The sequence below is a fragment of the Staurois parvus genome, unplaced genomic scaffold, assembly GCF_062004578.1.
Source record: "Staurois parvus isolate SC_StPar_1 unplaced genomic scaffold, SC_StPar_1.0 ptg000011l, whole genome shotgun sequence".
NCBI classification, from domain to species: Eukaryota; Metazoa; Chordata; class Amphibia; order Anura; family Ranidae; genus Staurois; species Staurois parvus.
Genome location: NW_028317807.1, coordinates 29,176,206 through 29,237,153, shown reverse-complemented (window position 1 = coordinate 29,237,153; position 60,948 = coordinate 29,176,206). Strand labels below are relative to the sequence as shown.

General features: G+C 43.7%; 1 pseudogene; it reads left to right on the top strand.

The window, feature by feature from the left end:
- The first annotated feature begins 13,691 nt into the window (after positions 1–13,691).
- LOC149474141 (U2 spliceosomal RNA) lies at positions 13,692–13,807 on the top strand (annotated as a pseudogene).
- The last annotated feature ends 47,141 nt before the right edge of the window (positions 13,808–60,948 follow it).

The following is a 60,948-nucleotide window of genomic DNA, read 5'->3' as shown; positions in this document are numbered from 1 at the left end:
GAGCGAAAAATATGGTAACTCAAACTAAAGCTGCCACCTAAAATAGCAACACATAGCTTTTATGCCCCTTTCATAAGAAAAGCTGCATGAGTTCTCCATCACAAATTGCTTTCAAGCCTAAGCCCAATTCTTCCCCATCACCAATCGAATGAGTTCTCCATGCTGGCTAATAAGGCCACTCCTAATGGATATTGGGCTGATGGGTGAATGTGATGTGAATTAGGCCAGAGGTTGCAGCCGCACAAGAGAGCTTCTAGCATAGTACTGTCTGTTCATAAGCGACAATTTTAGTTTTGGATATTCAGAGTAAATGACATTTAAACTAGCACATTTAGAACTAAAACAATGAACATAATTCATGTCATATCTAGACAGATTAACCATACTTGAATTTTTAAACGTGTATATTGAAAATGTTTACAGCAGTATTTGTGTTAACACAACAATGGCAGCTGTCATGCCTGATGCATCATTTCCCAATACGATACGAAACATATTAATTTTCTTGGTTATTGTAAAGTCAAATAAAAAGATATTGACCCAGTTAAAATGTATTTATAATGGCCTGTTTTAAATGTTTGCCTTTCTCATTCATTGAATGACACAGGAAATCTTTACCCTTTAGGTTTTATTGCCGCCTACAGGAGGATTGAACACCGGCAAACAAAAAACTGTAGGCCAGCCCCAGATAATCCCTCCCACTACACAGCATGCCTTAGTTTTTTTGTCATTGTGCTAGGAGGCTGCATGCCTTTTCTACATCTCTGCTGTGTTAAGACTATTTTTTTATCTTGCTAATTTTTTTTTCATTGTTTCCTTCACTTAACACTCTTCTGTTCATTGTACTCAGCCTGGCCTTTGAAGTACCAAGTCTATGCTACTCTGGATTAGACTTTGCAGAGATAGCTTGGAAGTGACCATTGGGGACTGGGTTCGGCATAGGGTGTTTTCCAGACTACATTCTGGTGAAAGTTAGCTGCCAAGCGCTTTCCAGGTCTGGAGCCATTGGCTTTGCTTCAGCTATAAAGATTTGCTTAGTTAGTAGGCTGGTCATGCTTTTATTCCCCACTTCTGCTGGTTTTGTCACAGAAGAGGGTAGCACTGCAGGACTGACCTCGTCTGCACACCACATTCTTTCTCCTTTCATACAGTTTCAAGGAAGCATCTCCTCACTGCTGCTCCTGCTTGAAAAGAACCATATGGAATTTTGTTCTTTGATCCATTCCTGCTGCCTGCTTCCAGTGACTTTGTTCATCTCCAGCAATTTTAACCTTACCTGCTACCAGCTGTCTAGGTGTCGAGAGTACCTGAGGCCTTGCCTCTTATCCTGAGCTTATACACTGCCTTACACCTCACATTCTACTTATGGTTCTGGGTCTTCCTGCAGCACATCGTCTGACAGTGCTGATGCCTACAGCATGGAATTGTGTTCTCTTCTGATCATAAAATCTGTCCTCCGTGGATGTGATTGGCCCTTTTATCCTCACAGCTGAGGTTTTTTACCATGGTCATGCACCATTTTTTGTTCCATAATACCCAGTTATTTGTTGTCCATAGAGGCTAGAAGGGCACTTTCTTGCAGATTCTATATCTCTTTTGCCCACAACCTTAGTGGTTTCAGAGCCATCTGCTGAAGAGAGTGTGATTCTGAGTTGCTCCAGCCCTTGACTGATGAGCTGGCCACTGAAGAGTCGCAGTCTTCTACTAAAAGGAGGCCATTTTGGCTTTTATTGATGCACTGTGCTTCACTCTGAATCTAGAAGAACAGCCTCATTGCCTCTGCCATTGCTGTTTCCAGCCTTAGGCTGTATAAATCTCCTAACCCAATAAAGACTTCCCTTTGCATCCACTTTTCCAACTATTTTATAACTAATGGAACTTGGAAACATCCTGACAAGCCGTTTGCTCTCTCTAAACACTTGTCTTGAATCCATTTAGTGAGGATTTTGTGCGGAAGTGGTGTATTCTCACTGTGGATTCAGCAGTGCCACACCTAAACAGGGCACTTACCAGTCTGGTAGAGAATGTGCATTTTTTTAAGGACCTAAAAGATAATCTGTTGGAAGCCCTTTCTGGAGCTCTGTTCTTGTAGGTGAGCCCTGCCTTTCATCTGATTTTGGCTGTGACCTTAGTTTGCAAAATAATATCTAGCTGTTAAAATCCGTTAAAGAATGAATGGAGCAAATGCCTGTAACAGTATATTTTAGCAGTGACAATTTGCTTGAAGCCTCCTGTCTAATTTCTCACATGTATCTCATTGTCATTTCTCATTGTCAAGTGTAGGGCACTTTGGCTAAGGTGCTGGACTGTGGAACCCTTGTGTAAAAAGCTTTTGATCAGCATAGCCTTTGAAAGACAGCTTCCAACCAGCTCTTGGTAACATTGTTTTTTCTCAACCTGTTTACCAAGTCCAAAGGGGCATTCATCCACTTCCAGGTCTTAAAGCTGTAAATGTCCTCATTCAAGTCTAAAAATTCTGCTTGGAATCTAACCAATCTGTCATCACCTCCCTTCACCAAGGAGACATCCGGATGTCTGTGCATATCAGAGATGCTTACTTACATGTAGCCTTCTTTCCAGAGTATCTGCAATTCCCATGCTTTGCTGTGGGGCTCATGCACAGTTTGTCTTTGGCTTTCTTTTGGCTCCTGATCTGCACCTCTGGGCTCACCTGCTGCTTTCTCATGACATCCCCATTTTGCAATACTTAGACGACCTCCTGTTGAGGGAAGTGATGGTGTGGGCTCTGTCAGACAATGTGATGTTGACCACCCAGATGTTACGATTCAGATGGATCCTGAATTTTCAGAAATCATCACTGAAGCCAATTCATTATTTGGAGTATCTGAGCCTAATCCTGGACACAGTTTAGGTCACAGTGTTTCTTCTACAGGAGAAATTTCTGACCCTCAGGGCTCAAATTTGAATTCTTCAGCCCAAGACCCTGCCGACTTTCCATTTTTGCATGAGGCTCCTAAATCTAAAGGTAGCCTCTTTTGAGGCAGTCCATTTTCCCAGTTTGAAACCTCTACGACACAATATTTTTTATTGTGGGGCAAGTCAGTCCAGCCTCTGGACAGACTGATTCTTCTATCACCAAGAACCAGGTTGCCTTTGGCCTTGGAGTCAGGAATGTGTTTTCTTTTAGTGTTTTTGTGAAACCTCATGATAGACACCAGCCTGTCAGACTGGACAATATCCTGGGCCTCCTGATCAGTATCCTTGAACTACAGGTAATTTGGCTGTCTATGTAATGTTGGACCATCCAACTGGAAGGTCATCTAATCCAGATTCAGTCAGGAAAGGCTATCGTTAATCATCAGGGAGAACTAGAAGTCTCACCACAGCATGAGAGGTAGTTTGGATCCTGTCTTATGAAAACATTCCAGATGTAGACTTCCTCAGCTGGCTGCTTCTGGACCTGGGGAATGGTCCCCACACCCTGGATGTAGACCTCCTGGCCTCCATAAATATGTTGCAAGCACCAACATTTGAGGTGCAACAGAATTCAAGACTGTTTACCATACTATTTTTTAATTCTATGGTGTGTGTCATCTGGCCAAATCTTTTGGCTGGTAAAGTATTACTCATATTTCCCTAATTAGTATATGTAGCTTTTAACTAAAGCTTAATTTTAATTTCCATTCTAGGATGGTCATCATTTACGAGTTGGTGTCCTAAGAGGTCTGATCGCTATATTGGACTGCACTTCATTCTTCAATACATATAATAATGATTGCCCATGCAATATTTTCTAGAAAAACAAACATACAGTTGGGTCCATATGTATTTGGACACAGGCACAATTTTCATACTTTTTTTGCTCTTTATGCCACAAGAATAAATTAAAATGAAACAATCCAAATGAATTTGAAGTGCAGACTTTCAGCTTTAATTCAAGGGGTTCAACATAAATATCAAGTACAAATTTTAGGAACTGCAACCAATTTTATACACAGTCCCTCCATTTTCAGGGACTCAAATGTAATTGGGCAAATGAATATAACCATAAATAAAATGTTAATTTCTAATATTTTGTTGAGAATCCTTTACTGGCAATGACTGCCTGAAGTATGGAACCCATGGACATGACCAAAGACTGGGGATCCTCCTTTCTGATGCTTTGCCAGGCTTTAACTGCAGGTGTATTCAGTTGTTCTTTGTTTGTGGGTTTTTCTGCCTTTAGTTTTGCCTTCAGCAAGTGAAATGCATGCTCAATTGGGTTGAAATCAGGTGACAGACTCGGCCATTGCAGAATATTCCACTTCTTTTCCTTCAAAAGGTCATGGGTTGCTTTTGCCGTGTGTTTTGGATCATTGACCATCTGTACTGTGAAGCGCCGTCAAATCAACGTTGCTGCATTTGGCTGAATCTGGGCTGGCAGTATACATCTAAACACTGCAGAATTAATCCCGCTGCTTCTGTCACATCATCAATAAACACCAATGACCCAGTGCCACTGGTAGCTATGCATGCCCTAGCCATCACACTGCCTCCACCATATTTTACAGATGACGTTGTGTGCTTTGGATCATGAGCTGTTCCAAGCCTTCACCACACTTTTCTTCCTGTCATTCTGGTACAGATTAATCTTAGTTTCTTCCGTGTAAAGAATGCTTTTCCAGAACTGGTCTGGCTTTTTTTTTAGATGTTTTTTTGGCAAAGTCTAATCTGGCTTTTCTATTCTTCAGGCTTATGAATGGTTTGAACCTTGTGGTGAACCCTCTGTATTTGATCTTGTGAAGTCTTCTCTTGATTGTAGACTTTGACAATGATACGCCCACCTCCTGCAGAGTGTCCTTCGCTTGTCCGGATGTTGTGAATGGGTTTTTCTTTACCATAGAGAGGATCCTGCGATCACTGTTGTCTTCCGTGGATGTCCATGCCTTTTTATGTTGCTGAGCTCACCAGTACATTTTTCTTTCCTCAGAATGTACCAAACTGTTGATTTGGCCACTCCTAATGTTGCTGCTGTCTCTCTGATGTATTTGTTTCATTTTTGAAGCCTTACAATGGCCTGTTTCACTTGCATGGAGAGCTCCTTTTGAACGCACTATGTACAGTAGGTTTACAGCAATAGATTCCAAATGCAAATACTACACTTAGAATCAACTCCAAACCTTTTTTTTTTTTTTTGTTTACAAACGATTTTATTGTACATGAGTAGACAGTAGAACAACAGCACACTTTAAAAGTGATATTGTCAGCAAAAACAAGGCACTTTTGAAAAGTACAATACATAAAGGTATATTAACATAACAAAGAAGATAAGAAAAAAAAGAGGAAGTTACAAGTGCATGAAGTACGTAAACGACAAAGTAGGTTGGGTGATACACCTGTCAATAGTACATGCCAGCCAACTTTTACTGGGGATGATATTAAGCATGTAATAAGTGTCTGCAATCTCTCCATGACTCCCATTTTTTATCGTATAAGTGCATCTTATCCAGTAGGGTATAATGAATGCGTTCCATAAGCATTACAGTGTCAATTCTGTGTAAAACGGAGTCCAAGGGTACAACATTGGACCTCCAATGTAGGGCAATAGACCATAAAGTGGCAATACATAATGTGTGTATCAATCTCAGATTGGCATCAGAGACCCCTGGGATATGGGCCCCCAATAAACAGGTCTGCATGGACAATCGTATCGGGGCACCCGACAATAAGGCAGCGACCTCAGAAATCCTACGCCAGATCAAAGATATGGTCGGGCAATCCCAAAATATATGAACCAAAGTACCCGTGCAGTCACAGCCCCGAAAACATAGAGGGGACGTTTGTGGAAACAGTACATGTAGTCTTGACGGGGTATAATACCATCTGGTTAGAACTTTAAGGGCCGTCTCACGAACCGAAAGAGATCTAGAGCTCTTGCATATATTATCCACCATGGAATCCCAATCCTCATCCGAAAAAGTGACGCCACAATCCTCCTCCCATTTTCGTCTGTACAAAGGGGGAGCATGAAAAAGACAGATCAAAAATTGGTGATAAAGATTTGAGATAAGACCCCTACCCCTGGGAGAGTCACGGCTGATACGTTCAAAAAAGGAAATCGGAGAGGATGGGGTAAGGCCAAAGTGCGCCTTAAAAAAGTGCCTAATCTGTCTATAACGAAGGTACTCACGAAGAGGAACATCAAACAACACGCGCAGCATATCAAAGGTAATATAAGATCCTCCTCTTTGGAAATCAGATAATCTGATAAAAGATCGATCATACCACCAACGAAACATATGAGGGGAAGAAAAGGCTACAACAAAAGTAGGATCCCCAAAAAATGACACACCTGGGGGAATAGAAGAGACTAAACCCAATTTAGATTTGTGTTTGGACCAAAGCGTCAGTGAGTGAGTCACTATGGAGTTATGAAAAACAGTCGATCGGGGGGAGATGTTAGACCATAAAATTCCCGGTAAATAAAAAGGACGTATCGACTGAGACTCAAATTTGATCCACGGGATTTGAGAGTTAATAGTAGCCCATTGTGACAATTGCGCAAAACGAGCCGAGAGATAATATAGCCAAAAGTTAGGAAGACCGAGACCTCCCGACCGTTGTGAGCGATACAAAATGGATGAGGCAAAACGTGGATGCTTATTTCCCCAAATAAAATTATTAATAGTCCGCTGAAAATGATCCAAAAAGGTTTTTGAGACCGGAACTGGAAGTGCTCTAAAAAGATAAAGCAATTTGGGCAAAATATTCATTTTAACCGCCGTGACTCTACCCAGAAAGGAGATATGATAACCGTGCCAGATCTTCAGTAGAGTAGAGAGACGCGATACACATGGTGGATAATTAGCCGCAAATATATCCGAGTATCTGGGAGTGAGGTTAATCCCCAGATAGGATATCCTGTCCTTGACCCAGCGAAATGGGAAAGAACTACGGAGAGATGCACTTAGGGAGTCAGGAACATTAACAGGCATGACCACAGATTTGGTAAAATTAACGGTGAGACCTGACACTTTGGCAAAATCGTTCAATACAGCACACAAGTTAGGTAAAGAAGTCAACGGGTTAGTAATAAAAAGCATAACATCATCAGCATACATGCTCAATTTAAAATGTGAAACTAATAATGAATAGCCAGAAATATCCGAATGTGATTTAATCGCCAATGCCAAAGGTTCCAACACCAGCGCAAATAAAAGGGGTGAAAGAGGACAGCCCTGGCGGGTACCTCTACCCAATGTAAAGAAGTCAGAGTTACAGCCAGGAAGCCTAATTCTCGTTTTAGGAGAGTCATACAGGGCATGTATGCCTGCCAAAAACCCCTCACTAAAGCCCATTTTCTGTAGCAAGGAGAACAAGTAGGGCCAAAGAACACTATCAAAGGCCTTGTTTATATCCAAACTCATCAACAGAACCTCTTTGGAATGTAAATTGGCGTCTTGAATAACATTTAGAGTGAGACGAATGTTATCAGTAATAAATCTGTCGGGAATAAAACCCGACTGGTCTGGAGAGACCAAAGAGGAGATGATAGGGGCCAACCGGTCCGCCAAAATACGGCTAAATATCTTTAGATCATTATTCATGACTGAGATTGGTCTATAGTTTTGTGGCAAACAGTGGTCCTTCTGTGGCTTGGGTATTAGAGACATGTTAGCCAATAACATCTCCTCAGGGAACTTACCCCCCTGCAAAACATCATTAAATAAAGTTATCAAGTATGGAGCCAATGTAGAGGCAAAATGTTTATAATAGCTAGCGGTAAATCCGTCAGGACCCGGCGCAGTAGAGCGCTTGAGCGCGCCTATCGCACATGTTATTTCCTCTAAAGTACAGGGGGCATTAAGAGTGACAATCTGAGAGGGTGTAAGGGCAGGGAGGGGTATAGAGTCCAGCCAAGAGTCCGAGAGAGGGACAGAATCCGACTGCGGAGGAGCTAGTAGTTTAGAATAAAAATGTTCGAAAATACCCAAGACTTCCTGAGGTAGAGATGAGATAGCACCTGAATTTGTGCGTAATTTATACACGTGTGGGGGGCGCAGAGAGTGGTTCAACTTCCTTGCGAACATGGTAGATGCCGAGTTACTATGTAATAGGAATGAGGCCTTCGACCAGCGAAGGGCCTTTTCAGTTTTTTGGGAAAGCAGGGCATTCAGTTCCAAGCGCTTTTGGGACAGTAGCTGTTTATTAAGTAGAGATGGATTAGCGACATGGCTTCTATAGTGTGCTTCTAATTCTCGGGTTAGAAGTAGTATTTGCTGCCAACGTTTTCTATTTCTGGATGAGGCCATGGAGATAAGTCGGCCTCGTAGGACCGCCTTGTGGGCTACCCAGAGTGTGGCTGGGGAAATATCAGGGGTTAAATTAGATTGAAAATATTCCTGAATAGATGTAACCACTTCCTGGCGAGAGTCAATATCGGTTAGCATAGAGTCATTAAGTCTCCAAGAGAAGGGAGTAGGTGCCAATCCCACAAATGTGATAGATAAGGCCACAATACTGTGATCCGACCAGGGGCTCAAATGAATGCAAGCTACCTTAGAATTAGCTAGTAAAATTGGGGTACAATATATATAGTCTAATCTAGCATAAGAGTCATGTGGGTGGGAATAAAATGTGTAATCCCTGGCTCCGGTGTTGTGCGCTCTCCAGGCATCCACCAACTGGAGGGTATCTAATTTCTTAGTAAGGGATTTTGGGAAAGCCTGGGAAGAATGCGAGGGGGAGCTACGGTCCAAAAGAGGATTTGCCACCAGATTAAAATCCCCACCCACCAAGAGATGAGGAGACAAAAACCTATCCAGAGTACCAAAAAATTTTGAAAAAAAGGTAGCTTGTGCTGAATTCGGTGCATATACATTAGCAATAGTAAGTTCTCGACCTGAAAGGGTGCCTTTAAGAATGATAAACCTACTGTCCGGATCACGATACACATGTTGAACCTCAAAGGGGAATGAGTTATGTAGAAAGATGGCTACGCCCCTACTCTTGGAGGAATGCAGGGTATAATACCCCTGCCTATAAGATCTATGAAAATATGTCGGGTGTTTTGCAGCTGCAAAATGTGTTTCCTGTAATAAGATAATCTTGGCTCCCAGTCGTTTATATTGAAGAAAGGCCGTTTTGCGCTTGTTTGGCGAATTGAAACCCTGGACATTATGCGAAATACATTGAATTACCATAGTAAACAGAGCTTATTACTATCATCATAAAAGTACACATTACAAGGATATCCCCTAAAATTAATTGGCTAGACATAGAAATCCGCAGGTCTATAGCAGACAGACGTACAGGTGGCAGAACCAGCCCAGGGGACCTCCCGGCCCCAAGATGGGGGCCATGATGTCCACAGACCGACACAACACCATCCTCATGCACTAAAGTGTTGAAAAAAAAGAAGACAAAAAACAATAGAGAGGAGATTTGAAGAGCTCCTACAAATAAGGTAACTAAAGAACATGGATCAGGCTGAAAATTTGTCATACCTGATAAAACAAAAAGTTCAAATATTAAGGGGCCAAATGGGCCCAAACCCTGTCTCCCTAAAACATGGAAAACGGAACTGCCACCCCTCAATCGGGCGGCGACACTTCCGGCCATGTCAGGAGGCAGGGTGGGGTAACGTGTCAAAGAGTTGTGGAACCATAAACCAATGGGCGCAATTAAGAGGGACCAAAGACCCTTGTTATACCTTAACTCGTCCAGCTATCAATGCAAGACACACACATTACTCAGGATTATAAAATTAACATAGCAGTAATCATAGAAATACACATCCTGACAGCGTAAGATGTAAGAAACAAAATCCCTGTGTCTCAATTCTCGGTAAAGTCATAAAAGACAATAGGCAAGACCAAGGACTGTCAAACAATAGGTAATAGGCAAGTGAGAATGGACCTATCAACCCGGATCCTGTCTGACTCTCCTTCTATCTCTCCGTGGAGATGGGGTATGCCAAATGGGAGAGACACGAGGGGTGGAGGGTGGACGTTGAGGTGATGGGGCATCCGCTAGGCCCAGTTTGGCCAAGATTGCTCTACCTTCAGAAGGAGATTTAGCTATATATGTGCTCCCATTATGTGGAACAATCAACTTAAAGGGAAAGCCCCATTTGTAGCGAATACGAGCTGAGAACAGGACCGTTGTGACTTCTTTCATTTTTCTACGCTTCTCCAACGTGGCCGGGGAAACATCCGGAAAGATTTGTAAGACCGAGCCTTCAAAGGAGATCGTAGGGGTATTGCGAGCAGCTCTGAGTATTTCCTCTTTGGTCAAAAAGTCCCTCATGCACGGGACAATATCCCTAGGTGGCTTGTCAGTAGGAGGTTTAGGGCGCAGGGCTCTATGGATGCGGTCACAGGCAAAAGACCCAGGGTCACGATCCGGGAGAAGTGATTGAAATAATTTGGTCACGATTAAGGAGAGGTCAGACATAGACTCCGGGATTCCCCTGATTCGCAGATTATTCCTGCGATTGCGATTATCAAGGTCCTCCACCTGCGCCTGTAGTTGAAAAAAGGCTGTTTGTAAATGATCATGCTCTCTGGAAAGTTCACCATAGGCCAGGCTAAGTTCATCGTGTTTGGTTTCTAAGCGGTCTGTCCTGGAGCCCAGCGTGGCTATTTCCTGAGAGAGAACATTAGTGCTTTTATGCAATTCTGATTGAAATTTGGCGGCTAGTTTGGCGTACATAGATTCCAAGCAGGACTCCAAGTCTCCTTTTGTAAGTTGCTGTGTATTTTCACTGACCAAGGCCGATAAGGGAGCGGTGGTATCCTGTGTGGGATCGGACAGGGATGCTCGCTCTGTATTGACTGGAGACATGTTACAAAGCTCGTGTGCCTTAAGTAGGTATGTCGTGAGGGACTTCTGGGCTTGTCCCTTTTTTTTCTTTGTGGACGGCATACAGGGAGTCTCCTGGGGGTGATCAACTGAAAATAGGATAACGAATGGAGATTATAACCCCAGGGGACCTATAACGCCCAAAATAGGTTTAGGGTTGTAGTTACATGAATGCGGTTAGATTCATCTGCGAGAACATTATATTGTAAAGATAATTAGCAAGTCATGGAAGGGTAGAGAGGACATAGATCACAGTAACACGCAGATATAGCACACCGGAGCAGGATGATGGCACCAGATCCCAACCTAGGACACAAGAGGGACAAGTGGGAAGCAGAGGACCTCCAACAACAAGCACAGGGCCCTCCAGGGAGACACTCCACGGGGCAATATTAAGGCCCTAGTAGGCCTCTGAGCCCAACAGGGGCTGTGGTTACAGGAGATGGCAGGCTCCGGGGTCAGCAATGTGAGGCCCACTCCCAGGTCACTGTGGGGGGAGCTAATAATAAGAGGGCACCCGCATCCCCCACTCACTGTGACCAGATGGAGGCTCCAAACCGGTGATGTAGGCCGCAGAGGCCGCCGCCACCGTGGGAAGCAGCAAGGCTCAGCGGCGTCTCTCCCCCAGTCCCAGCAATGCAGAGGGCGCCGCGGATGTCCCCAGGCGATCTCTCACAGCCCGGATGGCAGCAGGTGCGGATGGGAGAGCTGATGGGTGGCGCCGGAGCCCCGGCCCACGCGGCCGCACCAGGCCGTGGACGTCAGCCGCCATGAGGGGCGGAAATATCACCCGGGTTCCGACTCCCCGGGATCGGGGATACTACCCGGGTCCTCCGCCGTCACTCCGTGATCCGCTGCCGCACGGATGGCAGCGGATTGAAAAGCTCGGCACCGGAGCTCCGGATTATGCGGCCGCTCCGGTCGCCATCTTGGACACGCCCAACTCCAAACCTTTTATCTGCTTAATTGATGAAGAAATAACAAAGGAGTAGCCCACACCTGGTCATGAAACAGCTTTTAATTCAAGTGTCTAATTACTTTTTGGTCCCTTGAAAAAGGGGGGGGGCTACTCTTAAGAGCTGTAATTCCTAAAACCCTTCCTTCAGTTTGGATATACTTACCCTCAAATTATACCTGAGAGTGTGCACTTTCAGCCCATGTCCATTATATAACTATGGCGTGAATATGTTTTGGTAAATACCTGAAAAATCTAAAATTGTGCCTGTGTCCAAATATATATGGACCTAACTATATTATGTCTGAGAAACATACTTTGTAAAAGGCTTTCTGTACAGCTAACACGTTTACTAAATAAAAAAGTACACAGGAGAGGAAGCAGTAAATTTAATTAAAGAACATAGCCAGAAAGCACTGATCGCTAAATTGGGGTAGTAGAGTGCAATTAAGTGAATAACACCTGCCTCTGTGCGCCTGATTCCAAAACCAGTATAATCAAATAGCCACTGCTCAGTGCTATGCAAATGTTTCATTGTTGGTGAAATCACCATAGATATCTTTGGGGCTAACAACGAATTCTTAATCTGTGGGGGCACACCTATTCATGAACCAGGCACTTCACAGACGCAGATCTCTGTACTGGGTACTCACATCTACACTGTGTGCACAATTATTAGGCAAGTTGTATTTTTGAGGATTCATTTCTGCTCTCGCTCAGTCCAAAATTTTAATAAACCTCAAACTTGAATATTTAAGAAAGTAAAAGTTAGGTTTTGGCTTTCTTAGCAGAATATCAATGTGTGCACAATTATTGGGCAACTATTAGTGTGCAGAATTATGCCACTAAATGAAAAATTTCAAATCTCACTTTTTTATTTTCATCTGTTAAAGTGATAATAATAAACAACTCAAAATTTACAAATAAACATTTCTGACATTTCAGAAAAAATTCAGTCACCAATATAGCCACCTTTCCTTTCAACACAGTCATAAGCCAGCCTTCCATTCATGGAGTCTGTCAGTTTCTTGATCCGTTGACGATCAACTTTTTGTGCAGCAGCAACCACAGCCTACCAGACACTGTTCAGAAACATGTACGGTTTTCCTTCAGGTAAATCTCCAGTTTAAGAAGGGCTCACAAGTTCTCAATAGGGTTTAGGTCAGGTGCGGAAGGGAGCCATGCCATTATTCTTTGATCTTTAAGGCCTTTACTGGCTAGCCACGCAGTGGAGTACTTCGATGCATGTGATGGAGCATTGTCCTGCCTAAATATCATGGTTTTCTGGTTTCAAGTGGAGGCTGAAGTGTACCGGCAAACCAACAGCCAACAATAGCTGCTGTTCATTTGCCAGTGCACCTCAGGCTCCACTGGGCTGGCTATGAAGGGCCTATCTCTCAGGTAGCTGTCCTGGAAGATTCTTGGAAGTACAGCCCGACCAGACGGAGTGATACCTGTGGATACAGTCATTTGCCAGCCTTGTGCACCTTTGGAATCTCTGTTCAAACACAGGGGCATTCATGCTGTTGTAGTGGCTGCCATCAGTTTCGGTGAGTGTTGAATTCACAGGGAGATGGTGACAGCATTTGTGAATTACTTTACTGCAAGCAAGAGCACTTTATGGTGGTGGATTGACATAATTTAGTTTTTTCACTGAACTTTTGATACTATGCACATGTATTATATTTGTTTTTTGAATTTTGGTTTCTGTCATATGTCCTTGGATTATATGTCTTATTAGCTACACTATTTTATATGATTGGCACTACACTTTTATTTTTTATGCACTTCTGTAACCAATGCCATCAGTATGTTTTGCAACAATAAGGTTGCAAAAGTCTTGAGAGAGCTCTTTGCTTTTACCCATCATGAGATTTTTTTTGTGTGACACCTTGGTAATGAGACACCATTTTATAGGCCATCAGTTGAGACATCAGCTTCTCGGCCTTTTGGCTAAGATCAAGTGTAGTATCTGTTCTTATCAGTGTCCAGTGGGGGTGCTCCCGACCATTCTAGCTTTGCGGGGATGGTTGTTGTATAGTACCCTCACTGGTATGATGGGGGTCCGGAAGGCTAGTACCGGAGGGACAGAAACCGGGGAGCGCCACGAGTATAAGCTGGGGCCCCGGGAGTAATTCCTCTGAGAAGACTGGAAAGACCCAGTACCTCCTGATTTGGACGGATCTACCTTGGTCTGGCCTGGGGCTGGGGACGCAAAAAGTCCGCAAACTCAGTGCCCCCTGGGGAAGACGCTCTCAGGGGTGTCACTAGTAACACTTGGGTGTGGGACCCCACGGTGTGAAGATGACACATGGTCACTGTTTTTTCACTTCTTTTTGCACAGCGCCCTAAGGACCAGGTCTTTTGGCTAAGTCCGGGGCAATTTTTGCTACAGGCCTCAGGGCCTGGTCTGTGCACTATTAGGCACGGTACCACTTTTTTATTTTCTATTTATTTATTTATTTACCACTCCCACGTTTTGTCACTTTTTCTGTTCTTATGTGTGTGTTTTTTTTTTCACGGATGGAGGGTGTGGGTCCTCGGGCCTTACCTGAAGTCTAGGGGGAGGATGTGTGGCCATACGGTTCCTTCCTCCCCTGATCCCTAGGGGGTTTTCTCTTCGGGAGAACCCCCTTGCCTAGTACTGGATGTCCGGCTTCGGCTGGGCATAAGGAACGGTGGTCCACCAGGCCTTTTGGCCAGGAGGACCAAATGGGAACCTTGTCCCTGTCAGGAGCTTCGTGCCCCGGGGGATCAGGCGAACGGTCCAACCCTTTCGGGGGTAGGACAAACACACCCCTAAGTGCACTTTTTCGTGTGGTGTTCGCACTTGCACTTTTTTGTGATCACTTACGGGTTTTTCGTTGTAGTTTGCACGTTTGCGGACTTAAAAAAAAAAAAAAAAATCAGTTGAGACATCAGCTGATATTAATTTGCACTGACAAGGGGCAGGAATGCTTTCTAATTACTGATAGATTTCAGCTGGTGTCTTTGCTTTCCATGCCTTTTTACACCTCCCTTTCTTCATGTGTTCATTACTTTTTCCCTGTGTCATTCCATTTTATTATACATAACTTAATTTCTGAACTTATTTGTTTTGGTTTCTTTGTATGTATGGATTGCATGGGTAGTTACTGACATGAGATGGAAATTTCATGTCAATAGCACCTTTAGAAATGTACAGTGCCTTGAAAAAGTATTCATACCTCTTGAAATTTTCCACATTTTGTTATGTTACAACCAAAAACATAAATGTATTTTATTTAGATTTTTTTTAATAATACAACACAAAGTGGCATATAATTGTGAAGTGGAAGGAAAATGATAAATGGTTTTTAAAAGGTTTTACAAATCTGTGAAAAGTGTGACGTGCATTTATATTCAGCCCCCATGTGTCAATACTTTGTATAACCACCTTTTGCTGCAATTACAGTCTCAAGTCTTTTTGGGGATGTCTCTACCAGCTTTGCACATCTAGAGAGTGACATTTTTGCCCATTCTTCTTTGCTAAATAGCTCAAGCTCTGTCAGATAGGATGGAGAGCGTCTGTGAATAGCAATGTTCAAGTCTTGCCACAGATTCTCAATTAGATTTAGGTCTAGACTTTGACTGGGCCATTCTAACACATGAATATGCTTTGATCTAAACCATTCCATTGTAGCTCTGGCTGTACATTTAGGGTCGTTGTCCTGCTGGAAGGTGAACATCCGCCTCAATCTCAAGTGTTTTTCAGACTCTAACAATTTTTCTTCTAAGATTGGCCTGTATTTGGCCTCATCCATCTTCCCATCAACTCTGACCAGATTCCCTGTCCCTGCTGAAGAAAAGCATCCCCACAACATGATGCCACCACCATGTTTCACAGTGTGGATAGTGTGTTCAGGGTGATGTGCAGTGTTAGTTTGCCGCCACACATAGCGTTTTGCTTTTAGGCCAAAAAGTAAAATTTTGGTCTCATTTGACCAGAGCACCTTCTTCTACATGTTTGCTGTGTCCCCCACATGGCTTTCCGCAAACTGCAAATGGGAAGTCTTTTGGCTTTCTTTCAACAATGGCTTTCTTCTTCCCACTCCTCCATAAAGGCCAGTGGTGTGTACAACTAATAGTTGTCCTGTGGACAGATTCTCCCACCTGAACTGTGGATCTCTGCAGCTCCTCCAGAGTTACCATGGGCATCTTGGCTTCTTCTCTGATTAATGCTCTCCTTGCCCTGCCTGTCAGTTTAGGTGGAAGGCCATGTCTTGGCAGGTTTGCAGTTGTGCCATACTCTTTCCATTTTTGGATGATGGATTGAACAGTGCTCCATGAGATGTTCAACGCTTGCGATATTTTTTTATAACCTAACCCTGCTTTAAACTTCTCCACAATTTTATCCTGACCTGTCTGGTGTATTCCTTGGCCTTCATGATGCTTTTTGTTCACTAATGTTCTCTAACAAACCTCTGAGGGCTTCACAGAACAGCTGTATTTATACTGAGATTAAATTACACACAGGTGAACTCTATTTACTAATTAGGTGACTTCTGAAGGCAATTGGTTCCACTAGATTTTAGTTAGGGGTCTGAATACAAATGCACGCCACACTTTTCAGATATTTATTTGTAAAAAGAATTTGAAAACCATCTATCATCCTAGATTGTAAGCTCTAATGAGCAGGGCCCTCTGTTTCCTCTTGTACCCGCAGATGCTGCAGTAAGTGAGAGAAAACTGCTTCCAAGTGAGGTGGATGTCCTCATTGGAAGTTTTATCTTTGCCTATTATTCTGTAACAACCGTAACATTTTGGATTTCCCACCACTGTGACAGGAGTTCTAATTCTTTGAAGTTCTATTCAAAACTTAAACATTTGGCAATACAGATTAAAATATGATAAATGTGATATATATATATATATATATATATATATATATATACACATACATACACAAACACACACACTATATTGACAAAAATATTGGGAAGCCTGCCTTTTCAAGTTAGGAGCATGAAATTGTCCAAAATGTCTTGGTATGCTGCCACCTTAAGAGATCTTTTCACTGGGACTAAGGAGCCAAGCCTAACCCCTGAAAAACAACCTTCCACCAAACTTTATACTTGGCACAATGCAGTCAGGCAAATACCATTCTTTTGGTAAATGCCAAACCCAGACACGTCCATCGGATTTCCAGACAGACAAGCGTGATTGGTCATTCCAGAAAACACGTCTCCACTGCTCTAGAGTCCACTGGCGGCGTGCTTTACATCAATGCATCCGACACTTTGCATTGCACTTGGCGATGTAAGGCAGGGATGCAGCTGCTCAGCCATGGAAACCCATTCCATGAAGCTCTCTACGTACTGTTGTGCTAATCTGATGCCCACATGAAGTTTGGAGGTCTTTAGCTATTGCCTCTGCAGACAGTTGGTGATATTGCGCACTGTGCACTTCAGCATGCGCTAACCATTCTGTCATTTTACATGGCCTACTACTTTGTGGCTGAGTTGTTTCTGTTTCCAGTTGCTTCCACTTTGTTATAATACCACTAACAGTTGGCCATGGAATATTTAGTAGCCAGGAAATGTCACGGATGGAATTATTGCACAGGTGGCAACCTATCACGGTACCACGCTTGAATTCACAGAGCTCCTGAGAGCCACCCATTCTTTCACAAATGTTTGTAGAAGCAGTCTGCATGCCTAGGTGCTTGATTTTATACACATAAGACCTTGTGTCGTTGTCTTTACAGCACAGCTACATACATGACGTCTTTCTTTTGTTTTTTGTTTTAGGTTGGTTCTTTTGGTATTGTCTCATTTTGTGGTGATGGCTAACTGTGGTCTTTACTGTAATGTCTAATATGTGCAAATCTTGCAATAAAGCATAATTTTTGATGACTTCCTGGGTATCGCTTTCTGTCCATAATGTAACCGCATAATGTCGCACTTTTTTTGCTTGATTTTATATACCTGTGGCCATGGATGTGATTGGAACATCTGAATCTAATGATTTGGAGGGGTGTCCTAATACTTTTGGCAATAGTATATATACACACACAGAAGTTTTCACCTTTGCCAGGGTACTAATTGAATATTTCAGCACTTTTTCCAGCTGAAAATACATGTTAAATGTTCATAACTTCTTAGATAAGCAAAAATACTACAATTGCAAAATATTTTAATTGTTTATATAATTCTCACAAGTAAGCGGAGCAGTTCCCTTTACAGTAAACCTGGGCATGCAGGGCATAGGAACCTGTTACTTTGCCCTAGATGAACAGAGTGACAGGCTCACTACAAAAAATGTGGTTGCGGCAAATGTAATGCTGTTTACACATTCCTTTATGTCCCTAATCTACTTATTTCATTTGTAAGGTGCTGGTCCTGGCCATTGCATGGCAATGTGCAGTCCCCCTGTACCAGGTACTGGAGATTTTTAGCATGGGCAAAGTAATTGTCATCACTGTTCTTTGAATAGCAAAGGTTTGCCTAAAATATACCTTCAAAGAACACAATCTACGCATACAGCGATTTTAGATATGCCTTTGTTTTATTTGCATTATCTTACAAACCTTGTATACAAACCTTGGAGACAATTCAAAGTGCAGTACCCCTTAGCAACATCTGATCTGACTGCAATAAAATATAATATGGTTGCTAAGAGATACTGCAGAAGATAATTGTGCTTTGCATTGATGTACACAGCCAGCAGGTGGCAGAAACAAGCAAACATGGTTATTAAAATCAAGAAGAAGCTGTATGAACTGGCCAGTGATGTGTGTAGTAGACGGTGCTTCTAGACATACACGCTGTAAAAAATAGTGTCATGCCTGAAACGTGTCTGTATAAACAAGTGTTTTTATGGAGACCAAAATTATGTTGTGGGGGAATGTTAAGGTTGTATTTCACAAATGTGGGGCAGCACAGTGGCTAAATGGGTAGCACTTCCGCCTGGCAGTACTAGGGTCATTGGTTCAAATCCCAGCCACGGCACCTCCTGCCTGGAGTTTGTATGTACTTCCTGTGCCTGCGTGGGTTTCCTCCGGGTACTCCGGTTTCCTCCTACACTCCAAAGACATGCTGCTGGGTTAATTGGATCCTGTCTAAATTGTCCCTTGTATATGAATGTGAGTTAGGGACCTTAGATTGTACACCTCTTGAGGGTTAGGGACTGATGTGAATGTACAATATATATGTGTAAAGCGCTGCGTAAATTGACGGCGCTATATAAGTGTTTTAGTTGAGGACTAAATTGTCCAGTGCTTATCTGCTCCTGGCCTAATTTATGATGCTGGCTTGCTCTGGAATGTGCGCACATAAAGAAACTCACACTGACATGTTTGGTCTGTGAAAACTTCTCTAATTTATTGAAATGAAAACGTGAGTTTATATATGAAAAATTATGCGAACATCATGTGAGAACAGCATAAGCATTATATTAGTCTTTGATTGGTCATTTCCACACGAAAACAATCTCCATCATGGTATAGGTGTGATCTTCTTCCAGGTCTTATCTATAGAAAGAAAAAACATTCCTTTGTCTTCGAAACCACAGGATGGGAGGGTGTCGGTGCATGTGAGCAGACATTTCTTAAGCAAGGATTTCTTAAAGTACCACAAAGCCTAGCAGGCAGAAAATATACACACAACATATGTATTCATACTAAACATTTAGAAATATGTGGAAAGAAATAGTATTAGAGTATAAAAGAAAATGTGTATAAAAAAACGTATATATATATTCAATAGGAAACGAAATAGGCATTTTACCATATCCATCACATAAGTACCTGAAATAAATAAATGTTAGTGTGACCAACTAACCCTAGAGCTTTCTCTTAATAAATTTAGTAAAGCTAGCTAGAATCCTAAAAATCGGTACTTGTAAGGAGTTGAGTGAAATAGGCCGTTTTTTCACCTGTGATTCTTCACCAGTAGCAGAATCACTAAGGGTCCATTCACACAAGCTGCAGTAACACACCTTGTGAATGGCACCCCAATGCATTTTTCACACATACCTAGATTGCAGTGCATTACAATGAGTGGCCATGCATGCCTGTGGATTGCTGTACACTAATCAATTGTTTTCTATCCACTGGGATAAACTTAAAGCAATGTACATTAGTATGTAGGGTAAACCCATCACAGTAAACCAGTCTGGTGTTAATGGGCTTTATCCTTAACCATTTGCTATTCAGCAACAGCTTTTTGCTGTCCAGCACTGTGCTACTTTAACCACTTCAATACTGGGCACTTTTACGCCCTTCCTGCCCAGGCCAATTTTCAGGTTTCAGCACTCTCACACTTTGAATGACAATTGTGCGGTCATGCAACACTGTACCCAAACTAAAATTTTATCATTTTGTTCACACAACTAGAGCTTTCTTTTGGTGGTATTTATTCACCGCTGGGGTTTTTATTTTTTGCGAAATTAACAAAAAAAAACAATATTGAAAAAAAAAAAACGACATATTTCATAAGAGTTCTGGCGAGTTTTTTGAAGTTGTAATTTTTTTGTCATAATTTTTTGGAAAATGAGGAAATCAAAAAAATTATTTTCACTATTTTTTTTTTTTACATACTGTCACTAGTGCAGTACAGCATCAGCATATAACTAGTGTGGCGGTGATCAGGGACACTGGTGACAGTACGAAAAAAAAAAGATAACTTTTTTTTTTTTAATTTTTATTTATTTTTTTTTTTTTTACTACATTTTTTCACTTTTTTAAGATTTGTTTTTCCATATTGCACTATGACCAAAGCAGTATAATGTTACCATAGTAACATTGTACTACTTTGGGGAAGTGATCAGTATTTTTTTTTTCACAATTTGATTGCTTATAGCAAAGAATTTCTTTGCTATAAGCAAGCATTTAACTGAATGAAATCGATTCATTCAGGGTTTTTTTGTTGTGATTAGCTGTGATTGGCCACGGCTAATCACATAACATAGATGGGATGTGATTGGCACAGTCTGTGCATGTGATTGCTGTGACCAATTACAGCTAGACAGAGTTGTATGCAATGGATGGCATGAAAGGAAGACATCCATTGTATAAAACTGTCATGTGACCTGCTGTGATTGGTCACAACAGGGTACTGGCAATGGGGCCGGTCCAAGGTACACAGCCGGTGACAGATCTTGCCACAGGGCGGCTCGGGAAAGACGTCATATGACGCCCTTCTTGAGGGACGAAGTTTTCACCCAGCCATCATTTGACCATAGGCCGGGTGGCAAGTGGTTAACCACTTGAGCACCTGAGGATTTACCCCCCTTAATGACCAGGCCTCTTTTTGCTACTCGGCGCTGCACTAATTCAACTGATAATTGCGCGGTCATGCAATGCTGCACCCAAACGAAATTTACGTTCTTTTTTTCACACAAATAGAGCTTTCTTTCGGTGTAATTTGATCACCTGTGCGCTTTTTATTTTTCACGCTATAAACAAAAAAAGGCTAAACATTTTGAAGAAAAACAATATTTTTTACATTCAGCTATAAAAAATATATAGTAAACTCAAAGTTGGTTATAAATTTAGGCCAAAATGTTTTCTGCTCCATGTTTTTGGTAAAAAAAATTCCAATAAGTGTATATTGATTGCTTTGTGTGGAAGTTATAGCGTCTACAAACTATGGTATAGATACTGCAATTTACGCCATTTTTCTGCTATACAGCGCTGCGCTAGTTTAACGGACAATTGCGTGGTCATGCAATACAGTACATAAATGAAATTTACATCCTTTTTTTCCCCACAAATTGAGCTTTCTTTCGGTGGTATTTGATTGCCTGTGCGGTTTTTATTTTTTGCGCTATAAAAAAAAAAGCTGACAATTTTGAGGGGAAAAAAAACAATATTTTGGACTTTTTGCTATAAAACATGTCCAGTAAAATAAAAATGCAAAAATCAAATTTAGTCATAAATTTCTGCCAAAATGCATTCTGCGACATGTCTTTGCTAAAAAAAAATCCCAATACGTGTAAATTAATTGGTTTACGTGAAAGTTATAGCGTTTACAAATGGCGGGAAAGATACTTGAATTTTTATTTATAGTAATAATGGCGCCGATCAGCGACTTTTGGTGGCAATCGGCGACATATGGCGGTGACCAGCGACTAATGGCAGGACTACGGGACAGCGGCGGACATTTTGACACTGGGGGGGGAACTGACTTGGGGTCACTGACATCCCCAGTGACACCAATACAGTGATCAGTGAAAAAAACCCACTGAAACTGTACTAATGTCACTGGGGAGGAAGGGGTTAACATTTTTAGAATTTGCAGTGTAAGGGGAGTGTTTTACTAGGGGGCAGGGGTGTGTACTGGACGGGGGGGGGGAGGGAGGGGGGAGCTGATCTAGGGAGAGAAACCCTGCAGCTTCTCACAAGCTGTCAGAGAACTGACACAGAACAGGGCTGTGTGTAAACAATGCAGCCCTGCTCTCTGTTAGCGATCACCAGCAATCGCGGGAAAACGGCCGGTAAAAACCGTCCGTGACCCGTCGGCTGACACCCGCTGCTGACACCCGCGGGACAGGTAGGGCGGGCACGCGCCTCGCGCGCGCCCCCTACCTGTTTTGAAGGCAGCCTTTTTAAAACGTGCTTTTGCCTACGAGCGCCGCCCTGGCACCGTTTATATGCGGTGGCTGGGCGGCAAGTGGTTAACTAGCAACTGAGGGGTCCTGCAACACTGTACACAAATGATATATATATAATTTTGTTCACACAGATAGAGCTTTCTTTTGGGGGTGGTATTTGATCACCACGGTTTTTTTTAAATTATTATATAAACAAAAAAAGACTAAACATTTTGGGGGAAAAAAATTATCCAATAAAAGAAAATGTATTCTGCCACATGCCTTTTGGTTAAAAAGAAAATCCCAATAAGTGCATATTAATTGGTTTGTGCGAAAGTTTGTCTACAAACTATGGTATATAAACTGGAATTTACACAGCTATGACTCTATACTAGTAATGGCGGTGATCAGTGACTTATATTGGGACTGTGATAGTGTGGCGGGCAATCTACGCTAGCAGTCACTGCCTTGGAGGTACACTAACTGACATTGACACAGATAGTGACACTGAAACAGTGATTAGTGCTAATACTGTACACTGTCACTGTATTAGTGACACTGGCTGGGATGCGGTTAACATCTAGGGGCAATCAAAGGGTTAACTGTTCCCAACAATGTGTAATGTGTGCTGCTTTTACTTTACTATCTGGCTGGTTTTTCTTCCCGCTTTGCAGGAAGTCATTTAACTTCAGGTTATCCTGCTGCCTACAGAAGGATTAAACACTGTCTGCCAAAAACCTGTGATCCAGCCCAGGATAACTCCTTCTGTCACCAGCAAAACTTTTTTTTTTCTAGTCACCTTGGAGGACAGACTTCTCTTTATCTCTGTGTTGTGGTAGACTACCCTATTTTTTTTTATAACACCCTTTTTCTTTCTCATTAATCTTCTTTATATCACTGCTACATCTACTCTTTTCCATTGCAGCCATCTGGCATGACTGTCCTCAGCCTGGCTTTTGGAGTTCCCTGTTCAGACTGTGCTGGACTAAGATGTTGCAGGAACAGCCTGCAGGTGACTTTCAAGCAATAGGTTCCGCATAGGGCACTTTCCAGAGTCAGTTCTAATAAATCATTTACTGTGGATCGCTTTCCAGGTCCAGAGCTGCTGTCATTACCACAGCACATACCCTGCCTCTGAAGACACACACTGTGAGTACATCAGTTGGGGCAAGCATGGGGAGCCACCTCAACTATATAGGTCGCCAGGCACCTTTAGAAATTCCCCACTTCTTGCCAGTTTACACCATGACGGGTTAATGCTGTGGTACTGAGCACTAGCATCATTCACTGGTAGAGTGTTATACATGCTCGCTCATTGCTCTCTTTCGCACCATACAATGTCAAGGAAACCTCTCCCTGCTGCTGCTCCTACTTGCCATGTGGAATTTCAATCTTCAGTCCATTCTACTTGCCAGCCTACATTAACTTTGGTTACCTCCAGCCATCAGACCTTCACCTGCTACCAGCTGTCTGGGTTTTGTGAGTATTCCTGCCTGATACTGTGACTAGAGATGAGCGAAGTATTCAAAAATTCGATTCGGCTGATTTGGCGAATTCGCGGAATAAATTCGATTCGAGTCTAATATATTCGCTGCGAATTTAACTTATAAAAAGGGTGTTTCTAGGCTTCAGAGAGCCTTTATATTAGTGCAGAACACTGTACCTTTAATTTAAATGCCCTTGGAGTCTGCTGGGGAAGAGAAATAATACTGTCAGTCAGTATGACATGCAGATGAGTGCCGTCGATCTTAGAATCACCGCACACTTCACTCATTTGGGCAGTCACGGGGCCAAAACCAGAGTGTGGAGCCACAGTGTGGCGGTGGAGGCAGCAGCAATGGGAGGCCATACAGCACCCTATGAAAAAATGGAACCCACCAGCAGTGTGAGGAAACCTGAAAGTGGCACATGGCAGAGTGTGGCGATGGAGACAGCAGCAATGGGAGGCCGTACAGGGACCCATGACACACTCTGGACCTGGCAGCAGCATGAGGAGGCGGTACAGGGGCCCATGACAGATTACGGGCCTGGCAGCAGCATGAGGAGTCGGTACGGGGGCCCATGGCAGATTACGGGCCTGGCAGCAGCAATGGGAGGCCCGTAATCTGCCAGCACCCTATGACAAAATGGAACCCACCAGCAGTGTGAGGAGACCTGAAAGTGGCACATGGCAGAATGTGGCGATGGAGACAGCAGCAATGGGAGGCCGTACAGGGACCCATGACACACTCTGGACCTGGCAGCAGCATGAGGAGGCGGTACAGGGGCCCATGGCAGATTACGGGCCTGGCAGCAGCAATGGGAGGCCCGTAATCTGCCAGCACCCTATGACAAAATGGAACCCACCAGCAGTGTGAGGAGACCTGAAAGTGGCACATGGCAGAGTGTGGCGATGGAGACAGCAGCAATGGGAGGCCGTACAGGGACCCATGACACACTCTGGACCTGGCAGAAGCATGAGGAGGCGGTACAGGGGCCCATGACAGATTACGGGCCTGGCAGCAGCATGAGGAGTTGGTACGGGGGCCCATGGCAGATTACGGGCCTGGCAGCAGCAATGGGAGGCCCGTAATCTGCCAGCACCCTATGACAAAATGGAACCCACCAGCAGTGTGAGGAGACCTGAAAGTGGCACATGGCAGAGTGTGGCGATGGAGACAGCAGCAATGGGAGGCCATACAGGGACCCATGACACACTCTGGACCTGGCAGCAGCATGAGGAGGCGGTACAGGGGCCCATGACAGATTACGGGCCTGGCAGCAGCAATGGGAGGCCCGTAATCTGCCAGCACCCTATGACAAAATGGAACCCACCAGCAGTGTGAGGAGACCTGAAAGTGGCACATGGCAGAGTGTGGCGATGGAGACAGCAGCAATGGGAGGCCGTACAGGGACCCATGACACACTCTGGACCTGGCAGCAGCATGAGGAGGCGGTACAGGGGCCCATGGCAGATTACGGGCCTGGCAGCAGCAATGGGAGGCCCGTAATCTGCCAGCACCCTATGACAAAATGGAACCCACCAGCAGTGTGAGGAGACCTGAAAGTGGCACATGGCAGAGTGTGGCGATGGAGACAGCAGCAATGGGAGGCCGTACAGGGACCCATGACACACTCTGGACCTGGCAGCAGCATGAGGAAGCGGTACAGGGGCCCATGACAGATTACGGGCCTGGCAGCAGCATGAGGAGTCGGTACAGGGGCCCATGACAGATTACGGGCCTGGCAGCAGCAATGGGAGGCCTGTAATCTGCCAGCACCCTATGAGAAAATGGAACCCACCAGCAGTGTGAGGAGACCTGAAAGTGGCACATGGCAGAGTGTGGCGATGGAGACAGCAGCAATGGGAGGCCGTACAGGGACCCATGACACACTCTGGACCTGGCAGCAGCATGAGGAGGCGGTACAGGGGCCCATGACAGATTACGGGCCTGGCAGCAGCAATGGGAGGCCCGTAATCTGCCAGCACCCTATGACAAAATGGAACCCACCAGCAGTGTGAGGAGACCTGAAAGTGGCACATGACAGAGTGTGGCGATGGAGACAGCAGCAATGGGAGGCCGTACAGGGACCCATGACACACTCTGGACCTGGCAGCAGCATGAGGAGGCGGTACAGGGGCCCATGACAGATTACGGGCCTGGCAGCAGCAATGGGAGGCCCGTAATCTGCCAGCACCCTATGACAAAATGGAACCCACCAGCAGTGTGAGGAGACCTGAAAGTGGCACATGGCAGAGTGTGGCGATGGAGACAGCAGCAATGGGAGGCCGTACAGGGACCCATGACACACTCTGGACCTGGCAGCAGCATGAGGAGGCGGTACAGGGGCCCATGGCAGATTACGGGCCTGGCAGTAGCAATGGGAGGCCCGTAATCTGCCAGCACCCTATGACAAAATGGAACCCACCAGCAGTGTGAGGAGACCTGAAAGTGGCACATGGCAGAGTGTGGCGATGGAGACAGCAGCAATGGGAGGCCGTACAGGGACCCATGACACACTCTGGACCTGGCAGCAGCATGAGGAGTCGGTACGGGGGCCCATGGCAGATTACGGGCCTGGCAGATGACGACGAGGCTGCCAAGTGCGATCAGCCTCATCATCATCAATTAGGGTCTCCGCCTCACTACTAGCCCCCTCGACTGCGTGTGGGTCAGGAGACAGACCTGTCTCTAGACCGGCTACCGAGCCACTCTCCTCGCCAGTGCTTCTTCGCCTGGCTGCTGAAGAGGCGGATGTCTCCCCCCGTTCCTGACCGCCCTCTGTTAGCTCTTCCTCACTGTACAGTGGGGCTGAGCCCACAGCATGCGATACTTCGCTTGGTGAGGGAACACCAAAGGACAGGGGCAGGTAGAGGACACGTGATTTCAGTGGGCTTGCTCCCGGGCCATGCCAACTAACGGTTGTGTCTGACGTACCCACCGACCGTTGGCTGTAGGTGTCAGAGGTGACCTGGGAAGAGGAAGACGACCGAGCCAACCAATCGATGACGGCAGGGTTGCCAGTGGAGACACGACCGCTGGATGACACCGGGAGCACTGGCCTCTGGCTGCGACTAGTGCTGCCTCGACCCCTTCCTCTGCTGCCACGTCTGCTCGCTCCTGAAACATTGCCTCTTCTGCCACTCCTCTGCGTGTTGTCTGACATACTCTTTAATTCAACGATTCTGTGTCCCTGAGTAACAATTCTGTGTCCCTGAGTAACAATTCTGTGTCCCTGAGTAACAATTCTGTGTCCCTGAGTAACGATTCTGTGTCCCTGAGTAACAATTCTGTGTCCCTGAGTAACGATTCTGTGTCCCTGAGTAACAATTCTGTGTCCCTGAGTAACGATTCTGTGTCCCTCAGTAACGATTCTGTGTCCCTGAGTAACGATTCTGTGTCCCTGAGTAACAATTCTGTGTCCCTGAGTAACAATTCTGTGTCTGTCCCTGAGTAACAATTCTGTGTCCCTGAGTAACAATTCTGTGTCCCTGAGTAGCGATTCTGTGTCCCTCAGTAACGATTCTGTGTCCCTCAGTAACGATTCTGTGTCCCTGAGTAACGATTCTGTGTCCCTGAGTAACAATTCTGTGTCCCTGAGTAACAATTCTGTGTCCCTGAGTAACGATTCTGTGTCCCTGAGTAACAATTCTGTGTCCCTGAGTAATGATTCTGTGTCCCTCAGTAACGATTCTGTGTCCCTGAGTAACAATTCTGTGTCCCTGAGTAACAATTCTGTGTCCCTGAGTAACAATTCTGTGTCTGTCCCTGAGTAACAATTCTGTGTCCCTGAGTAACGATTCTGTGTCCCTGAGTAACGATTCTGTGTCCCTGAGTAACGATTCTGTGTCCCTCAGTAACAATTCTGTGTCCCCGAGTAACAATTCTGTGTCCCTGAGTAACGATTCTGTGTCCCTCAGTAACAATTCTGTGTCCCTGAGTAACAATTCTGTGTCCCTGAGTAACAATTCTGTGTCTGTCCCTGAGTAACAATTCTGTGTCCCTGAGTAAAAATTCTGTGTCCCTGAGTAACAATTCTGTGTCCCTCAGTAACAATTCTGTGTCCCTGAGTAACGATTCTGTGTCCCTGAGTAACAGTTCTGTGTCTGTCCCTGAGTAACAATTCTGTGTCCCTGAGTAACAATTCTGTGTCCCTCAGTAACAATTCTGTGTCCCTCAGTAACAATTCTGTGTCCCTCAGTAAAAATTCTGTGTCCCTGAGTAACAATTCTGTGTCTGTCCCTGAGTAACAATTCTGTGTCCCTGAGTAACAATTCTGTGTCCCTGAGTAACGATTCTGTGTCCCTCAGTAACAATTCTGTGTCCCTCAGTAACAATTCTGTGTCCCTGAGTAAAAATTCTGTGTCCCTGAGTAACAATTCTGTGTCTGTCCCTGAGTAACAATTCTGTGTCCCTGAGTAACAATTCTGTGTCCCTGAGTAACGATTCTGTGTCCCTAAGTAACGATTCTGTGTCCCTAAGTAACGATTCTGTGGCCCTAAAGTCTCTCTGGCCCTAACTCTGTCCCTAATACAGACAGGTCTGTCTCTCTTGAATGACCGGAGGCTAATGGAGAATTGTAAGATGGCCGCAATTTATAGCTCCACCATTACACAGTGCTGGCTGGCTGGCTGCTGATTGGCTAATGCGATCACATGTCATGAATGAATGCATTATGGGTCAGCGCGCCTTGTCTGCGCGCCTTCCCAGAGATCCCCGCTCCGTCGCCACACATGTTGCCGCCATTTTTGGGAAAATTCGATTCGTGCATCCGAAGTTGGCTAATTTTCGAATTCGGCGCAAATCGAATATTTCCCAATATTCGAAACGAATTCCACTTTGCCATGTTCTATTCGCTCATCTCTAACTGTGACCCTTAAACTTCTTTGTCACCATGCAATCGTATTTTTCTGACAGACATGGGGGGTGGTCCTGCTGTAACAGGGTGCCCCAGCTCACACTCTGCTAACAGCTCCAGGGCTGCTTGGAATGTAATTTCAGATGGTGCCAACATCTGCAACCTGGAATTCTGTTGCCCTCTGCTCCTAAAGTCTATCTTGTCATTAGAGTCATCTTTAGCTCAGTCAGGTATGGCTGGTTCATCAGTCCTTTCAGTTTAGGTTTTTACCACAGCCTTGCTAGGCTTTATGTTATTCAGCATATTCTGTATCTGATCTTCCCACAGTCTTTTGAGCTGAGCCCTCAACCACTGAGATTGTTTCTGTGTCACTCCAGTCTATTTCCCTGAGGATGCTCTTATAGCTGCGGTGTGCACCACTCTGAAGCCAAAGGATTTCTATTGCTTCTACTAATGCTTGCACCAGTTTTTCCAACTCTTTCTCTAAAGAGATTGCAAACACCCTGACAAACTGTTTTCTCCCTCCAAGTGCTTTTAAGCCTTGTACCCAATTAAGGAGGATTTTAAGTTGAAGAAAAAAAAAAAAAGTCTACCGCCAGTGTGAATTGGCAGTGTCTTAACTTACCATACCAGTAAAGGATGCACCTGTCTTCAAGGACCCAATCAATAAGCTGTTGTAAACCCCCTCTAGGGCTTGGTAACTTTACTATGCAAAACCATGGCTGACTGGGCAACAATCCTCAAAGAGATCCTACCACTGCTGTGGCCTATCCCTTGCTTATAGCATGTGTATAGCAAGTGGTTGTGTTTTTAATCTTCCGTTGTGTTGGTTTGCTGAAGGCTTCCAGCTAACCTTTTGCATTTGTCAGTCAATCAGTCCTGTCAGTACACATGAAGGACACTATAAATAAAGTGTAGGCTACAGTACCTAGGTCCTAGAAGCATGTGACCCACAGGGACTTTGAAGGACATCATCTCTTCAGATTTACTCTTAATATCATCAAAGACGCTACAGGCAAGAGCACCCATTTTCCTAAGTGGAAGAAGCCTAAGGAACAGTTGAAAAACTTTTCACCCTCTTTACCGTTTGAGCCCCAGACTTTGTGGGACATTTCTTAAAGTCTGTCAAATCCTCAGACAAGCCTTCCACTGCATGAAGATGCACCACCCCAACTCTTTCCAGAGTGAGGGATGTTTGTCAATCTTTTTAATACTTGGACAGCTTGCATCTCAGATGCTTGGGTGCAGGATAAGGTATCCCTGGGCTATGAACAGGAGTTTCATACCCTACCCCCTCTACCATTTTTTACCTCCAACATTCCTGTGATACCACACATTAGCAGATCTCCATCGAGCAGCAAGGTTTTAAGGATTTTGCTTCAATCTATGCACATTTCCTACTCCATCTTACTTTTCAAAGCTCTGCATATCTTCATTCAGCTCAGAAATTCCATATGGAACTTACCAGGTCTGTAATTGTTTACTTTCAACAGGGAGATTTTCTGGCTTCTGTAGACAACAAGTACATGTACTTATATATCCTATAAAGAACAGCATTCTGGAATAGCTGCATTTCTTGGTGGGTTTTTATTAGTCGTAAAGCAATAAAAACATTACATTACAGCAGGGGACAGCAGACTGTTAATGCATTTCACTCTCAACAAACTCTTAATCGTAAATTCCTTTACATACATGTCCCAATGATTCCGGTATATCAGTACTTCCTTCTCTTGGCTGTAGGGCCTCTACACTACCAGTTCATGGCCCCGTCCTTTGGCTTTCCATTGCCACCTTTTGGTGTATGCCAAGGTGCTGTTCCCGTATTAGCCGTACTGCGTTGCATATCCATTGTGGGATACTTATATTACCTCCTGTTGAGGGAACTGTCAGCAAGAGCTCTGTTGGGCAATGTGGCTTGGCTTTGACTAACCAAATTTTACGGTGGTTCAGATGAATCCTGAATCTTCAAAATCATCAATAGGACCGACTCATTTGGAGTATCTGGCCTCTTGGGCTGGGGAGGAGTTCTGAACACTCTGTGAGCTTTGCCAGATTGTCAGGATTGTCTTCTATCTCAAGGACCAATATGCCATTCTGCTTCGCAGTTGCTGGCTTTAAAGAAGTATCCATACATTCTGGAAATCCTACTTGAATCGCCCTGGGATCAAGTGCATGTAGTTTGTGCAAGCTCTGTTGGACAAAATGGCTTTGACTGTCCAGACGTTACAGTGGTCCATGTGGATCCCAAACCTACTGAAATCTTCACAAGAATTGAATAATTTTGAAATATGGGGTCTAGTCCTGGACACTGGTCAGGCCAAAATGTTTGTGTATGAGAAACTTTAAACCCTCTAAACTCAGTTTTGAGCTCTGCAGTTTAGAAGATGTCTGACTCTCTGTTTTTACATGAAAGTCTTGGGTCTGATGATGACTTCCTTTGTGGCAGTCGCATTTGCTCAATTTCACTTCATATCTCTATGACACAACATTCTGTTCTTGTGGATGGGACAAGTCAGTCAAGCCCCTGACTTGACTGCTTTGTTTGGCACCGAGGACCAGGTTGTTCCAGGCCTGGTGGCTCAGGAATCTGATTCTGAAGTCATTTCTTCCCATCTTCTGGAAGATCCTTATGACAAATGCCAGCCTTTCAGGATCCTGAAATTGTTGCAAGAAGTGACTCACCATTTGGAGTATCAGGTTCAAGTCTGGACACAGCTATGGTCATAATGTTTCCTCTACAGGAGTAACTTCAAACTCTCCAGTTTCATGTTCAAGCTGTCCAGTCCAAGTCTTCTGAGTCTCCCTTTTTGCATGAAAGTCTTGGGTATAACTGTACCAGGTCTTCCCAGGCTGGTGTCTCAGGAATCTGGCTGTATATTTAGGAAAGTCCTTCCTTCCTGTCTTTTGAAAGATTTTCATGACAAATTCCATTAAAGTATATGTAAACCTTCACCTTGTAAAACAACCCATTCAGTTTAAAATAGAAATCAAGGCAAAACATTTGTGTATCGATATTAAAAAATAAAAAAAACATTATAAACACTTTTTCCTCTTTATCAGAACAAGTCTGATCATTGGAGTAGAGCACAGAGCTAGAGAAATGACCGTGGTGTGTGCAAGCAAGTAGAGGGACTGCCAGGAATACCAGGTATTTCAGATAAAGGAAGTAATACAAACAGAACAGGATACTTTTTCATACAAGCACATGATACAGTGGGCACATATCTGGAATATGAATTGTTGTGTTTACATACTATTTAAGGCCTTTACACCTGTGTTACTCTCTGAAGAGCGATCTGCAGTGGATAACTTTTCAAAGAGCTGTACAGGTGTGGATGAAAGACATTCAGTAGGCAATAATGCCATCCCCTGAATATTGAAAGTCCAACCTATATAAATCTTAAATAATAAAATAATACACAGAAAGCTAACACTTTTTTCTGAGCCCTCCTTAACTGCCTCCCGTCCGCCTGCCATATAAGGAAATGGTGGGAGGGCGGCGGTTCTCTCATTCTGGGAGGATGTCATATGACGTCCTCCCACTCCAGCTTTGCATGCGTGCCCCGGCAATTGGTGGTGCACTATGTCCCTGGGCCACAGTGGATTGCAGTAAAGAGGCAAGGACGTAGGCTCTCTGATGTGATCAGCTGTGTCCAATCACAGCTGATCACATGTAAATAGGAAATGCAAGTTATCGGCAGTCCTCTCCACATGCTGACAGACTGTGAGGAGAGACGGTAAGCAGCATTCCTCAGGGAACATCTACACTGGTCATCAGTGTAGCCCCATCGGCCTTACCTGAAGTCTAGGGGGAGGATGTGTGGCCATACGGTTCCTTCCTCCCCTGATCCCTAGGGGGTTTTCTCTTCGGGAGAACCCCCTTGCCTAGTACTGGATGTCCGGCTTCGGCTGGGCATAAGGAACGGTGGTCCACCAGGCCTTTTGGCCAGGAGGACCAAATGGGAACCTTGTCCCTGTCAGGAGCTTCGTGCCCCGGGGGATCGAGTGAACGGTCCAACCCTTTCGGGGTAGGACAAACACACCCCTAAGTGCACGTTTTTCGTGTGTGTGTTTCTGCACTTGCACTTTTTTGCGGACACTTACGGGTTTTTTTCGTTACAGTTCCACGTTTGCGGACTTAAAAAAAAAAAAAAAAAAAAAAAAAAAAAAAATCAGTGTAGCCCCATCAATTGTCACCTGTCAGTGCCCATCAATGCCACATACCAGTGCACATCAATGCCACATATTAGTCCCAACTATCGGTGCCACTCATTGCCGCCTATCAGTGCCATATATGAGTGCTACCTTTCAGTGCCCATCAGTGATGCCTGTCAATGCCCAGCAGTGCCTCCTCATCAGTGCTGCCTCATTTGCGCACATCAGTGAAGAAGAAAAATTACTTATTTACACACTTTTATAACAGAAACTAAGAAAAAACTTTTTTTTTCAAACTTTTCAGTCTTTTTTAGTTTGTTTAGCAAAAAATAAAAAAAACAGTGGTGATTAAATACCACCAAAAGATATCTGTCTAAAAAATTGATAAAAATTTAGTTTGGGAACATGTGTCATGACCGTGCAATTGTCATTCAACTGACAGTGCTGAAAGCTAAAAATTGGCCTGGGCAGGAAAAGGGGTAAAAGTGCCCGGTAGGCAATAGGCTAAAGAAGAACTTCATTAGTTGCAAAATACTCAAATAGTCAACTGTTGAGAAAATAAACACTTTGGTCAGGACTATGTAATACATGACAGTAAATAGAGTGCAGGAGTTGCAGTTTAGCAGTAGGGCATGGTGGGTAGGAATAGGGCTTAACAAATGGAACAATAATGCTCACTGTGAAGTGGGGGAACAACAGTGTTGAGAAGAGGGTTGGGTGGAACAAAATTGCCCAGCATGAGATGGGGGGGGGAACTATAGTACCCAGTGGGTGTTGAGAGGAGAACAGTAGTTCCCAGAGGGAAGGGGGGTGAAATAGCCTTGTGGGAGGTAGGGGAGAACAACAGGAGTTAGGGCAAAATAGTGCCCAGCAGATGGTTAGGGGAATAGTGCCAAGCAGGGGCTGAGACAACACAATACCTAGCAAAGTGTTGAGAAGAACAAAAGTGCCTAACAGGTGTGGAGGAGGGCAGTAGTTTCCAGCAGGGGGTGGGTGAGGGCAAACAATGCATCCCAACTTTCAATTTATCAACACTTATTAACACTTGGATGGGACTTTTTTTACATGGACTTTGTTTCACTTATTTTATATTAATACAGTGGATATAAAAAGTCTACACACCCCTGTTGAAATGTCTGGTTTCTGTGATGTAAATAAAATGAGACAAAGATAAATAATTTCAGAGCTTTTTCCACCTTTAATGTGGCCTATAAACTGTACAACTCAATTGAAAAACAAACTGAATTATTTTAGGGGGAGGAAGTAAACATAAAAAAATAAAATAATGTGGTTTCATAAGTGTGCATATACCCTCTTATAACTGGGGATATAGCTGTGTTCAGAATTAAACAATCACATTCAAAATCATGTTAAATAGGGGTCAGTAGACACCTGCCATCATTTAAAGTGCCTCTGATTAACCCAAAATAAAGTTCAGCTGTACTAGTAGGTCTTGCCTGACATTTTCTTAGTCGCATCCTACAGCAAAAGTAATGGTCCGCAGAGAGCTTTCAAAGCATCAGAGGGATCTCATTGTTAAAAGGTATCAGCCAGGAGAAAGTACAAAATAATTTTCAAGCCATTAGATGGACTATGGAACACAGTGAAGACAGTCATCATCATGTGGAGAAAATATAGCGCAACAGTGACATTACCAAGAATATAAAATTGATGAAAAGACAAGAAGAAAACTGGTCTGGGAGGCTGCCAAGAGGCCTACAGCAGATTTAAAGGAGCTGCAGGAATATCTGGCAAGTACTGGCTGTGTGGTACATGTTACAACAATCACCCGTATTCTATATATGTCTGGGCTATGGGGTAGAGTGGCAAGACGGATGCCTTTTCTTATGAAGAAAAACATCCAAGCCTGGCTAAATTTTGCAAAAACACATCTGACATCTCCTAAAAGCATGTGGTAAAATATGTTCTAGTCTGATGAAACCAAGGTTGAACTTTTTGGCCATAATTCCAAAAGATATGTTTGGTGCAAAAACAACACTGCACATCTCCAAAAGAACACCATACTCACAGTGAAGCATAGTGGTGGCAGCATCATGCTTTGGGGCTGTTTTTCTTCAGCTGGAACTGGGGTCTTAGTCAAGGTAGAGGAAATTATGAGCAGTTCCAAATACCAGTCAATATTGGCACAAAACCTTCAGGCTTCTGCTAGAAAGCTGAGCATGAAGAGGAACTTCATCTTTCAGCATGACAACGACCCAAAGCATACTGTACATCCAAATCAACAAAGGAATGACTTCACCAGAAGAAGATTAAAGTTTCGGAATGGCCAAGCCAGAGCCCAGACCTGAACTCGATAGAAAATCTGTGAGGTGATTTGAAGAGGGTTGTGCACAGGAGGTGCCCTCACAATCTGACAGATTTGGGGTGTTTTTGCAAGAAAGAATGGGCAAATATTGCCAAGTCTAGATGTGCCATGCTGATAGACTCATACTCAAAAAGACTGAGTGCTGTAATAAAATCAAAAGGTGCTTCAACAAAGTATTAGTTTAAGATTGATGCAATTCGTAGGGGTATTTCCTCTATACAGACATCTATCCCACTTAGCATACCTTATACTAAACCTCCCTCAACACTTTCCTCTTTTGACCTTGCTACTACTGAAGAGGTCACTAAAGTTTTCTCAGAAGCCCGTCTCACCATGTGCCCCCCGGATCCTGTCCCCTCTCAACTACTACGATCACCCTCTTCTGTCCTATGCTCTTTCACTCACTCACATCTTCAATCTCTCCCTCTCTAATGGTGCCTTCCCCACCCCTCTAAAGCATGCACAGATCACTCCCATACATAAAAAGCCCTCACTGGACCCCACCAACCTGAACAACTTAAGACCCATCTCCCTGCTCCTGTTTACCTCTAAACTCTTAGAACGCTTACTCTACAATCGCCTGAGCTCCTTCCTCACTGACAACAAACTTCATGACCCTTTACAGTCTGGCTTTCACTCACTACATTCCTCTGAAACTGCCCTACTAAAACTCACTAATAATTTACTAACTGTTAAAACCAATAGCCACTGCTCCATACTCTTACTACTTGACATCTCTGTGGCTTTTGATACTGTTGACCATTTCCTCCTCAAAAAACTCCACTCTCTTGGCCTTCGAGACTCTGCTCTCTCCTGGTTCTCCTACCTATTGCAGAGCTCCTGCAGTGTTACCTATAACTCTGTCTCCTCCTCTCCACTTCCTCTTTCTGTAGGGGTCCCTCAAGGTTCTGTCCTTGGACCCTTTCTCTTCTTCATCTACACCTCCTCCATTGGTCACTTGATAAAGTCCCATGGCTTTAAGTACCATCTCTACGCTGATGACATACAAATCTATCTTTCTACTCCTCACCTCGCTCCTTCAGTCTCTTCTCACATTACTAACCTACTAAGTGACATATCAGCATGGATGTCACTCCACTTCCTCAAATGAAATCTTTCCAAAACGGAGCTCATACTATTCCCTCCAGCCCGTGCCCCCTCCCTTGACTTCTCCATCAAGATCAATAATACAACCATCAGTCCCTCCCCTCATGCCAGGATACTAGGTGTAATCCTAAACTCCCATTTGTCCTTTCAGCCCCAAATCCAATAACCGTCCACATCTTGTAGACTTCACCACCGCAACATCTCCAAGATACGCCCATTCTTAACCACTGAAACAACTAAGCAACTTATTCACTCTCTTGTTGTCTCTCGCTTTGAGTATTGTAACTCCCTCCTCATTGGTCTACCTAATTGCAGGCTATCCCCTCTTCAGTCTATCATGAATGCTGCTGCCAGACTCATCCACATTACTAACCATTCCATATCTGCCACCCCTCTCTGCAAATCCCTCCACTGGCTTTCCATTGCCCAATGAATCAAATTCAATACATTAACAATAACATATAAAGCCATTTATAACTCTGCCCCAAATTACATCACCAATCTTGTCTCTAAATATCACCCAAACCATCCGCTCCGCTCCACCCACAACCTCCTGCTCTCTAGCTCCAATGTCTCCTTCTTCCATGCTCATCTCCAGGACTTCTCCAGAGCCTTCCTCATCCTCTGGAACTCTCTACCGAAATCTGTCTGACTATCACCTACTCTGCCCACTTTCAGGCGTTCTCTGAAAACCTGTCTCTTCAGGGAAGCCTATCCTGACTTCAGCTAACAGCGGAATCTTCTGTTCCTCCTGTCAGTTTATCCCCCACAGTTATTACCTTTTGTACCACCAGCCCCTCCCTCTTAGATTGTAAGCTCCAAGCTCCTAACCCTCTTGTATTGAACTGTATCTTTGCTGTATTGTCTCCCATTATATTGTAAAGTACTGAGCAAACTATTTGTGCTATATAAATCCTGTATAATAATAGTAACTAGAAAAGCTACAATTTCTGGGGAAATTGTGTGAAGTGTTCTTGCCTCCACCAATAGTCTACAACTGGAGTGTTCGGAGTAACTGGGTTGAGTGGCTTGTCACTCTGCTGCCTGCTCACACACCTGGGTTCCTATGGCAACTCACTCTACAGCAAGGGCAGGGAAGAACGGTTAAAACAAACTGCTCCAACTTGCTCACTTCACTGGCGGTTGCCATCTTCAAACGGTTGTAGTGTAAAAATTATAAATCCTACACTGAAGAGCTTTATATTGTGAGAATCACAAGAGCCAGACCTACATTTTGATGCATAGTATGTCTCTGAAATATTAAAAATGAAGGCACAGTCGCAGTTTAGAAATTTCCCTTCAAATTTGAGGTGGCTAGAGTGGAGTTTCAATAAATGTCAATGGGCGGCGTGAGTTGCAAACAAATGGTCATATTGTGAAAACTATCAGGACTATGACTTAGCCGTGGACATTTTTAGTGGCAGCAGGGATAGCTGAACGTTTTGATATAAGATTTGTGTAGGTGGGCTTGAAAATGAGGGAGTGATGGCAGTTTAGAAATCATGTCCTGATTTTTTAGCTCACACTCTCGCTTTTGTCAGCTCCCACTCTAGTTTTGAACATTCATTCCTATGGGACGAATTCCACCACAAAAACGCAGATATTTCGTGAACCATTCGGCGAAACGTTCCACAAAGTAATAGCACACCAATCGGGAACAATCCACACGTTTCGGTATATTACTGTCTATGTAGTGTAAAAACTGTGGGAGGAGTTAGGGTGGTAAATTTGGCTATAATAATAAGAATATATATGTGAGATAACAGTAAGTGGTCTTGCCATGCAAGAAAACTTAAGAAAAAAAGATGTGCACACTTATGCAACCATATTATTTTAGTTTTTTTATTTTTACTTCCCTCCACCTAAAAGATTTCAGTTTGTTTTTCAATTGAGTTGCACTGTTTATTTATCTTTGTCTAATTTTTTACATCACAGAAACCTGGCATTTTAACAGGGGTGTGTAGACTTTTTATATCCACTGTATTTGCATATGATTATATGTTTTTGTTATGTTTGTACGCTTTGAACACATGTAATATTAATCCAAGTTGAGCACAACACATTTTATTTGAGTGTACTTGGAAAATGATAATGACCAGCAGGGGGTGGGGGGAAAATATTGTGCCCGACATTGGTTGGGGAAGAACAGTAGTGCTCAACAGGGTAGGGGGAGACAGCCTGGGTCCGTGAGACAGTCACACTGAATCTGGAACTAGGGGGGGTATGCACATTATCATAAATTAAATACACCTGAAGCAATTAGGACAATGGTAACTCAAAGGGCTGCATTCACATGACCAAGAAGCACTGGCCAGGGGCAACTTCCAGCAAGAATCAATAGATCAGGGGTAGGCAAATTTTCAGACATAATGGTCTACTTGAACAACATGAAAGAGATCAAAGATCACCAGAGGGATCCCTATGACTAAGTTGGAAGTGGCGAGATGCGTCAGCGTGAGGCTGTGCGGCGACCGGAAGTGATGTTAAGAGCCAGAAGTGACACGCGAGTACCATTCTGAGAGGTCCGGCGGTGGTGAGAGCACAATACTTACATCTGATGTCACTGGAATATGCTAAGCGTTTTTTCATTTACACTTTGTGAGAGGCTTTTTAAATGTGTTTAATAAAACAGAGAGTATTGTTTACTGTACCATTGGAGTATATCTTTTACTTTTTCATGATAATACCTGGTAGAGAGGAGTAAGAAGGTTTTTGAAGTGTATGAAGTTTACATGGCGATACCACAATTGGAGATTTAACAAGCGATACATGCCAACCATGAAAGTGGAAGGCATGTGGGTCTGGTGAGTGCATACCTAAAAGGGAAGGCTGTCTCACGAGCACGTGGCGATTTTGGTTTGGGATACTAAGCAATAAGAAGATTAAAGCACTGGAAGTGGCATCCACATGATATAATGAAATTTATTATTTCACAGTAGTGGATTGATTTACATTTTATGATTCTACAATTCTATTTTTTATTTCATTATTCTCACTGTCACTAGAATGTGTTTTGTATATTAGTTAGTCACAGCACCACTAGACAATTTGTGTGTTTTTTTTATTTAACTTTAGTTATTTCATTTAAGGTGGCAGCAGTGTTTGATATTTGTTAATTATCACCAAAGAGAGATAACTTATTTATAGGTTATATTCGAGCACGCATTCAGCGCTAGGTTTTTTTTACTGATTATACCTTAAAAGTTAACTTCAGTGAGCAACTCATTCACTTTCATTAACAATTTGTTTTCATATTTGGAGAGTAATTGGTCACCCCCACAAGTCTGATGCATAAGTCTATCATGAAGGCAGAACAACTGGTATTGCAGGCTGGCTTGCTCGACTAGTTTCAGGTCTGAATGTGGGGCAGTGTATAGAGGTCAGTAATACAGTAGGTGGGGGGGAGGGTTTAGGGTGGTGTATAGAGGTACGTAATAGATAGGGCCAAGTACAGGAATCAGCAGTTTGTAGGGCAGATTATAGGGGTCACTATGGCATAGGGTGGGGGCAGTAGAGCAGTGGACAGTGTCAGTAGGGCAGAGGATGGTGACAGTTGGGCAGTAGATGGTGAGAGTTAGTAAGGCAGAGGATGGTGACAGTTAGTAGGGCAGTGTATGATAACAGTTATAAGTGCAGAGGATACTGACAGTTAATAGGGCAGTAGAAGATGACAATTAGTAGGGCAGTAGATGGTGTCAGTAGCGCAGTTGATGGCGACAGTTAGTAGGGCTGTGGATGGTGACAGTAGGGCAGAGGATGAGATCAATCAGTAGCATAGTGGTGTGTGCACATGGTCTCACAGAGGAGAAACTTTCCTCACATGCAGAGAGGGGAACCACCATTGACACACTACTCTTTTTTTCTCCTGGCACATCGATCCTTGCCGGCCCTCCTCTCTCGCCCATCCCATGTGATGTTACACGCATGCGCCAAGGAAGAACAAGGGGGAAGGGCCAGCCACAATCAGCACAGCATACCAGGCAGTTCCTTCTCTGCAACGCTCTGCAATATGGGAAGATCAGTCCAGTAGTCGATCGGTTGATTGAGATCGACAGGTTGCCAAATCCCACAATGGATTCTTGCTGGCAGTTGTAAACGCCTGTACATAATATTTGCAAACTGCTGCAGCTGTCAGCAGTGACTGTCAGATTTGTGGTTATATGCAAATAGACCCTCCAGCCAAACCTGGATGCAACCAGTGTCCAGGGTTGGCGTTTCTGTGGCGCTTTGGCTTGCACACAAACTGGCCACAGCTAATCAGCCAGTTGGTATATGGTCATAGCAAAGAGTGTTTCTGCGTGCAGAGGCGGGGTTTAGAAACCTCTGAATGCAGCAAAATATCCGCTCCTGGCTGTCTGTGTAAATGTAGGCAGCAGAGATCCAAAACTGAGATGGAAGAAACCATTCACAGCTGTAACCCAGGTAATCTTTATAGCTTGGTACACACCATGCAGGCTGGTTGTGGGAATTACATATGTTCCCCCACCTGCAGCCAGATCACGTTGCTCTTACGAGACACACAGTGCTGCCATTCTTTCTAAATGGCACCCCCGGGTATCTCAGCCAGCAGTGGGAATCTCAGACAAATCGCATGGTCTTTTTAACCTGCGGCTGCGGTTGCGGTTTCAAAAAGGTGCATGCACCTTTTTTGTGTGGAACTGCAGGCACAGCAATCCATTAAAATGTAAGGGCTACAGTCCCTGAGCAAACGTGGGCCATGCAGCCCGCAATAGTGTGAATCGAGACAAGCAGAGCTCTACAAAAGGTACTGTATATACAGTTGCAAGAAAAAGTATGTGAACCCCTTGGGATTACGTGGAGTTTTGCATGAATTGGGCATAAAATGTGCTCTGAACGTCATCTAAGTCACAACAATAGAAGAACACAGTCTGCTGAACATAATACTACACAAACATTAGATGTTGCCATGGTTTAATTGCACATAACATGTAAACATTCACAGTGCAGGGAGGAAAAAGTATGTGAACCTTTGGACTTAATAACTGGTTGACCCTCCTTTGGCAGCAATAACCTCAACCAAACGTTTCCTGTACTTGCAGATCAGACCTGCACAACAATCTGGAGTAATTTTGGACCACTCCTCTTCACAAAACTGTTTCAGTGTAGCAATATTCTTGGGATGTCTGGTGTGAATCGCTCTCTTAAGGTCATGCCACAGCATTTCAATCGGGTTGAAGTCAGGACTCTGACTGGGCCACTCCAGAAGGCGTATTCTGTGCTGTTGCAGCCATTGTTTTGTTGAATTACTTGTATGCTTTGGGTCATTGTCCTGTTGCATCACCCATCCTCTGCGGAGCTTCAGTTGGCGGACAGATGGTCGTACGTTTTCCTGCAAAATGTCTTGATAAACTCTGGAATTCATTTTCCTATCAATGACAACAATCCGTCCAGGCCCTGAGGCAGCAAAGCAGCCCCAGACCATGATGCTCCCTCCGCCATGTTTTACAGTGGGGATGAGGTTTTGATGTCGGTGTGCTGTGCCTTTTTTTCTCCACACATAGTGCTGTGTGTTCTTCCCAAACAACTCAATCTTGGTTTCATCTGTCCACAGTATATTTTGCCAGTAGTGCTGTGGAACATCCAGGTGCTCTTTTGCAAACTTCAAACGTGCTGCAATATTTTTTTGGACAGCAATGGCTTCCTCCGTGGTGTCCTCCCATGTACTCCATTCTTGTTTAATGTTTTCCTTATTGTAGATGTGTCAACAAAAATGTTAGCATGTACCAGAGATTTCTGTAGGTCTTTAGCTGACACTCTGGGATTCTTCCTTACCTCATGCAGCATTCTGCGCTGTGCTCTTGCAGTCATTTTTACAGGACGACCACACCTAGGGAGAGTAGCAACAGTGCTAAACTTTCTCCATTTGTAGACAGTCTGTCTTACCATGGACACAGGAACATCAAGGCTTTTGGAGATACTTTTGTAACCCTTTCCAGCTTCATGCAAGTCAACAATTCTTGATCGTAGGTCTTCTGAGAGCTCTTTTCTGCGAGGCATGGTTCACATCAGATAGTGCTTCTTGAAACAGTAAACCCCAAACAGGTGTGTGTTTTTAAAGGGCAGGACAGCTGTCAGCAACACATCCAATATCATCACACTCAATATCATCACACTGATTGGAGTCAAGGTTGGCTCACTCCTGGCTCCAATTAGCCCTGGGAGAAGTCATTAAGCTAGGGCCTCACATACTTTTTCCTCCCTGCACTGTGAATGTTTACATGTTATGTGCAATTAAACCATGGCAACATCTAATGTTTGTGTAGTATTATGTTCAGCAGACTGTGTTCTTCCATTGTTGTGACTTAGATGACATTCAGAGCACATTTTATGCCCAATTCATGCAAAACTCCACGTAATCCCAAGGGGTTCACATACTATTTCTTGCAACTGTAGAAGAAACGGCAAACATCAGACAAAGGTTTGAACAAAGTTTTTGTCTGATCAAATCAAAAATTGACTGTTCTATAACCAAGTTATTCAAGAACATGTCAGGTCCACCGCCAAACTTGATATTCATGTAAATTGTGATTAACTGTATCCATTGTTTTCTAGCTAGTCATAAAGAATAACTAGTCTTGTTTTTATTGAGTTTCAACAAAATTGCTTGTTTTACCATTGACTAGAACAGCTATTTAAGTGTTTAGACGTCTGGAAAACATAAATCTTTTTAAAGTCCTTGAGGAAACAGAGCTAAGAAATACTGCCATAGTCTACGGATGGGTTTTAACAGCTGAACAAGATGTAGTCTAAGTTTAGGAGAACATCTTCATCATCGCCTGGCTTGCTGGCAGGATAACACTGTCGGTAATTTAAAGAGGCATTTGAGTTAAAAAAATGAAGGAGAAATTCTTATTTGTAGAATTTGACAGAAAACAAAAAGAACAAAGATCTTCTTTAGCAGCCCTTCTCCAAAGAAACATATCAAGAGCAGTCTGGAGTTTAAGTGTAATGTTTATTTAACTTTTGGATGGAGTTGCAAAGAGTAAAACCGTGGTCAGTTTATTTTTTTGCTGTGTCCTACAGGGGAGATTTCCCTTCACTTCCTGTCCTAGAGAAATTAAAGTAAAACCCTATAAAATGACAGGAAATCTCTTAGAGAGTTGTCACCAGAACATGCTTCCCCTTTGGAAGTTTTCCCTTTGTTCCTGGTCTGGTGACAACTCAAAAATCTTTTCCCCATCATTTTCTGTCTTAGCCTCCATTGTGGGTGCACACTACATCACTCAATTGAAAAGATCGGCTGCACACCGCTGTAGAGCTGCTTAAATTGTTAATTCCGTCATTACTCCAAATGAAAACAGCACACTATCATAAGACATAGAGAAGCTGCTGTTAACGTGAAACAGATAAATACATATATAGGAGTTGTTTTACCTGCCAGAGAAGTTATAATTCTGTTCATCTGATGCTGGGAATCACATAGTTTTATCCACAGCACAATCCTGTCTGGCAGGGGAGGGGACCTGATTTTCTGATTTTTCTTTCCCAGATTTAAGTACAAATCTTGTGCCTCTCACAGCCTCTAACAGGAGTGGGAAAGGAGAAGCAGTGGACTGATGAGCTGATGTCTGTCACTTTGCTGTCTCCACCTGTCAGCATGCCCCTTGTTAGTACTGCTGCACAACCAATAGGCCAGCCTTTCGCAACCTTTTCAACAAAGGGGAACCCTTGAAATAGCTTTCTGGGCTCAGGGAACTCCTGCTAAAAATGTCTATATCTACAACTCATGATACATTAGTGTTATATTCAATGTGAAGAATGCTCCCTACACTTGTAGTCATTGGGAAGAATTACCCCATTACAGATAGCTAAAAAGATCAATGGTGTCAGTGTGAACTTATCTGAGAGGCAGAAATTGTTCATTGCTCAAGGAACCCCTAGCAGCCTCTGGAGGAACCCTAGTTGAGAAACCCTATAGTAGGCTCTTTGTTCTGCTTCTGCCTCTATCATCTGAGCTCTGCTGTACAAGAATGCAAAATGCACAAGGTCAAGTTTAGGTACTTACACTGCTTACATCTGACTACAGTTCAGTTTTAAATGCTGCAAATTATTTCAACAGTAATTTTGGAGCTGTCTGAATATTTTTTTTGCCTATCTAATGATCACCAAATCTATGTTGAATCAATTATATAGCCACAATTACATTCCCATGCAGTTGAACATCTTGCAGATAATCTCTGCAGCATTTTTTCCCCAGGCTTCAGTGATCTAAGGTCCTGATGTCCTTGAGAATGATGCAGGGTCCATAGGGACAGTTCGCCACTGGAGCATGGGGGGAGCGGAGGATCAGGTAAGTAATTATTTTCACCTTCTCTATATTTAACCACTTCCCGACCGGCCGTTGCATATAAACGGCCGGACGGTGGCACTGCAGGGTCGGGTGGCCATTTATAAACGGCCTCCCCGCACCCTGCTTGTGCACGCTACACCGATCGTCGGACGGGACCTCTGTACAAGGTCCCGATCATGTGATCACTGATTGGCCAATCAGTGATCACATGCAAAGTAGTAAGCAAGGTGTCACTTGTGACATCATTGCTTACTACGTGTGAAATCTGTGAATGATCACAGAGGTCGCATGGTACAAGCCTATTCACAACAGGCTTGTACCATGTGACAAGCTGTGACCAATCACAGCTCACTCAGTACTTCTCAATGAGTGCAAGAATGCATACAGAGAGAAAGAGAAATGATTGCGTTTACATCCTATATGGGTGTAAAAGCAATGTGTAAAAAAAAATATTCATCACCCCCCCACAAGTAGTACAGTGTCACCATGGTGACACTGTACTGCTAGGGAGATAAAATGTAAAAAAAAATAAAAAATAATAATATAAAAATGTAAAAATTTTTTTTAAAAATTATAATTTTTGGTTATAAATTAATTTGGATTTTTTTTTTTACTAAAAAGATAACGGAATAAATTTTGGCAAAGATTTATGATGAAATATTATTTATTTGCAAAATTGTATTAAAAAAACACTTTTTTTCAAAATTTTTGGACTTTTTCATTCACATAGCAAAAAAAATAAAAATCCCAGCGGTGAATAAATACCACCAAAATAAAGCTTTATCTGTCTCAAAAAAATGGTAAAAAATTCATTTGGGTACAGTGTTGCATGATCGCGCAATTGTCATTCAAAGCGTGATAGCGCTGAAAGCTGAAAATTGCCCTGGTCAGGAAGGGGGTAAAAGTGTCTGGTCTGGAAGTGGTTAACAAGCAGTTAACCCTTGCAGTGTGGATACAGCCCCACTGCATAGGAGAATTTTCAGGTTTCCTAGAGTTAAACTTTAAAGGAGAACCTGTCTGAAGGGAAACCTCAAGGTCACCATAGCTTATCTCTGCTACTTAAATACCAGTTGGTACACTAAAACCTTTGCTTCATAAATGGTAGTTGTTTGGCTGTTCTCCTGTCCAACCAGCTTCAGTACTTCCCGAGTTACTGACCCCGAACAAGCATGAAGATAAAGCTTACTTATGCCTACCTGTTCCTGGTCAGGGACTAGGGAAGTAATAAAGCTGGAGAACAGGATAAGAGCCAAACAACAACCATATTCAGATCTAGGTCAGCAATTGCAACTCCATATTTCTGTCATTACAGGTTTACTAGAACATCAGATGCAGTGCGATGATTTCATTGCTTAGTTTAGTGTCAGTGATGGTTTGTGACAGTATGTTCTTGGAGTTTTCCTCATTGTAACGGCTTCACAACCTTTGACATACTTTAGCATTTATTTGTGTGTCTTATTCTATGCTGCCAGTAGTAACCAACCAGAATTTCCTTTTCTACCAGCAATACAATATGGGAGATTGGGAAAAAGCCTCATACTGTCTGAGACATATATATTCTCATACAAATGAACTCCTTGCTGATAGAAGCATTTCTTAATAAAGCAGCCCATACAGCAGGGATATTGAATTAAAATTCATGGAGGAACAATCATTATAACTTTTATCCAGCAGAGGTCCAAGTCTCATGTTTGTGCTATGACTCGGGTTCTTCAGATCACAACCCCACCCCCTGACATTATAGTTTGCCTTTTACATCACAGCCCTCTTCACAGCACAGCCCCCCCCTCTTTATACCACAGTACTACCTAATACCTAAATTGCTGAACCCCCACTTTACAATACAGCCCCTTCTTTACATCACAGCCACTCTATGCATTCAAATCCCCCCATATTACATCACAGTGCCTCCTTTACTTAATCATCCTTTGTTTCTCCTTCACATCACAACCCCCCCACCTTTACATCAGTGTCCTCACCCCCACGTCACATCACAGTCCCCCTCCCCTTCACATCAGTGTCCTCTGTCACCCCTTTGCATCACAGCCCCCTTACCTAAATCCCAGTCCCCGTCACAGCCCCCCTTCCTTGCACTCCAGTCCCCTTTACAGCCCCCTTACTTGCATCTCAGTTCCCTTCACAGACCCCTCTTCTTTGTTTCACAGCTGCCCTTTTTTGCACCCTAGTACCCTTTACAGCCCCCCTTACTTACATCTCAGTCCCCTTTACAGCCCCCCCTTCCTTGCACCTCAGTCCTCTTTACAACCCAACTTGCATCTCAGTCCCATTCACAGCCCTCCCTTACTTTCACCCAAGTCTCTTTCACAGCCCCCCTTTCTTGCACCCCAGTCCCCCCCTTACTTGCATCTCAGTCACCTTCACAGCTGCCCTTTTTTGCACCATAGTCCCCTTTACAGCCCCCTTACTTATATCTCAGTCCCCTTCACAGTCCCCCTTCCTTGCACCCCAGTCCCTACAACCCCCTTTCCTTGCTCCCCAGTCCACATCACAACCCCACTTCCTTGCACCCCAGTCCCCTTCACAGCCTCCTTTTCTTGCACCAAAGTCCTCTTCACAGCCCCCTTTTTTACACCCTAGTCCCCTTTACAGCCCCTCCTTACTTACATCTCAGTCCCCTTCACAGCCCCCCCCCCCTTCTTTGCACCCCAGTCCTCACAATCCCCCTTCCTTGTACCAAAGTCCTCTTCACAGCCCCCTTTTTTGCACCCTAGTCCCCTTTACAGCCCCTCCTTACTTACATCTCAGTCCCCTTCACAGCCCCCCCCCTTCTTTGCACCCCAGTCCTCACAATCCCCCTTCCTTGCTCCCCCAGTCCACTTCACAACGCCACTTCCTTGCACTCTAGTCTCCTTCACAGCCCCCCTTCCTTGCACTGCATTCCTCTTCACAGCTCCCCTTTTTTGCACCCCAGTCCCCTTTACAACCCCCATTCCTTGTACTCCAGTCCACTTCACAGCCCCTCTTCCTTGCACCCAGTACCCTTTCCAAAACCCCTCCTTTTACAATACTGCATTTTTGTATACTGGTCCCCTTCACAGCCCCCCCCTTCCTTCCTTGCAGCCAAGTCACCTTTATACGAATGCCCCCTCCCTTATATTTACCCCCTGCTATTCACAACCCTCTTTTTTGATCCTACCTTACACAGCAGGCAGAAAGTAGAAGGCACGGCATGCGTGGACAGATGGAGGGACATGCTTGCTTGAAAAGTTGGATAGCTCCAGCCCATTGACTGGACATGCCGTGCCTTATGCCTTCTATGAAGATGAATGCCATGGCGGCGGTGGCAGCTCGGGGGGGGGGGGTAGGAGGATATCAGCTGCAGAGGACATCCAACCTGTGGTCTGTATAGGATTGTCATTTGGTCTGTTTGCGGATCGCAGTCTGTTTTTTAGTGATGCCTGCCATAGATGATTTAGTCTTTTTTATTCAATCACTTGAACATATGATGTGGATGGGGTAAACACTCCTGAAGAGCTATTGTGTTCTGACAGCGGGGAAACTTCCCCACCATCAGAATACAATGATCAGCGCTGCTGGCCATAGCCTGCGGAGCGGATCGCACAGCATTTATCTGACAGGCTGGTTGTACAGAAGTCGATTGGTACTCATGTGCTACTGCTGCCCTGCTTCTGACACCAAGATGGAGCAAGACAGCTGTACCAATGAACGGGACCTGGAGAACACCAACATCACTGCAAGAGAATAACCATCTCTATGGGGCACCTAATGCCAGATGCCCCTGTCTTATCCACCATTGCTTCATGCTTATGTCCTCGATTTTCACATAACTACACTTTTTCTGGTGATGCGACACATCAAGGCATCCCAGGTCACAGGCAGGATGCTGTGGATCTCTCCCATAAGCAGTTTTTTTAATGCAGGCTGTGGATAAACCACAATGGACCTACAGGCATTGCATGTAAATTAAATGGCATATTTTAAAGCTACACAGTGTTTTTAAAAGTCCTAGAGCCCCCTTGACTGCATAATAAATTTTATTACAAATGTGAACTTAGCTTTTATGGTATATTTTATCCGAATTTTAGACTTTTAGAACAGGTACAGTGAGGACCACCGTTTCTGAAAGTGAGATTCAGTTGCAGGTATCTTTCTACAACACTGGCATTTGAAGATCCTGCTGCTTACTTGTTCCTTCCTGGTCCTATCCTGACCAGAATCTTGTCTCTCTGTCCCCCATGTGACAGCTCTGGGCCATTCAGCAAAATTAATACTTTAACCTGAAACAAAAATTCATCTGATGTTTTAAATAAAAACTTTAGCAAACTGAAAAAAATCAATCATACATTTGCTTTAACACTTAAATATGTTCAAACATTTACTCTTTCTTATGTATTTAAAACATCAAACTGCTGTTTTCATTTAGTGATGGTCTTATTCAAGACTTTTTCATTTAGTTAATCAAATGTTTGCTGGTCCTGCCTTTCACTGAACAGGTTAATGACCTGACTGCATTTACTTCTCTGAAGAGCAGGGGTGTGATTCCCCAACTGATAGTGGGCTGTTTGGTCATTCTAATTCTTAGTGGCCTGTGATTGGTCTACTTCTGTCGTTTTGCAGTCAATGGATTTTGTCGCAGCCCATGCAGTTACACAAAGGGGGGCCAGTGTTGCTTGGCAGTAATTTAATATGGGATTTGGTCATCAAGCTCAAAGGCTTTTTGGAGCAGGGCCCATAAATAGCTGTAGAGACGCTTCCATGGAATTTAAGAAGCACAGGAGAGGGTTCATGCCAAAGTAGACGACTAAACCATACTCAGGGACCTCTGATACTGCCAAATAGATGGGGGAAATAATTTCTTTGACAGTGTGGTGTTGTTTGTTAGTGCATGTTAGGTTTACACTAAATCAAAGTATCTGGGGTGCATTTCTTCATCAGTGTCAGCTGTTAACTAGACTTAGGGCAAATGAACCTAATAGAAAGAGGTCTCGTGCGGTGCCAAAATTAAAGCGGAGTTCCAGTCGTTTTTGTGTTTATTAAAAGTCAACTATAGCTGCTGACTTTTAATAAACACACATTCACCTATCCCAGGATCCAGCAATGTGCTCACCCACACCGTCCCTTCTCTGCCTCTTCTCCCCCTGGCGCCGGCATCTCAACTGTGGGCACCTGGCTGTGACAGCTTGTGGCTTCATAGCTGGTGCTCACTGCACACATGCAAGTTGCACTGCACCTCCTTAATGGCCTGGCAGTCTTCTGGGACCTGTTAAGTGTCGCAGAAGACTGCGGGAGGAAGGGGGGGGGGGCTGACTTGCGGCTCAGTATGCCATGGTGAACTAAGTTGGAAGTGGGAGTGGGTACCTGTCAAAACCTGGTACCTGCTCCCCCCTCCTCCCCAGAATGTGCCAAATGTGGCAGTGGAGGGGGGGAGGCAGACAAGCCGAGCTTCCCCTTTTGGGTGGAACTCCGCTTTAAGGCTGTGGCAATATAAATCAGAAACACTTAATTTCTCTTCATTTAAAATCTAATTCAAATTTAGGCAAAACTTAAAGGAATGTGAAAAAACCTGCTTCGGGATTTAACCACTTGCCCTCCATAGGATTTACCCCCCTTCTTGACCAGGCCATTTTTTTGCGATACGGCACTACGTTATTTTAACTGACAATTGCGCAGTCATGCAACATTGTACATAAATGAATTTATGTCCTTTTTTTCCTCACAAATAGAGCTTTCTTTTAGTGGTTTTTGATCACCTCTGTGGTTTTTATTTTTTGCGCTATAAACAAAAAAGACTGACAATTTTGAAAAAAATAAAACACTATATATTTGACTTTTTGCTATAAAATGTATCCAGTAAAAAAAATTAAAAAATCAAATTTCTTCATAGATTTAGGCCAAAATGTATTTTGGTACATATCTTTGCTACAAAAAAATCCCAATACATGTAAATTATTTGGTTTACACACAACTTATAGCGTCTACAAAAGGCGGTATATATACTGGAATTTTTTTTTTTTAATACTAGCAATGGCGGCGATCAGCGACTTATAATGGGACTGCGGCAGGCATTCTGACACTGGGTGGTAACTGACTAACTGCCACTGACGTCCCAATGACACTAATACAGTGATCAGTACTAATAACACTGCGTAGGAAAAAATGTAAAAAAATGAGACAAAGATAAATAATTTCAGAACTTTTTCCACCTTTAACCACTTGAGCTCCAGAGGATTTACCCCCCTTAATGACCAGGCCTTTTTTTGCTGTTTGGCGCTGCACTAATTCAAATGATAATTGCGCGGTCATGCAATGCTGTACCCAAACGAAATTTACGTCCTTTTTTTCACACAAATAGAGCTTTCTTTTGGTGGTATTTGATCACCTGTGCGCTTTTTATTTTTCACGCTATAAACAAAAAAACCACAAAAATTTTGAAAAAAAACAATATTTTCTACTTTCAGCTATAAAAAATATATCGTAAACTCAAAGTTAGTCATAAATTTAAGCCAAAATGTATTCTGCTACATGTTTTTGGTAAAAAAAATTCCAATAAGTGCATATTGATTGCTTTGTGTGAAAGTTATAGCGTCTACAAACTATGGTATAGATACTGTAATTTATGCCTTTTTTTGCTATACAGCGCTGCACTAACTCAAATGATAATTGCGCGGTCATGCAATGCTGCACCCAAACGAAAATTACGTCCTTTTTTTCACACAAATAGAGCTTTCTTTTGGTGGTATTTGATCACCTGTGCGCTTTTTATTTTTTGCGCTATAAACAAAAAAACCACAAAAATTTTGAAAAAAAACAATATTTTCTACTTTCAGCTATAAAAAATATATCGTAAACTCAAAGTTAGTCATAAATTTAAGTCAAAATGTATTCTGCTACATGTTTTTGGTAAAAAAAATCCCAATAAGTGTATATTGATTGCTTTGTGTGAAAGTTATAGCGTCTACAAACTATGGTATAGATACTGTAATTTATGCCTTTTTTTGCTATACAGCGCTGCACTAACTCAAATGATAATTGCGCGGTCATGCAATGCTGCACCCAAACGAAAATTACGTCCTTTTTTTCACACAAATAGAGCTTTCTTTTGGTGGTATTTGATCACCTGTGCGCTTTTTATTTTTTGCGCTATAAACAAAAAAAACACAAAAATTTTGAAAAAAAACAATATTTCTACTTTCAGCTATAAAAAATATATTGTAAACTCAAAGTTAGTCATAAATTTAAGCCAAAATGTATTCTGCTACATGTTTTTGGTAAAAAAAATCCCGTGCATTAGCGGGCAAACTGGCGCTATCTAGGAGGGGCGCTAACACTATCGGAAGTCACCAGTGACACTAATACAGTGATCAGTAAAAATCTGTTCACTGTAATCAATGACACTGGTGACAGGGCAGTGAAGGAGTTAACTGGGGGGGGGGGGGGGCGATCAAGGGGTTAAATGGGATTTCTGGTGCACTAGCGGGCAAACTGGCGCTATCTGGGAGGGGCGCTAACACTATCGGAAGTCGCCAGCGACACTGATACAGTGATCAGTAAAAATTGGTTCACTGATCAGTGACACTGGTGACAGGGCAGTGAAGGGGTTAACTGGGGGGGCGATCAAGGGGTTAAACGGGATTACTGGTGTACTGGCGGGCAATCTGGCGCTATCTGGGAGGGGCGCTAACACTATCGGAAGTCGCCAGCGACACTGATACAGTGATCAGTAAAAATCGGTTCACTTATCAGTGACACTGGTGACAGGGCAGTGAATGGGTTAACTGGGGGGGGAGATTAAGGGGTTAAATGGGATTACTGGTGTACTAGCGGGCAATCTGGCGCTATCTGGGAGGGGCGCTAACACTATCAGAAGTCGCCAGCGACACTGATACAGTGATCAGTAAAAATTGGTTCACTGATCAGTGACACTGGTGACAGGGCAGTGCAGGGGTTAACTGGGGGGGGGGCGATCAAGGGGTTAAACGGGATTAATGCTGTACTGGTGGGCAAACTGGCGCTATCTGGGAGGGGCGCTAACTAAATCGGAAGTCGCCAGCGACACTGATGCAGTGATCAGTAAAAATTGGTTCACTGATCAGTGACACTGGTGACAGGGCAGTGAAGGGGTTAACTGGAGGGGGGGAGGGGCGATCAAGGGGTTAAACAGGATTACTGGTGTACTGGCGGGCAATCTGGCCCTAGAGTGTTCTAACTGTCGTGTAGTGCTTGTGTACTCACTTTTTGGATGTCTTCTTCTCTGTCTGGAACGGAATGTGTCCAGGCAGAGAAGAATGACATCATATCCTGCCCTGTGTGTATGTCAACACAGGACAGGATAGGACAGGGACCGATCATGTGATTTCAGCCAGAAATCACTGGCTGAAATCTAATGATTGATCCCTCCTGGATCAAATCGTGTCACCCGCGGGTCAGCGGGAGCGCGCGCACGCGCCCCCTGCCGGCGAAAGTGTCGGGAGCGCAGAACCCGTTTTTAAACGTGGTTTTGCGCTCCACTGCCGCCCTGCACACGTATATACACAGTGGCAGGGCGGCAAGCGGTTAATGTGACCTATAAACTGTACAACTCAATTGAATAACAAACTGAAATCTTTTAGGGAGGGAGTAAACATAAAAAACTAAAATAATGTGGTTGCATAAGTGTGCACACCCTCTAATAACTGGGGATGTAGCTGTGTTCAGAATTAGGCAATCACATTCAAAATCATGTTAAATAAGAGTCAGTAGACACCTGCCATCATTTAAAGTGCCTCTGATTAACCTCAAATAAAGTTCAGCTGTTCTAGTAGGTCTTTCATGACATTTTCTTAGTCGCATCCTACAGCAAAAGCCATGGTCTGCAGAGAGCTTCCATTGTTAAAAGGTATCAGTCAGGAGAAGGTACAAAATAATTTTCAAGCCATTAGATATACTATGGAACACAGTGAAAACAGTCATCATCATGTGGAGAAAATATAGCGCAACAGTGACATTACCAAGAATATCCCTCTAAAATTGATGAAAAGACGAGAAGAAAACTGGTCTGGGAGGCTGCCAAGAGGCCTACAGCAGCAATAAAGGAGCTGCAGGAATATCTGGCAAGTACTGGCTGTGTGGTACATGTGACAACAATCTCCTGTATTCTTCATATGTCTGGGCTATGGGGTAGAGTGGCAAGACAGATGCCTTTTCTTATGAAGAAAAACATCCAAGCCTGGCTAAATTTTGCAAAAACACATCTGACGTCTCCTAAAAGCATCTGGGAAAATATGTTCTGGTCTGATGAAACCAAGGTTGAACTTTTTGGCCATAATTCCAAAAGATATGTTTGGCGCAAAAACAACACTGCACATCACCAAAAGAACACCATACCCACAGTGAAGCATGGTGGTGAGAGCATCATGCTTTGGGGCTGTTTTTCTTCAGCTGGAACTGGGGTCTTAGTCAAGGTAGAGGGAATTATGAACAGTTTCAAATACAAGTCAATATTGGCACAAAACCTTCTGCTAGAAAGCTGAACATGAAGAGGAACTTCATCTTTCAGCATGACAACGACCCAAAGCATACATCCAAATCAACAAAGGAATGGCTTCACGAGAAGAAGATTAAAGTTTTAAAAAGGCCCAGCCAGAGCCCAGACCTGAATCCGATCGAAAATCAGTGGGGTGATGTGAAGAGGGCTGTGCACAGGAGGTGCCCTCACAATCTGGCAGATTTGGGGTGTTTTTGCAAGGAAGAGTGGGAAAATATTGACAAGTCAAGATGTGCCATGCTGATAGACTCATACTCAAAAAGACTGTAATAAAATCAAAAGGTGCTTCAACAAAGTATTAGTTTAAGGGTGTGCACATTTATGCAACCATATTATTTTAGTTTTTTATTTTTACTTCCTTCCACCTAAAAGATTTCAGTTTGTTGTTCAACTGAGTTGTACAGTTTATAGGTTGCATTAAAGGTGGAAAAAGTTCTGAAATTATTTATCTTTGTCTCTTTTTTTTACATCACAGAAACCTGACATTTTAACAGGGGTGTGTAGACTGTTTATATCTACTGTATGTCCCTCTCACATTGATGGTCAAAGAAAATAATTCCTCTTTCCATTAGGGGTCAATAGGAAGGATTTCCCCCTTACAGACAGCTTAAAAAATCATTAGTATCAGTGGTTACTTACTTGAGAGACAAGTCAAGAGGCACCGCTAGTCTCACACTACTTGCTCTGTCAATTGACACTAGTTCTAGTCCAGGCACCATCAGGTAGATGTTTTTCACTGCTCAAGGAACCTCTAGCATCCTCTGGAGAAACTTTGCAAAAAAGACTGCATTAGAGTGTGGTTGGATATAGATGTTTGATCCAACCTTATTCAGGCAGAGTGTTCATGTCAATACAGTGGGCTGAGGAAGGGGTAATCAAATGATAGCTCCCTTTATTTGAAGGTGGTGGCAACTGCAATGTCCTCTCAGCAGTGGCTGGCTGAGCATTGAGGCTTCTCATGAAGGTGAGAATATCACCTGATCCAGTTAAAATGGCTGGATTGAGCAAATTCCATATTTACAGAAATTAAACTATTCTAAAAGAAAGACTAACAAAGCTATTAATTTATCCAGATCATGGTATGGCTAGTAGTAGTTAGTCACCTTCATCTGGAATTGTTCTGTAATGTTGTTATCATGTCTAGTTCACTCTAATTACCCTTTACTAGGTTGCATTCAAACCCTATTGAAGTCTATGATAGACGGATCCTGTAATTTTAACTTTCTAGGCCAATTTGCATACTATTGGTAAAAAAGGGCATGGGTAGCTGAGCACTATCATAGGACATACAGTATGTATGAATGCAAAAAAATGTAAAGATATTTTTGGGTGGAAGCAAGTCTTTTCAAAAGTCTTAAAGGCAACATAAAAAATACACAATTATTTTAAATAACATGCTTAGGGATGCCTGAAACCCTGAAACCTGCCAATGAAGTGGTGTACCTGTAGAATGTACTACAGCAAAAGTGATATTTAGAAAAAACAATATTGACACTAAATTATATGTTCTGTCTGTAAGCAAATCAGCCAGGAGATTCTCCTCAACATCTATACCCCTATTTAGAATAAGGGTCCAGTATGGATTTTAAGGGGAACTTCATTCATGAAAACAAAAAAAAGCTGCAATGCCCCCTTCCCCCCTCAAATCCATACCAGACTCTTATCCTTGATGACAAGGGTTTGGTATAAGGGAATAACACAAATTAACTTTTTCACTCTAAATAACTATGAGAGTCTGGTATGGATTTTGGGGGATAACACAATAATTAAAAAAAACCCCTAAAAATCAATAACAGACCCTTGTCTGAGCATGCAGCATGGTCAGCCATGAAAGGTAGGAGCAGTGAGCATGCATCCCCCCTCTTGACCTCTGAACCATACTAAGCCACATGTCCTAAACATAGAGAAGAGTACTTTGTCTGGCCCATCCACAAGCAAATTACCTTGTCCTCCTCCAGTAGAACACCTTCTCCCCATATTGATGATATTGATAGAGAAAGGACTTCCTCCTCACTTCCTTGGCTCGGTGTATGTGAGAGGTCTGCGGGGGGGCTTAATGGAATGTGGAAACCCCCTTAAACGTAACTGGGCCCCCAAATATCTGCCCCTCCCTAGTTTTCACACACAAGGTTTTGAAACCTTTATATATATATATATATATATATATATATAGTAAAGCTGGCATAAGAGTCCAGTATGGTTTTAGCTTTGTACAGGCTGAGCTTCTGCCGCTACTCATACGCACCTGTCATTCCAGCCGCATGAATCATCTGATTCTTGCTGCTTGAATCCGGCATATGCGGTTAAACGGCCGTGTGAAGGAGGCCTAATAGTTTTGTCTAAACATGTACCTTAACTACTCTTAATGTGAAAGAACCAAAAACAGAGGACCTACATGCAAGGTTTCAATCCCAGCCAGTGAAAGTTTCTCTCTGTGAAGATAGTTTTTCCTCATCTGAATGCCTAAAGAAACTAAATAACCGAGAATCTCAAATCTAATTAGAATGTACTCCTGCAGGAGATCTTCATCTTTCTCTGTATCTAATGGTAAGGCTCTGTGACCACTGCCTTTTTTTGTTAAACATTTTTTTTTGTGTGGCCATTTTATGTTAGGTCTGACTTGTGCATCTGTAGACTGATCAATGGTCCCCTGATGGTGGGGCTGCACATGTTGGGCATTTCACCACCAACCCCACAGCTTGTAAAGGCAGGAGGGACAGACTTTGATTGACTGAATCAGTGTCCTGGACTTTAACCCCACTCACTGGTGCACGAATCAGAGTGCTGTGCATGAAGAGTAGAGAAGAAGCTCCAGGTACACGAAAGGGAAGACGCCTGCCAACAGGGCAAAGAGACGTGCTGATCTGCCAAACTAGAGAGGCCCTATATTACACTCCAACTGTCAGGGCAGGGCTGTGGAACGGACAGGTAGGCCTAAGGGCAGGGTAACGCACTGGCTGACGACAACCACCACCAACAGACCGAAGTCCCTCAGGGCGCGGAGTCTAAGTCCCAGGCTGCCCTTCACCAGGGCCCCTGATGGTGGGGATGGACTTGACGCAGCCAGGAACCAGGTCGCGGCCCCCGAGACACCCCGGCTGCGGTAATGGCCGCCGCCAATGGCGTGTAGCTGGTGAGAATGACAATAGCGTAGTCAGGCAAGCTGGGTCAACAACAACGGGACAAAACAGTACAGAACAGTAGACAGAGAATCACAGGTCACGGGCCGGGTTCAGCAACGGAAGGTCAGATCGAAGGAAAACACAGAGAATGGTCTAGTCACAAGCCGAGTCAAATACCAGAAGAGTCACGAGCATATACACAGAGCTGTAGCAAGACAAAGACACAAGACACAAGTGCAAAGAGCATGTGCGGATCACAGGCTTATATGTACTCAGCCACACCCCTCTGGGGAATGGACCTCAGAGACCTGAAGGCATAAAAGCTTCCCACCATGCTCAGCATAAATCCAAGATGGATGCCAGCACATGGAGTAACATAACCTCTGGGAAAAGGTAGGACCTTGACACCAACAGCCTGCTCTGCCATCTGCAGATTGAGAGAACTCTCCAGGGAGAGCAAGAGACTCTTAAACAGGGGTGAAGTGCAACACAGGAAGAAGTGCGGCATTCCCTTTACCATTATGTCAGATCAGCACAACCTACATTGCTTCCGCCTTCATACAGTCTACCAGAGCACCCAGCAGTCACAGGACATCAGAGTGGTAAGAAGCTTTAAAAAATCCTTGTATGCAGGGTTTTTTTCTCAGAGAATAGGTGCAGGAACTCTCCTTTATCCGTTGCCCTTTATCTCTGCTCCCTACCCACCTCCGAGCACCCTTGGTTCTACCCCCTGTCCACCTCCCAATGAGGCCTCTTTTAAAGAATACAGAACCAAGTATCATTTTGTGGTGCTAAGTAATTTGTATGGAAGTGTTTTAATGATAAGCTGTAAAATAGATTCCCTGCAGCCAGCAACAATACACCCCACTTTCAACAATACATCCCACCAGCATCAATAGACCCCATCCAGGAACAATAGACTTACTACTATTAAAAACCCCACCAGTAACAATAGATCCACCACAGCAACAATAGCCCCTCACAGCAACAATAGATCTCCCAGCAGCCAGCATCAATAGACCCTCCAACAACCAAACAATAGACCCCTACCTGAACGGTAGATCCATTCCAGCACCAATTGACCTCCCAGCAACAATAGACCCTCCAGCACACCCCAGCACCCCTTGCTATTACATACATTCAGTGTTGGAGGAACCGGAACTGCATTCCCCTGCGTTTCTGCTGAAAAAAAAGCCTTTCTTGTATGTACATAACGTTGCCTACACTTGCTAGGACACCACTGCTGCTGGTAGAGTTTTATTTTAAGGGGACCTCCAAATCTTCTCACTGTTGGGTGTTGCTGAGACATTTCATGAAGATATCCTTGCCTTTGTGGATTACAGATACCTTCACTTGATGGTTGAGCACTCCACTGCAGATTTTAAGGAGCCCCACCACCAGCAGTCTTTGAGATCGTTGGACCAGCTGGCCAGTATTCAGTCAGGGTCAGAAGAGTACAGTTAGGCCCTAATAGTTAGCCTTTTTATTCTGAATAGCTATCTGGGATATTTGTTGCACTGATTGTTTTTTTTTATCACTTGTAGTAGCACTCACTACTTGCCTGTTACTGGTGGCAAAGAAATGCTAGGCTTTTCCATACCTCCATGGCTGTGTATGTAAACACACTGGTCCAAGTATATGCTGACCATTTTTTTTTTACTTTAGCAGCCAACTTTCCCTATAAGAGTAGTGAATCTACCAGTACTCAGATGTCCACAGAGTATGTACTGTTTTGCATGGTTGATGCAATAGGCCTGCAGAAAAACGTAGGGCAGTGGTAAGTGTCTGAAGCTGAAGTAGCTGAAAAATATAATCCTGTAGCTAAGGGTCAGGACAGGCAGTAGATAAGAGACAAATCTGATGATTGTAGCCATGGGTCAGTAGAGCAGCAGAAAAGAGATTAATCCAATAACCAGCTGAGGGTTTGTTCAGAAACAGTAATGCAGACATGCATTTGATCAGCCAGGACATGCTATCACAAGCACTCAGGCACACTCAGGCTTCTCCTGAGCCATAGACTATTCCACGATCTTGAGGCATGTGATCAGAATTATTACCCCATAGCCAATCAGGACAGGGCTGCAGCTAGCAATACAGCCTAACATAACTCTTCACCCCACTTTGAGGAGGAGCTTCTAGACACCTAGAGAGATTTCTCAGGATTTTTGGGAAATTTATAATCAAACGTTGAGCATGAACTGTAGAAGTATGACTCCAGGAACGTTGCTCAGGGGCATAACTCTTCCAATGGATTAGGTACTGGAGAGAGTTCCTAACTCATCAGGACTCAAAAATCATTTGCCATTCATGTTCTCCCTGACTGCCCACAAGTACCAGAGGTTGAGAGGTCACAGAAGTCAAAAGGATGCACCAGATTCACTGAACAAACATGAAACATGCTGGGTGTCTTCAGAGAAGGTGGTAATCTGAGGTGAAAAGAAACAGGCTTAGGAGATCTAACATTTCTATTCACACCTCACTCACCAGATAGGTTTGACTCTTTGCCTTTTAGTCACTTTTTCTCTGGTGAGGTATGCTCTTAGGTACTTCCAGGGCTCCTTCCCAATCTTATCCGTATCCGCAACTGATACAGTGGAGCAAAAAAGTATTTAGTCAGCCACCAATAGTGCAAGTTCTCCCACTTAAAAAGATGAGAGAGGCCTGTAATTGGCATCATAGGACCTCAACTATGAGAGACAAAATGAGAAAAAAAATCCAGACAATCACATTGGCTGATTTAGAAAGAATTTATTTGCAAATTATGGTGGAAAATAAGTATTTGGTCAATATCAAAAGTTCATCTCAATACTTTGTTATATATCCTTTGTTGGCAATGACAGAGGTCAAACGTTTCCTGTAAGTCTTCACAAGGTTGGCACACACTGTTGCTGGTATGTTGGCCCATTCCTCCATGCAGATCTCCTCTAGAGCAGTGATGTTTTGGGGCTGTCACTGGGCAACACGAACTTTCAACTCCCTCCAAAGGTTTTCTATGGGGTGAGATCTGGAGACTGGCTAGGCCACTCCAGGACCTTGAAATGCTTCTTACGAAGCCACTCTTTTGTTGCCCGGGCGGTATGTTTGGGATCATTGTCATGTTGGAAGACCCAGCCATGTTTCATCTTCAATGCCCTTGCTGATGGAAGGAGGTTTGCACTCAAAATCTCACGATACATGGCCCCATTCATTCTGTCCTGTACATGGATCAGTCGTCCTGGTCCCTTTTCGGAGAAACAGCCCCAAAGCATGATGTTGCCACCCCCATGCTTTACAGTAGGTATGGTGTTTTTTGGATGCAACTCAGCATTCTCTCTCCTCCACACACGACGAGTTGTGTTTATACCAGACAGTTCTATTTTGGTTTTATCTGACCATATGAGATTCTCCCAATCCTCTTCTGGATCATCCAAATGCTCTCTAGCAAACTTCAGACGGGCCCGGACATGTACTGGCTTAAGCAGGGGGACTTGCCTGGCACTGCAGGATCTGAGTCCCTGGCGGCGTAGTGTGTTACTGATGGTAGCCTTTGTTACGTTGGTCCCAGCTCTCTGCAGGTACTCACTTGGTCCCCCCATGTGGTCCTGGGATTTTTTCTCACCGTTCTTGTGATCATTTTGACCCCATGGGGTGAGATCTTGCGTGGAGCCCCAGATCGAGGGAGATTATCAGTGGTCTTGTATGTCTTCCATTTTCTAATTATTGCTCCCACAGTTGATGTGTTCACACCAAGCTGCTTGCCTATTGCAGATTCAGTCTTCCCAGCCTTGTGCAGGT